The 72,089-nt window shown below is 42.1% G+C and overlaps 1 protein-coding gene across 1 annotated transcript; it reads left to right on the plus strand.

Moving 5' to 3' along the window:
- The first annotated feature begins 13,050 nt into the window (after nt 1-13,050).
- mydgf (myeloid-derived growth factor) lies at nt 13,051-56,783 on the plus strand. The gene is made up of 6 exons (XM_078198133.1): nt 13,051-13,237; nt 26,258-26,308; nt 31,080-31,141; nt 32,116-32,197; nt 52,566-52,638; nt 55,722-56,783. Exons 1-6 carry the CDS (start codon nt 13,097-13,099, stop codon nt 55,799-55,801), a joined length of 489 nt encoding a protein of 162 aa, XP_078054259.1. The 5' UTR covers nt 13,051-13,096; the 3' UTR covers nt 55,802-56,783.
- The last annotated feature ends 15,306 nt before the right edge of the window (nt 56,784-72,089 follow it).

A 72,089-nucleotide genomic window follows, 5' to 3' on the forward strand; every position in this document is an offset into this window, starting at 1 on the left:
TTGCGATGAATGAATAAATCAACCATGAAGTACTCACGATTCCATAATATTTCATACATGCAGCTTCAGGGTAACTGTATAACACCAATCAAGAATATAAATATATATAGCTTAAAGTGGTGGCATTTTGGCATCAAAAATAGGATGGGTGACTCTCTGCGATACTCTCTGCCTTTCCTGATACTGGATCCTCTTGATCATTCACTGAGTGTCTTTGAGGGAGAGATCTCTCCCGGAGGCCCGCAGGAACTCTGTCAGAGTTTGCTTTTTGGCTTCTTGTAAGGCGAGTCCCTTGCCCATCGTTGGGCAAATAACAGTGGCAGTGGAATGAAGCCCTTAAGTGAGCATTAAGTGTGCATTAATTGTCCACTAATGGGCCTCAATTAACAATGAGACAGGAGCGCTGTTCATGAATCTTCCCACCCTAGACTTAATTGGAATAGAGGCAGGAAGGTGTTGGGGTTCCCACCTGGCAACCTTCCACTCGACTAAGTGCACCCCCAAAGTTGTCTTGGGGAGGAGTGAAATTCTGCCCACTGTGTGAATTGAGTTTGGCTATTCTCAACCCTGTTCCTAACAGGCAACGGCCCACAGCAGGTCACTGTCCACTTGCAATACTGTTTTGGTCCTTTTATTTAAGGAAAGATATACTGGCATTAGAGGCAGTCCAGACAAGGTTCACTAGGTTAACCGTGGGTATGGAGGGATCTTTTATGAAAGGTTAAGTTGGGCCTGTACTTATTGGAGTTTAGAAGAATGAGATGCAACCTTATGGGGACAAAAGGATTCTCAGGGGATGTGACAGGATAGATGCTGAAAAGATATTTGCTCTTGTGGGAGAGTTTAAGACCAGAGGTTATAACCTCGGAATAAGGGCTTGCCCATTTAAAACAGAGATGAGGAGGATTTCTTCATTCAGAGGGTAGTGAATCTGCGGAGTTCTTTACTGCAGAGAGCTGTGGAGGCTGGGTAGTTCAGTATGTTCAAGGCAGATTTTTAATCAGTAAGGGAATCAAGGGTTATGGGGATAAAGCGGGAAAGTGGAGTTGAGGATTATATCAGATCAGCCATGATCTCATTGAATGGTGGAACAAACTCAATGGGCCGAATGGCCTACTTCAGTTCCTATGTCTTATGGTCTAATTTACCATTAATTATTAATTTATAGAAGCTATAGTGTGGGCTGCTTTTCTGAGGTTGGGGATTGTTAAGTCATAGCAATGGGAGCTTTATTCTGTACCCAACCTGTTCTGTACCTAACTTGGGAGTGCTTGAAGGGGCAGTGTACAGTGTCCAGCGAAATTTTTCCCTTTTTCTTCTAAGTGCTGTCTTAGGTGAGAAGAGTGATGTGGAGCTCGCAGGCTTTTCCACCATATTGTGCAGCACTTGGAAAAAAAGTCTGTAAGCATATCCTGCGCCATATCTCTGGCAGGGTGAGGCTGGAATAAGCCGGCAATGTCAAAGGTGCCCCAATTTCCAGTTAAAAAGAGAGGAACTCCCCCCAAATACACACGGAGTCCCTGCACCCACCTCCCCCCACCCCCACAGAGATACCCCCTCCTCCCCTATGGAGCTCCCCAGAAGAGGCAGTGCCAGGGCATGTCCCCTCTGCCTAGGGGGAGTGGGGGGGGGGGGTTCTTACCTGTGTGCCTCCAATAAATCCCTTCGCCTGGTTCCTGTGTTTGAAAATCTGTTGTAAACCTTACTGAAGTGATGTCATATCGATAAGTGGGGAGATCCCAATGTTGTGGGGGGAGGGGGATCAATATCCACGGGCAGCACGGTAGCACAGTGGTTAGCACTGCTGCTTCACAGCTCCAGGGACCTGGGTTCGATTCCCAGCTTGGGCCACTGTCTGTGTGGAGTTTGCACATTCTCCTCGTGTCTGCGTGGGTTTTCTCCGGGTGCTCCGGTTTCCTCCCACAGTCCAAAGATGTGCGGGTTAGGTTGATTGGCCATGTTAAAATTGTCCCTTAGTGTCCTGGGATGCGTAGATTAGAGGGATTAGCGGGTAGAATATGTAGGGATATGAGGGTGGGGCCTGGGTGGGATTGTGGTCGGTGCAGACTCGATGGGCCGAATGACCTCTTTATGTACTGTAGGGTTTCTATGATTCTATGATTTCTAATATGGCGGGGCAGTTCTATAATTATATCTTAATCTATTTCAATGAGGCTCCTCCCCAGAAAGGTCGTTACGTCAATGGTGGGGGGACTGGTCAATCCCACAACAAGATCGCGCTGGCGGGATTCTTGTTTTTGACTCTCAGGATTTTGCTTCCACGTTGCCATTTCTATCTGTGGTGAACATGGGCTCAAAATCCCGGCCATTCCTTGTGACCCCCTAACCTCGGGGGCGTTTTATGTGAACCTTTTTACTGATTAAACTTTAAAATGTAATAATTTATGTGAGGGGAATAATATGAACCTGATACGCTGCAGGAAAGGATGGCCCGAGGCGTGGTACATTGGCGAGACCATGCAGACGCTGCGTCAACGGATGAATAGACACCACTCGACAATCACCAGGCAGGAGTGTTCCCTTCCTGTCGGGGAACACTTCAGCAGTCAAGGGCATTCAGCCTCTGATCTTCGGGTAAGCGTTCTCCAAGGCGGCCTTCACGACACACGACAATGCAGAATCGCTGAGCAGAAACTGATAGCCAAGTTCCGCACACATGAGGACGGCCTCAACCGGGATCTTGGGTTCATGTCACACTATCTGTAACTCCCACAACTTGCCTGGGTTTGCAAAATCTCACTAACTGTCCTGGCTGGAGACAATTCACACCTCTTTAACCTGTGCTTAACACTCTCTACACTCATATTGTCTGCATCTGTCAAGACTTGATTACCTGTTGAGACTCGCATTCCAACCATTATCTTGTAATTGAGTTTGTGTCTATATATGCCCTGTTTGTGAACTGAACTCTTCACTCACCTGATGAAGTGCCAACGCTCCGAAAGCTCATGCTCCCAATAAACCTGTTGGACTTTAACTTGGTGTTGTGAGACTACTTAATTTATAAGAAGTTATTGTTCTAAGTGTAACTTGCTGTTATGTGGTTTATTACTGGCCCCTTGTGGTTCATAATGGAACGGCAAATATATTACACATGAAGTTAATTTGGCTTGATGACAATTTGATAGCTCATCGGTGATGAAAAGGGAAAAAGAACATAAACTTAAAGTGCTAAGATATTTACCAATGATATGTGTGTATGTACTATTTTGCCAAAGTTATATTGTGCATTTTCTATTGATGGAAAAAAGTTTTATCTTTGAATTGCTGCTAGTTTTGTTATTTAGGCTGCAAAGTTGCTAGAATTAGACAAATAGTGAGACCAATCTCTAGGAGGTAGACTCACATTGCTCAGCTGCCAGTAAACTTGCAGTCAGACCACAGAGTGAAGCTTGCAAAATTCTCCCAAAATCCATTCCCTTTTTATTGTTAGTGGATGCATCTGTAAAGGCTTGATTTTCATTTTAAAATTTATCCCTACTAAGTGGGAGGAGCCTAGGGAGGGAATTCCAGAGCTTAGAACCAAGACAGCTGAAGGTAGTTGGTGGTGCAGTGATGAAAATTGGAGATACACAACGGACAGAATTAGAGGAACGCAGGGAGTTAGGGGACTAGAGGTGGTCACAGTGATAGGGAGGGTATAGGATTAAATGACAATGAGGATGATGGTGCAAGATAAAAAGGGGTTGCAACAAGACAAGTAAAGGAATAATGGATCCAGAAAAGATGTAATTAGTTACAACAGGACCATTACAGCAGCTTTCTCGTCCTTACTTAAGAAAATATAAAACTGCATTAGAAGCAGTTCAGAGAAGGTTCACTTGACTGATTCCTGGGAGGATTATGAGGAAAGGTTGGGCATGTATCTATTGAAGTTTAGAAGAATGAGAGGTGATCTCATTCAAACATATAGGCAGGAATTTTACCACCCTGCCCGCCATGGGAATCAGAGCGGGGGAGGGGCGGACAGTGGAAAGGTCCATTGATCTCGGCTGGGGTTTTACGGTTTCGGGATGAACAAGGCCGTAAAATCCTGCCCATAAGATCCTGAAGGGACTTGATAGGGTGGATGTTGAGAGGATGCTTCCCCTTATGGGAGAGAATAGAGCTAGGAGATATAGCTTAAAAATAAGGGGTCTTCCATTTAAGACAGAGATAAGAATTATTTTTCTCTCAGAGGGTCGTTGGTCAGGGGAATTCTTTTCCCCAGAGAGCAGAGGAGGCTGGGTCATTGATTATTTTTTAAGCAGAGTTAGATAGATTCCTGACTGACAAGGGAGTCAAGTTTATTGGGCCAGAGATGAGAGTAGAGTTGAGGCTATAATCAGATCAGCCATGATCTTATTAAATTCCAAATAGCCTACTCCTGCTCCCAATTCATATGTTTGTATGGAAGAGAGGGAAGAGAGAGGTAAAGGCAGACAGAAAATATGAAGGAACTGACATAGATTTATATAGCTGCAGATCACTTATCTCAAAAATACCCCAAATGGCTTCACACATAGGGGCAGCACGGTGGCACAGTGGTTAGCTGCCTCACAGCGCCAGGCACCCGGGTTTGAGTCCCGGCTTGGGTCACTGTCTGTGTGGAGTTTACACATTCTCCCCGTGTCTGCGTGGGTTTCCTCTGGGTGCTCTGGTTTCCTCCCACAAGTCCGAAAGGCATGCTGATTAGGTGCATTGGCGATGCTAAATTCTCCCTCAATGTACCCGAATAGATGCCAGAGTGTGGCAACTGGGGGATTTTCACAGTAAATTCACTGCAGTGTTAGTGTGAGCCTATTTGTGACACTAATAAAAAATAAACTTTTAAGCATAATGAATCACTCCTGGAAATCTGGTTACTGTTATGTGAAACGTGGCTGTCATTTTGTGCAGGTCTATATCTCAAAAACACCAATGAGGTTAATGTTTAATATATTTATTTTTGATGGTTTTGGTTGAGGTAAGGATAACTAATGGACAGAGAATTGGACAATGCCTGCCTGCCTGTCATCTGCTAGTCTTTTGTGTGGCGTGACAATGCACTTAATACTTTCAGATAGCATCTGAATTGCATACTTATATTGAGAACAAACTGAGGGATGAAATCTAAGATTTATAATAATCCCAAGGATTGTGTTTTAGGACACGGAGATACTACTGGCATTGATTCAAGAGAAAAAGTTTTCCAAAATATGGACTGTTGGCCAAATCTGGTTGGATAGGGACCTTCTTATTGGATACACAGCACCGCAGCATCCATGTGCCAAGTAAAGCTGAATATTTGCAAAGAGTTGATAAGACAACAAATTTTGAAGATATTGAAAAAAAAAGGAAAATAGCTGTAAATTCTGGAATAAAAATAAAATACAGGTATTTACAATACACAGCATGTCTGTCAGCATCAAAAAAGAGCAAAATCGACAAATGTTTCAGGTATGAAATCCTTTATCAGAACTGAAAACAGAGTTAATGTTAAACCCTTTTGAAAGAGAAAGAACAGGGAGTGGGGAGACATTGGGTACTGTAATCACATTCCACTGTAGCATTCACTTACACATTTGTTAAATGATTTATTGGTTTTGGCCTCCAATATTCGATCTTGGAAGTCCATTCTATTCTCTGTGAAGAAGAACATCCTGATATCCGTCATAAATTTACCTTTTATTAGTTTGTGCTGGTATCTCCTTGTCCTACCCTTGCGATGCAGTTTATAGTAGCAATTTAGACTCGCCTTTTCTGTATTGTTTACTGTCCTTTAGAATCACAGAAGAATCATAGAAACCCTACAGTGCAGAAAGAGGCCATTGGGCCCATCAAGTCTGCACCGACCACAATCCCACCCAGGCCCTACCCCCATATCCCTTCATGTTTACCCACTAATCCCTCTAACCTATGCATCTCAGGACACTAAGGGACAATTTTAGCGTGGCCAATCGACCTAACCCGTACATCTTTGGACTGTGGGAGGAAACCGGAGCACCCGGAGGAAACCCACGCAGACATGAGGAGAATGTGCCGACTCCACACAGACAGTGACCTAAGCCGGGAATCGAACCCAGGTCCCTGGAGCTGTGAAGCAGCAGTGCTAACCACTGTGCTACTGTGCCGCCCATTTAGAATTCTATAAAGTCATCCAATTATCTGACCTCATACCTGAAGAAGACTATTATGGGTGATGTACTGAAGGATGGTTGATGCACGTGGAAATCATATTCCAGTGACTGACGCAGGTTACTGTACCCGAGACACTGTCAGCACTGTACCCCATTTAGAGTCAATGACCATAGAACTATGCTGCAGTAAGAGCCAGCATCTATGGAATGCAGAGAGCCAGTGCCCAGAAGCTGTACAACGAGAGTCAGGAGTGATGGGGAGATTTATTTTTAAAAACAAGAGAAGTGTTCAGCTTTAGGGAATGAAGCTGCTGTTAATTAAAATAGCTGAATGCATTTTCTGGAGAGAATATCTGTTTCTCTTCGGCCCAGCATGCTAACTCAACTGCTACAGAAGGGATCCAGATGTCAATGGAAACGTGACAATGCAAGAAAAGTAATCTGTTCAATGTTACAAAGTCAATGTTTACTCAGCCTCAGACAATCCTGGAAACCAGCTGACAGTCTAATTTAGGTAGGCTTGTAAAAGTCGATGTTGCTGAGATTTTGCCCTATAATTTTAGCCTATGGGCTTTTAAATAAAGTCCTTCATTAGCATTACAGATAACCGGCGAGTTTACTTTATAGCCTAGCACCCAGATGCCGTCAACAATTTCAGGCAATGTCTCAGTCAATCTTTTCACTTGGTAATGTTTCTTGTTCAACAATACTGTCAACTTGGTTCAAATCCACTTCAGAGATATAAGCATAAAAATCTCCCCTGCCTGCTAGCTGTGATGACATGTGGGAGGGCAGCCTCACACCAGCCCCGTCATGGAGTTTGAATCACACCACAAAATTACTTCCATTGGTGCCAAATTGGCAATCTCGCACAGAGAAGGCCACAAGATGTCTGGAGTGAGAAATAAAGAAATGTCACGCCGCTGCAGCTGGAGGAAATTTTCTGAGGTTTGGGGCCTGAAATATTTTGGGCAGAGTACAGGCAGCTTTACTTTGTATCTAACCAATGCTGTGTGGGACCTGGGAATGGTTGATCATGGCACTGGGCATTTGATGCTGGCATTAATGCCGCACATGACTCACCTCCTATTCCCCTTGCACTAGCATTCCTCACCTTGCTGAGTATATTACCCAAGCTCATCAAAGCTTGGCTAATAGGAAGGTTGGCTAAGGCTACTGGGGAGACTTTAAACTAGAAATGTTGGGGGGAGGGAATCGTGATGAGGTGACTGAGAGCGAGGAGGTTAGCCCGCAAATAGAGAAGGATTGTACACACTGTAAGAGGGAGAATAGACGGGTGATGGAGAAGGGGAGAGCTCAGACCAAAGGTTTGAGATGTGTCTATTTTAACGCCAGGAGTGTAGTGAATAAAGTGGATGAGCTTAGAGTGTGGATCGATGCTTGGAATGTGATGTGGTGGCCATTACGGAGACTTGGGGACAGGGACAGGACTGGATACTTCAGGTGCCGGGTTTCAGATGTTTCAGAAAGGACAGAGAGGGAGGCAAGGGGGGGGCGGGGGGGGGGGGGGGAGTGGCACTGCTGATCAGGGATAGTGTCACAGCTGTAGAGAAGGTGGAAGCTGTGGAGGGATTGTCTATGGAGTCTCTGTGGGTGGAAGTTCGGAGCGGGAAGGGGTCGATAACTTTGCTGGGTGTTTTCTACAGGCCGCCCAATAGTAACAGGGCTGTTGAGGAGCAGATAGGGAAACAGATCCTGGAGAGATGTAGTAATAACAGGGTTGACATGATGGGAGACTTTAATTTCCCAAACATCGATTGGAATATCCCTAGGGTAAGGGGTTTGGATGGGGAGGAGTTTGTTAGGTGTGTTCAGGAGGGTTTCCTGACACAGCATGTGGATAAGCCTATAAGAGGAGAGACTGTACTCGATCTGGTACTGGATAATGAGCCTGGACAGGTGTCGGATCTCTCAGTGGGGGAGCATCTTGGGGATAGTGATCATAACTCTATCTCCTTTACGCTAGCATTGGAAAGAGATAGGATCAGGCAAGCTAGGAAAGTGTTTGTCTGGAGTAAGGGGAAATATGAAGCCATCAGGCAGGAGATTAGAGGCGTAAATTGGAAGGAGGTATTCTCGAGGAAAAGTACCGAAGTAAGGTGACAGATTTTCAAGGAATGTTTGTCTGGAGTTCTGCATGACAACGTTCCGATGAGACAGGGAGGTGTTGGTAGGCTACGGGAACCGTGGTGCATGAAAGCTGCGCTGAACCTAGTCAAAAAGAAAAGGAAAGCGTACAAAAGGTTCAGAGAGCGAGGCGATGATAGGGATCTAGATGAGTATACGGCTTGTAGGAAGGGACTTAAGAAAGAAATTAGGAGAGCCAGAAGGGGTCACGAGAAGGCCTTGGCAGGTAAGATTAAGGAGAACCCTAAGGCGTTCTATAAATATGTGAAGAGTAAAAGGATGAGATGTGAAGGAATAGGACCTATAAAATGTGAAGGTGAGAAAGTCTGTACAGAACCGGAAGAAATAGCAGAGGTGCTTAATGAATATTTTACCTCGGTATTCACGGTGGAAAAAGACCTGGGTGGTTGTACTACAGGATTGAGGTGGACTGAAAAGATTGAGTATGTGGACATTAAGAAAGAGGATGTGTTGGAAATTTTGAATAGCATCAAGATAGATAAGTCGCCAGGACCGGATGGGATGTACCCCAGGTTACTGTAGGAGGCGAGGGAAGAGATTGCAGAGCCTCTGGCGATGATCTTTGCGTCGTCGATGGAGACGGGAGAGGTTCTGGAGGATTGCGGATGTGGTTCCTATATTCAAGAAAGGGAATAGGGATAGCCCAGGAAATTACCGACCGGTGAGTCTAACCTCAGTGGTTGGTAAGTTGGTGGAGTAGATCCTGAGGGACAGGATTTATGAACATTTAGAGAAGTTTAGTATGCTCAAAAGTAGTCAGCACGGCTTTGTCAAAGGCAAATCGTGCCTTACGAGCCTGGTGGAGTTCTTTGAAAATGTGACTAAACACATTGACGAAGGAAAAGCAGTAGATGTGGTTTACATGGACTTCAGCAAGGCGTTCGATAAGATCCCCCATGCAAGACTTCTCGAGAAAGTGAGAGGGCATGGGATCCAAGGGCCTGTTGCCTTGTGGATTCAGAACAGGCTTGCCTGCAGAAGGCAGAGAGTGGTTGTAGATGGGTCTTTTTCTGAATGGAGGTCGGTCACCAGTGGAGTGCCCCAGGGATCTGTTCTGGGACCCTTGCTGTTTGTCATTTTCATAAATGACCTGGATGAGGAAGTGGAGGGATGGGTTGGTAAGTTTGCCGACGACACAAAGGTTGGTGGTGTTGTGGATAGGTGGAGGGATGTCAGAAGCTGCAGCATGACATGGATAGGATGCAAGACTGGGCGGAGAAGTGGCAGATGGACTTCAACCTGGATAAATGTGTAGTGGTCCATTTTGGCAGGTCAAATGGGATGAAGGAGTATAATATCAAGGGTAAGACTCTTAGCAGTGTAGAGGATCAGAAGGACCTTGGGGTCCAGGTCCATAGGACTCTTAAGTCGGCCTCGCAGGTAGGGGAGGTGGTTAAGAAGGCGTATGGTGTGCTGGCTTTCATCAATCGAGGGATTGAGTTTAGGAGTCGGGAGATAATGATGCAGCTTTATAAGACCCGCGTCAGACCCCACTTGGAGTACTGTGCTCAGTTCTGGTCGCCTCATTACAGGAGGGATGTGGAAATGATTGAAAGGGTGCAGAGAAGATTTACAAGGATGTTGCCTGGATTGGTTGGCATGCCTTATGAGGATAGGTTGAGGGAGCTCGGTCTTTTCTCCATGGAGAGACGAAGGATGAGAGGTGACCTGATAGAGGTGTACAAGATGTTGAGAGGTATAGATCGGATGGATTCTCGGAGGCTTTTTCCCAGGGCTGAAATGGCTGCTACGAGAGGACACAGGTTTAAGGTGCTGGGGAGTAGGTGCAGAGGAGATGTCAGGGGTAAGTTTTTCACTCAGAGTGGTGGGTGAGTGGAATCGGCTGCCTTCAGTGGTGGTGGAGGCAAACTCGATAGGGTCGTTTAAGAGACTTCTGGATGAGTACATGGGACTTAATAGGATTGAGGGTTATAGGTAAACCTATATATAATCCTAGGTAGGTAGGGACATGACCGGCGCAGCTTGTGGGCCGAAGGGCCTGTTTGTGCTGTATTTTTTCTATGTTCTATGTTCTAAACCTTTTTTCCTCTTCACCTTCTTAAAATCTCTTTAGTCAAGTTGTTGGTCAGCCATCCTAATGTTTCCTTCTCTGGCTCTGCAACTATTTCTGTTTAATTATGTTCCTGTGAAGTGCCTTGAGATATTTTCCTATGTTGAAGATGCTGTTTAATCACAAGGGTGCGAGCTTTCTGGCCCGTTGTGCTGATCGATCAGCGCAGCGGGCTGGGAAGATAGCGCGAGAGACTTTCGTGCCAGGTGTGAACCAGTGTCGCTCCGAAAGTCATCTTCCCGGCACTGTTTTTCCAGGGCGATCAGCTTCATGCCCAAAAAGGGCGCAAATCCGATTTAAATATTAATCTCAACATTACTGCGTTCGGCACTGCCGTTTCCAGCCTTGTGGATGTTTTCCCCTCGTCGACACGAGTCCCAACGAGAATCGTTCATGGTCCCACCAATGGGGACCAGATGTGATAGCCACGTGATGTGGGGGGGTGAGGGGGTTGGGGGGGGGAGTCGAGTGGGGGAAGTTGGAGGCCACTGAAGCCCCTGGGTGCATGGCCTCATTGCCCACCAAGCACCCTGGCAATGCACAATAGGGGGTGATCGGCAAAGGGGGCGGCAGGAAGGGTTGGGGATTGGCAAAGAAGGGGGCTACAGAGGAGGTGGGCCACGGAGGGAGTTGCGACAGGGGACTCATCAGGAAGGTCCCAATGCCAGCGACGTGTTGCCTTGGGCGGGGCGGGGGGGGGGGTGGGGGGGGGGGGGGGGGGTGGAGGTGGGGGTGGAGAGGTGTTACACTGCCACCGATGATGAGGGTGGAATTGATGTCTGTGGCGGGGGTGTGGCAGGAAATCAGATGCTGAGATAAACCAGAAAATGCTGGAAATGCGGAACAGGTCCTGAAAACAGTGAGAAGCAGTTTCGAGAAACAATATTCAGGGGTTTGGAAAAAGGCAGGGGATTGGCACTAAGTCATGATGCACATTTGGAGAGCCAGTCCAGACAGGGTGGGCCAAATGGCCTCCTTCTGTGCCGGAACAATTCTGTGATTCTAAGTCTAATGCGACTCTTCTTCCAAGTTTTTTTCCCGTACTTTCTGCTTCTACATAATTTTAAATGGGTTTTCCTTTAAAATCTCTTCAACCAAGTTGTTGGTCACCCATGCTAATATCACAGAATCAGAATCCTTGACAGAGCAGGAGGCTGTTCGTCCCATCCATTCTGCACTGGCTCGCTGAAAGAATATTCGACCTAATCCTATAAATGCTAGAAAATCTCAGCAGGTCTGACAGCATCTAGAGATGCTAACGTTTCGAGTCTGGATGACTCTTCATCCTGACTCAAAACATTGGCCTTATTCTCTCTCATAGATGCTCTCTCATAGATGGCGGCTGAGATTTTCCAGCATTTTCTGGTTTTGTTTCAGATTCCAGCATCTGCAGTATTTTGCTTATATTTGACGTAATCCCACTTTCGTTGCCTTATATGTCTCCTTCCCTCGCTCTGCGTCAACCTTTGATTACATTCCTATGAAGTGCCTTGAGATATAATGTAAGTGTAAAGTTACATGAATGAATGTGGGAGCATGGTGGCACATTGGTTAGCACTGCTGGCTCACAGCACCAGCCAGGGACCTGGCTTCGATACCCAGCTTGGGTCACTGTCTGTGTAGAGCCTGCACGTTCCCTCCGTGTCTGCGTGGGTTTCCTCCGGGTGCTCCGGTTTCCTCCCACAGTCTGAAAGACGTGCATTGGCCGTGCTAAATTCTCCCTCAGTGTACCCGAACAGGCGCCGGAGTGTGGTGACTAGGGGATTTTCACAGTAACTTCATTGCAGTGTTAATGTAAGCCTACTCATGACCCTAATAAATAAATGTATGTGTCTCCTTTTCTGCATCAATCTTTTAGAACATAGAACAGTACAGCACAGAACAGGCCCTTCGGCCCACGATGTTGTGCCGAGCTTTATCTGAAACCAAGATCAAGCTATCCCACTCCCTATCATCCTGGTGTGCTCCATGTGCCTATCCAATAACCGCTTAAATGTTCCTCAAGTGTCTGACTCCACTATCACTGCAGGCAGTCCATTCCACACCCCAACCACTCTCTGCGTAAACAACCTACCTCTGATATCCTTCCTATATCTCCCACCATGAACCCTATAGTTATGCCCCCTTGTAATAGCTCCATCCACCCGAGGAAATAGTCTTTCAACGTTCACTCTATCTATCCCCTTCATCATTTTATAAACCTCTATTAAGTCTCCCCTCAGCCTCCTCCGCTCCAGAGAGAACAGCCCTAGCTCCCTCAACCTTTCCTCATAAGACCTACCCTCCAAACCAGGCAGCATCCTGGTAAATCTCCTCTGCACTCTTTCCAGCGCTTCCACATCCTTCTTATAGTGAGGTGACCAGAACTGCACCTTTTGTTTGATGACATTGCTATGAAGTGCCTTGAGATGTGATATTAATGTAAAATTACATGAAGGAACATGGAACAAAGGCCAGTAAACAGAGGGATGTCGCACCTTGAATTCGGGAACGTGCAAGTTTCCATGCGTTTTGTTTTTGCTGAGCGTGGAGTCTGGCTGGCTGGGTGGCTCTGGAGCTGCTGAGGAAGTTTCGAGAACGCGTTTTAACGGCCGGCCGGGCCGCTGGGGAGCAGGGAGGGACCCGTCGGTAGGAGGGCGGCTGCGCAGTGAGGCGCTGGTACTGGCCGGCGGCTGCGCAGTGAGGCGCTGGGGACTGGCCGGCGGCTGCGCAGTGAGACGGTTGGCCGGCGAGTGCAATGGCGCGGGCCGGGCGCGCGCTGGTGGCAGTTATTTTGATTTGCGCGGCCGGCTCCAGCGGCGCGGCGTCGGAGCGCTCGCGCACCGGGGAGTTCGACGTCAGACCCGGGGGCCTGGTACACTCGCACAGCGAGAGCCTGGTAAGTGAGTGGGACCGACAGCCGCACCCTGGGGTGCGGATCGGCCGGGTGTTCCCCCGCCCCCCCCCGGGGGCGAGACGCCCGGAGCCGCCACGTCAGCCTGACACCTGGCCAGGGTGGCAGTGACCATGGGGGAGCCGAGCTTCATTCCCTCCGGAGCCTGGCGGCGGCGGCCCGCTCCTGTCCCTGTGACGGGACCCGCACTGCAGCCACACACTGGAAATGTCCTGTACGTCAGTCAGACAGGGAAAGAACGACTTACATTTGTATAGCGCCGAGCCACCGGACCTCCTAATGCAGTGTAATCACTGTTGTAATGCAGAAAAAGTGGCGGCCAAATTGCACATAGTAAACGGCAATATTTTTATTTGATTTATTATTGTCACGTGTTAGTATACAGTGAGAAGTATTTCTTGCCCTATGCAGACAAAGCATACCGTTCATAGAGTAGTAAAGGAGAGTGCAGAATACAGTGCTACAGTCATAGCTAGGGTGTAGAGAAAGATCAACCTAATATAAGATAAGCCCATTCAAAAGTTTGATGGCAGCAGGAAGAAACTGTTCTTGAGTCATTTGATAAGTGTCCTCAGACTCTTGTGTCTTTTTCCTGGCGGAAGAAGGTAGAAGAGAGAATGTCTGGGGTGCGTGGGGTCCTAAGTTACACTGGCTGCTTTGCAGAAGCAGCGGGAAGTGTAGACAGTGTCAATGGATGGGAGGCTGGTTTGTGTGATGTACTGTTCTCAACTCTTTGTAGTTTCTTTGTAGGTCTTGGACATGTAATGTAATAATGACCAGATAAACTCTTTTGATGTTGATTGAGGGATAAATATTGTCCAGGACTTCAATGATTTACCACCCCCACCCCCCCCAAAAATAGTGCCGGGGATCTTTTACATTCACCCGAAAGGGTTCACAACATCTTGTTGGAAAGACAGCACCTGTGACAGTGTAGTGCTCCTTCTGTACTTTACTGTTAAGTTTAAGTTTTATTTATTAGTGTCACAAGTAGGCTTACATTAACACTGCAATGAAGTTGTGAAAATCCCCTAATTGTCACACTCTGGCACCTGTTCAGATACACTGAAGGAGAATTTAGCATGGTCAATGCACCTAATCAGCACATCTTTCAGACTGGGAGGAAACCAGAGCTCCCGGAGGAAACCCATGCAGACACGGAGAACGTACAGACTCCGCACAGTCAGTGACCCAAGCTGGGAATCGATCCCAGGTTGGTGCTATGAGGCAGCAATGCTAACCATTGTGCCACTGCCACCCCATTGTATGAAGTGTGATCACTGTTGTAATGCAGAAAAAGTGACAGCCAAATTGCATACAGCAAGATCCCTTAAACAGCAATGTAATAATGACCAGATAATCCTCCCTTTGATGCTGATTGAGGGATAAATACTGTCCAGGGCGTGAACAATTAACATCCTCCCACCCAAACTTCAAAATAGTCACAGGATCTTTCACATCCACCCACGAGGGCTCACTTTAACGTCTCATCGGAAAGATAGCACGTGACAGTGCTGTGCTCCTTCTGTTTTTAACAGCATAAAAATGAAAGTTCTTGTGAATTCATGATTGCAAAGGAGATTGCAGTCCATGGGAACCCCTACAATGCCCTATGGAGGAGCATAGTCTAAGTGATAGCAACTTTCTGTTTTCCATTTTATTCTCCATATGTTTGGATTCCCAAAGGTGCATTAAGTTTTAGTGTAGTGGAGTAATGATGATAATCGCTGACCATTTTTATGTCAACACTGCAACATAGTCCAGGCCTATCTATTGGTGTGTAGTGGTAAAAGAACCATTTAAATATAGTCTTGTCACTCTGCAGAAACATCCTTGTTGTGTGTGAATAATTGAAAACTGCCAGCCTGAAATGTTTTCCTTAATAGATTTGAAATGCAGCTAAATTCACTGAAACTGGATAGCATTAAACTGGTCCTAGTCTCGGTCTGGTTTATGCATTGCAAATTGAGGCAACTAATTTTAATTAAATAGACCTAATTATGTTTGTGACAGATCTGAGCATTAAAGCTTTAATGTGCTATCATGCTCGGTTCAAGTTTATAGCTAATTCTGGGACGTGACTAATGCTTGCTCCATTCCTCCTAAAAAGTTTTTAGTTCTTGGCTATATAAAGGTTTAAAAATGCAGGACCCAAGAGACATCATTGTTCTAATACGTGCATTTAACTTATTGTCTACATAAATAATTTTGTTGTAGAATCTTGCACTGCCATTAGTTGGAAATTGTGCTTTTAAAAAAAAAACTTCATGTACTTTGCATGAGACTCCACTCACAGCTAGACCATTTGAAAACTGTTCCACAGTTACAAATGATTATTATTCCATGAGCTTTAATATATGATCACCACTTAACAGCTTAATTAACTAAGCTTTTTTCCCATTACCTTTCCCTTATACATTTTTAATTAAAGCTGTTGCATTTTTATAGGGTCAACAGATTCATTTGCATAATCTATTGTCTTGCCTCTAAATTATCTGTTACTTTGGAGTCACTGTTGTATAACAATATATGTCAGCTATTTGTGAACCGCGTGTTTTTGTGGAGTTAGCTAGGACGTTAAACCGATAGCAAGTCTGTAAAATGCACTGGTCTACTCTTTAGATTTAATCCTCAAAATACACTGTTTTTAGAACAAACTAGCAGAACAAACTGGCGGATGAATGAAGAGCAGGAGTGGGCCATTCAACCCCTTGAGCCTGCTTCACCATTCAGTAAGATCATGGCTGACCTGATTGTGGCCTCAGCTCCAGATTCTGCCCCCCCAACTCCCTTGTTAGTCAAGAATGCACATTCTCCCCGTGTCTGCGTGGGTTTCCTCCGGGTGCTCCAGTTTCCTCCCACACTTTGAAAGACATGCTGGTTAGGTGCATTGGCCATACTACATTCTCCCTCCGTGTACCCAAACAGGCGCCGGAGTGTGGTGACTCGGAGATTTTCACAGTAACTTCATTGCAGTGTTAATGTAAGCCTACTTGTGACACTAATAAATAAACTTCAAAATAATCTATCTACCTCTGCCTTAAAAATATTCATTGTCCCTGCCTCCTCCGTTCTCTGGAGAAGAGAGTTCCAAAGACACTCAACCTTCTAAGAGTAATGATTCTTACCATCTCCATCTTAAATGAGAGACTTCTTATTTCAAACTGTCCCTTAGTTCTAGTCTCTCCCATAAGGGGAAATCTCCTTTGAGCATCCACCTATCAAGTCCCCTCAAGATCTTAAGTGTATTCGATAAGATCACCTTTTGATCTTCTAAACTCCAATACAAGCCCAGCAATCATGAAGTGACTGGGAGAAGATCTGAAGATTGGGTGTCGATATAAAATGTCTATGGAATAGTAGAGGAAACCCTCCTCCTTTTGCCTCCCCCATATAGTTTTATTACAACATTATGGCTATGAATGATTCTTTTCAGTAGTTTTGTACAGGTCTAATTTATTAGTACTAATAGTCTTAATACTTCCATACATTCAAAGCAACTAAATTAAATTGGCCACTTTCAGATGACAAGTAGGTTCCTATATGTAAATTTATTATAGAATCTTTGTGTAGTATCGTGGCAGTCAATTTCGATTATTTTTTATATTCCAGACTCCACCATTTATTTCGCGTTTTTAGCTAGGCAGTCTTTTAGAAAATTTTAAAATCTCAACTTGTGAAGAAATGCAGAGTTCAGAACAAGTTAGATCAGTCGCTACAAGAGAGGTTGAGGTTCAGGTAAATTCCTTCAGATAGGAGGAAGTGAATAAAACTAGACTGCCTTGTTTTAAAATTTCTATATGTCCAACTCCAAGAACTAACCTGTTAGTGATTTACAAAACTTTTTTCAGGATTTATTTTCCCTTATTGGACACTAAGCTTGATTTTATTCTTAAAAACAAGTTTGAAGGCTTCACATGTCTTGCTCATACATACATAATATTGGTTCATAACCATCTCTGAATACTTTAAGTGGAGCAGATTGCCCATTTTCGGAAGTAACTTTATGGACAGCTTTAGTGTGCATCTGTGCATTTTCTGTACTTGCATGTGGTAAGAAAACAGTCCAACCAATACAACTTTGCACCAAAACGGGATCCTTACTAGGCCATCTAAAAATCACTTTGTGTAGCTACAATGATTATTGATTCATGAGCTTTGATATGTGATTTCCATTTATAAGTTAATTAACCATAACTTTTCATACTTAATTGACAACATTAAGGAAGATTACTATAGGCTTGCATCTTGCTGAAATATACAAAACAAATTTAGCTCTAATGCAGGAAGAGTATTTAAAGACAGAAGGACAAAGATATTGCCAACATTGTGTCTCTTTCCTTCCACAAAATGTTAAAACTTATAGCGCCACTAAATTTGAACAGTTGCAGCACTTTTAAATGGTATTTCTCATAACATTTGATTTTAACCTTCTAGTCTTCAAGATTGAGATTGTGAAAATCATTTATTTTTTAACTTGCAGAATATGAAATTGAAAATCCTGTAACAAGAAGTAAATTGTTTAATGTTCTCTTTAGTTTTCCAAATTATTTTGTTTTGTCCATTCTCTAACTGAAGGATGGTAAGACTATGAACTCCCAGACGTCTGCTGTTACTGTCAATTTGACCAGGAGGTGGTGTGCACAAGCTATCTCTCACTTTTACTTTTATTCACATGAGCTCAGTCTCTGCCTTCATTTGTCACTGTTACCCATCGAGTGCTTTACCTTGCAATTCTTCTGTTGGAGACATTTGCTGGGTACACTACTGTACTGTAATTCTAAAGCATCTGGTTTTCTGAGTGAAGATAACTTTTCATGTCTTGGATTATTTTTGATCATCAGAGTACCAAAATACACTAGGTGTTAAATTTAAAAATACAGTTGTTAGTCTGAATCATGTTTTCTTTTATTTTGGATGGTTCTGCCAGCATTACACTAATAGTTACTCCAAAACGTTTAGAAGAAATAAAACTGCTTTCCACTTCAGCGTAACTTTTAAATATGTAGACCGGTCCCCGCACAGGACTTGACCCACTAAGCAATTTCCCCACCACGGCATTCTCTCTCTTTCCCCCACCCACCTACACAATCCCTGACCACTCTCCAATGTCAGACACCACCCCAAAATCTCTTCCACTTACCACCTTCTTGCCCTGTTATTTTCAATGGGACATTTAAAATCATCTGCTTTATGGCAAATTGTATCATAAAAAGGGAGTTTGTCTCCTTTTGCTCTGCTTCTTTTAGACTCCGATGCTGGAGCTAGGACCTGTTGCGCTGCCTGGCTTTCATCCAACCTGAATCAGGAGGGTTGGGCAAGACAGACATTGAAGTAACTTAGCGCAGGTAAATGGGTATGAAGTGGCAATCCAACGCTGACTGCCACTCGGAGGAAGACTATTAATCCAGAAACTCAGCTAATGTTCTGGGGATCATGGTTCCAATCCTGCCACAGCAGATGGTGGAATTTGAATTCAATAAAAAAAAATTGGAATAAAGAATCTACTGATGATCATGAAACCATTGTTGTTTGTTGAAAAAACCCATCTCGTTCACTAATGTCCTTCAGGGAACGAAATCTGTCGTCCTTACCTGATCTGGCCTACATATGACACCAGACCCACAATGTGATTCCAAACTGCCCTCAGGGATGGGCAATAAATGCTGGCCATCCATGATGCCAATGTTCCACAAATCAATTTTTAAAAAAGCTTCAAAATCTTGTATGTTTCAATGAGATCGCCTCTCTGCAGATAATATAGGCTCAATTTACTCAGCTGTTCAGAGAATATGGACCCAATTTTCTGTGCTGTTCATCCCTAGGCCTATTGATGCCCTAGCAGTGACTCAGATGCTGAAGCAGTCAGTGCCCATCTGCAGTTGGTTTGGGTTGACAAGTGAAAATTAACATTTCTGCTACATAAGTTTCAGGACATGACCATCTCCAAAAAGAGAGAATCTAATCATCTCCATTTGATACTCAATGGCATCGTCATTCCCCACCATCAGCATCCTTGGGTTTACCATTGACCAGCAACTGAACTGAAGAACTCATATATAACTGTTGTGGCTACAAGTTTGGAGGCAGGGAGTTGTGTGGTGAGTAACTCACCAACTGACTCAAAGTATGTCCACCATCTACATGGAACAAGTCAGGAGTGTGATGGAATACATTGGATAAATGCAGCTCCAACAACACACAAGAAGCTTGACACCATCCAGGATACAGCAGCTGACTTGATTGGCACCCCAACCAATACTTTGCCTCCATCACTGACACACAGTGACAGCAGTGTGTACCATCTACAAGATGCACTGCAGCAACTCAGCAAGCCTCCTTTGACAGCACCTAACAAACGTGCAACCTCTATCAAGAACAAGGGTAGCAGCTCACTGTCGCTGGGTCAGAGTCCTGGAACACCCTCCCTACCACTAAGAGTGTTCCTGCACCCCAGGGACTGCAGCACTTCAAGAACGTGCTATGTTGCCACCTTCCCCAGGACAGTTAGGGATGGGCAATTAATGCTGGCCTAACCAGTGATGTCCATATCCTATGGAAAGAATGAAAAAAAATTAAATCACATGACGCTTGCACAATATTTCCCGGTATTGCAACAGTCTGTATCCATCATAGTAAGGCTTCCTCACAATTGGAATGGATATTGAGGTTTTTATATTTGAAATGTCAGGGCAAGGTTGATTGATTATCTCAATATAGCTTGGCGAGCAAGTACGCCAGAATGAAGGTTTATTTATTTCATCTTGCAAATGGAATAAGGTCATTATTGAAACATAGAAAATAGGAGCAGGAGTAGGCCATTCGGTCTTTCAAGCCTGCTCCACCATTCATTATGACCATGGCTCAATAACCTGTTCCTGCTTTCCCCCCCCCCCCCCATATCCTTTGATCACTTTAGCTCCAAGAGTTGTATCTAACTCCTTCTTGAAAACAATGTTTTGGCTTTCTGTGGTAGAGAAATCCACAGGCTCACTACACTCTGGGTGAAGAAATTTCTCCTCATCTCGGTCCTAAATGGCTTACCCTGTATCCTCAAAGTGTAACCCCTGGTTCTGGACTCCCCCATCATCGAGAACATCTTTCCTACGTCTATCCTGTCTAGCCCTGTTAGAATGTTATAGGCTCCTACAAGAACCTCCCTCATTCTTCTAAACTCCAGCAAATATAATCCAAACTGACTTTATCTTTCCTCATATGTCAGTCCCGCCATCCCAGGAATCAGTTTGGTAAACCTTCGCTGCACTCCCTCTATAGCAAGGACATCCTTCCTCCGATAAGGAGACCACACAATATTCCAGGTGTGGTCTCACCAAGGCCCTCTACAATTGCAGTACGGCATCCTTGCTGTGAAGGCCAACATACCATTTGTGTTTTTCACAGCCTACTGCACCAGCATGCTTGCTTTCAGCCACTGGTATACAAGGACACCCAGATCTTGTTGCACATTCCCCTCTCTCAATCTATAGCCATTCAAATAATCTGCCTTCCTGTTTTTTGCTTCCAAAATGGTTAACCTCACATTTATCCACATTATATGGCTTCTGCCATGCATTTGCCCACTCAACTTGTCCAAATCACACTGAAGCATCTCTGTATCCTTTTCGCAGCTCACCTTCCCATCTAGTTTTGTGTCATCAGCATGTTTGGAGACATATTTAAGGGTGGCATGGTGGCGCAGTGGTTAGTATAGCTGTCCCACAACGCCAGGGACCCGGGTTCAATTCCAGCCTCGGATGACTGTGTTGAATTTGCACGTCTCCTTGTGTTTGCATGAGTTTCCTCTAGGTACTCTGATTTCCTCCCCCATACAAGGTGTTCAGGTTAGGTGGATTGGCCGTGCTAAATTGCCCCTTTGTGTCGGGGGATTAGCAGGGTAAATACTTGGGGTTACGGGGATAGGGCCTGGGTAGGATTGTTGTCAGTGCAGGCTTGATGGGCTAAATGGCCTCCTGCATTGTAGGGATTCTATGATTACATTTATGCAGAATAAACCAGGTTAAGCAATGAAGTCAAATGCACATTTTAAACAAAACACCACCATGCTTCATTGCCCTGTGTTTCTTTGACTATGTTCTCTTGCTTCACATTTTTCTCAACTTGTCATTTCTGGTTTAAAAATTGAACAGGTTCTGAGATGGTTACTGAAAAAGCCATATAGCTGTGGTAACTTAATTGGTCCTGTTTGTAATGGAATATTTCAAGAAATTAAGTGCCTCCTAAATTCTATAAATTAAATTATCTTATTATGTACATACATTACTTTGAAACATTCAGCAGCACAATTATTCATATGGAGTATATATAAATGGAAAAATGTTGGGTACACCCAGCAAGTCAGACAGCAGCAATGGTAAGAGGGAAACGCAAGGTATTGTTTCAGGTTGGTGACCTTTTGTCAAAACTTTGCCAGTTCTGACGAGGAAAGATCACTGACTTGAAAAATCGACGACTCCTCTTTCCACAAATGTTGCCTGATCTGAGCATTTTCTATTTTTATTTCCAATTTCCAGCATCCACAATATTTTGCCTTTGTATAAATATGGATTTTCTGGGTGAACATTTTGAACTTTACAGCTAAATTAAATACTGGTGGCACTAGTGAAGCAATTTAAGGTAAATTAAAAGCTTTGCTGAAGCAAATTGACACAGAACTAAAGTTTAAGTATATTTTTGTTCCCCTTCTATAATGTGATATCAACACTAAATGCGCGCCTGCAGATGCAAGGGATTATGTCAATGTATTTGAGTGAAAGAGCAAGGAGATGTATTTAATTGAAATCTCATGACTATCCTTCGAAATTAATAAGCTCTAAGTTGATATCACATCTCGCTATTCATGAAGCACAAAGAAAAATGACAGCAGAAAATAATAGAACATTTGGTGGTTTCTGCAATTTCTAAGGAGAATGTTAAAATTAACATATTGTGTCACAAGTACAGTTTTTTAAAAAAATGTCCTGGCAACAGCACAATGACACTTGCCTCCTGCTTCTCTGCCATTGCAGCTTTGAGTTTTGTAAATGGAATCCAACCTGTTAATTGTATTCATAACCATAAAGAGGCAGATTTTCCAAGGGTGTACTGACAGCCCTACTTTATTTTCTTAATGCAGTGGGTAACCAGCCCACAGATTTACATGGCTGTTAACAGGCAATTCACAACTATCATTGTAATTGAGAGATCTGTTTATTCAAGGGGTGATTGGAATTACCAGATTGGTAGTCATTCTGGTAACTCAGTCAGCAAATACATTATTTTCATTCCCACATGTCATAAGTATATTTATCGAATTAATATGATCAATTAGTAATTTTTTCTATAATATATAACCCATGCAATTTTACTTTGCAAAAATTATGTTGACAAATATTGTTTCATTGTTTAGGTTGTTAGATTGGCTACTGATTTGATCTTTCAAGGTCATTGGCAACATAGCAATAGATTTACATCACTGTATAAAATTTAATACTTATAGGATAGTTATGGAATAAAGGATGTAACTGGACAAAAATACTACAAATTGATGTTTATTCTGTACAAGACAACTCATCTCTATTTGGTTGGCAGTAAATGTGCTTGACTCAATTGTACCACTCACCTCAGTAAGAAGAGTGTGTTCAAACTTTGCTGCATGACTTGAATATGTGGAACTGAATTTTAATCTGAACAGAAAGGCATGTTTGGGTCAGATGACAGTGTTAATGTCTGAAAAATTTGTTTCCTTACCCAAACCCGCCTTGAGCCTTCCCATTTCCATCTTAACTGAATCTGAAAGTCAATTGGGCGACGAAATTGACTAGGGAGGTGGTTTAGAACTTAAAATATAATAATGAAGCCGAGGTGCATGGTCATTCATTGACTTTAACTATTGGTCTGGTTTTCTGTGTGATAGCTTCATTGAGGTGAGGGCTTGTTGGATTCAGAAAATGCTTTCACAACTACTTCCTAGATCCAGATGTGCAGTCTGACAAACCTCCATGATTCGACCCCTCCACCTCCTTGAGGCTTCTGATCAATTAGGCTGGCTTCTGGCCACGGAAGCAATTAGGGAAGCAACCACTGACACACACTGGAGTTTTAACTCCACAGTATTTGGGACAGGTATGGGTTCCCAAGATTTTGAGTGACCTTGCTCCCTCCCTGTCTGCACTGAAGTGCCAGTCTACATATCAAAGGAATGCTATATTATTGGGAGGCACTGTCGCCTAGATGAGACATTAAACCAAGATCCCGTCTCCCCATTCAGCAAGACAAGTATTTGAAGAGAAGTTCCCTTGGTGTCCTGATCACCATTTATCCCTCAACTAATGCTGCCGAAACAGATTAACTCCTCATTTTTCTTGCTGCTGTTATGGGATCCTGCAGTGTGTAAATTGGCAGCTGAGTTTGAGTACATCACAATGATTAAACTCCACTTTATGTCAACTAAATTATTTTTGATTTGGATTGGCCTGAGGATGTAAAATGCTCTATATAAATACATAAATGCTTTTGGGTTTGGGGCAGTAGGGAGTGAAAAGTCATGACAATTCTTGTAATTGCTATCTGATATGTACTGTTGGAACATGGGTGTGAGAATATATAGGAACGATGAAAGTGGGATTAACTCCAACATTCCCTCTGTCAGACTGACTGTACTGGCTAGTTACATTTTTAAATAATGGTTCCACCATATTTTACATTACTGGCGCTAAATCATGATACGTGCACTTTTGTTTCTGTTATTGGTGTATCCTTATCTAACTTAAACATAGAAACTAGAAGTAGGCCATTTGGCCCTTCCAGCCTGCTCCACCATTCATTATGATCATGGCTGATCATCAAATTCAATATCCTGATCCTGCCTTCTCCCGTATTCCTTCATCCCTTTAGCCACAAAACTATATCTGATGCTTTTAGTTCAGGAAGCTGGGAAAAATAATGATTGCAGTACAGACTGTTTTTTTTTCTTGCCCTAACATTATGTTGGGTGCACAACTTCAAAATGTGAGCAACATTCTTGGCAGAACAAAGTATTCTGGAGAAAGGAGCTACCAGGGGCTGGTAGGCTGCATTTGGGGTGGAGTAAGTTTTTTGGGACAACGCGGTTCACAGTTGTTCCTTTTACATCTGCTCCCAATCAGTCATCCTGCTCCTTTCAAATTGCACATCCTCCTTCCTATCCCACACACTCATCATGACGATTCTTACTCTTTGGATTACATATTCGACCCCTCCCTATACCTTTTCCTTTGTTCAGCCATCTCTCCCTTACTCCCTCTCCATTGTCATTTGTTTCCTTTCCTCATTCAACATTCGCCAAATAACGTTGCTCAAGGTTAAAAGCCACTTGTCCTCAACCTGTTTCCTCCTTCCTGACTGTCTTCCCCCGTCACTTTTGATGCCTCGTGCTCCTGTTTGCTACCCTCGGACTTTGTAATGTTTACTTTGAAAGCAAACAATGAGGAATGATTTTTCTTTCCCTCTACCTTCATTTCATAAGTGTTAGTAAATGGATTTCTGTCTTGTGGACTTGTAGTTACTGCTTCCAAATATCATTAAGCACCTATATAATTAGTTGATTTCAGAATTCGCCTGCATTGGAATGATGCTTGAATGTTAACATGAAGCCTTTTTCATCCCCTTTTCTCTTTCCTGCCCTACTCTCGCCAAGCATATAATAGTTTTCATAGTGCATAGAACAGATGCAGAAACCATTACTTTTCTCTTCATTCTCTCTCATGCAAGCACATGTCACATACTCAAATGAACAGGCACATTATCTTGAAATTTGGTATCGTAAGCACAGTGGATATACTGAACTTGCACAGTCAAATGCAGCAACAGTCATAGCTCTGGACAAATTTTTCAAGGTCCAAGTCGGACATGTGAAAGTAAAATCTTCAAACATAAGACAGCTCTGAATGAATTATCATTTTGTGAAGTTGGTAATTCTTTAATTGGTTTAAACAGTTATTTTGGCATTCATAGTTACTACTTATAGAATCCTTATAGTGTAGAAAGAGGCCATTCAGCCCATTGAGCCTGCACTGACAATCTCATCCAGGCCATATCCCTGTAATCCCAGATATTTATCCTGCTAATCTGCTTGACACTAAGGGGCAAATGAGCATGGCCAATTAACCTAACCTGCACACCTTTGGACTGTGGAGGAAACCCAAGCAGACACAGAGAACGTGCAAACTCTGCATAGATAGTTACCCGGACTGAACCCAGGATCCTGGCGCTGTGAGGCACCAGTACAAGCCACTGTGCCACCATGCTGCTGAGGGGCGAAAAAGTTGAGTACATCAAATTAGGATTTCTTCCAACATTCTGTAATATTTCTAATGCTAATATGCTGATCTCACCAGCACCTATGTGAGTTAACATACAACTGGTACCAATTCCCTTCCAATGGGAATGTGTGCCCCACGTTCCAATTTTTAAAATATATTCAGCAAAAGGGCAAAAACATGCTTCATTTTGATTTTCCTTATGAACCCAGACCATGAAAGCAGGGTCTCACGACTCTCCTGATCTTATCGGATTTAAGAAGGTCCTGTCAAAAATGTTACCACAAGGATAACTGACTTGTGGTGGCCAAGCATTGATAGCAGCATCATCTTTGATTATTGCAGCAAAGTGACCCACCCCAACGTGATATCCCACCCATAACATGAGAAATTGCTTTGAACTTGGCATTGAGAACTTTGTTTATTGCATTTGTTGATTTATGGATTAAAAACTGGAAGTAGTAAAAACTGAAGCAATAATGTTTGATTGCAATGCATAGTTTTAATCTGCCTTTGCTCTTTTTAATTTGCACAAGTGGGTAGGTAGAGGTTCTCACTGATTTGCAATCCAGTTTTGATATCCTGAATGGCTTTTCTAACCTACTAAAAAAGGATTGTAATCTGAACCAAAATTGTGCATTGCAAGCAATAAATATGATTTCACGTTAAATGATCTTATTAAGAAAATTGACATTTTGTTTCCATTTAGGGTGAACACAAATGCACATTCACATATGCATCTCAAGGAGGAACCAATGAGGTAAGTGACGAACAATTGAAACTGCTTAGCATGTGGTTAAATGAATTAATGCATGTATTTAGGGCGGGAGCCGCTCAAAATATTTAAAGATGATGCAGTCATACAATGCCATTGGACAGTGCAGGCAGACAGCCTAAAGTACAATGTTATAAGTTCTGCATTATAATTGCACAAAGTGGATCGCAGCACATGTAAACAAAGCTCATCAAACATTTAAACACCAATTATGTCAGCATTTTTTAAGCAGGGTTGCAGTCTTGAGTGACCATCTGCTCTGTGGTGGTATGCTGAATTGACTACAGTTATGCTACACAATGTTATCAGTATGATGTAAAAAAATGTGTACCAGCATCCAAGATGTAGGACAGATGTGCTATATCTCTCTCCATCAAGTGGTGCTTATGAAATTGGAAAAAATTGCCTCATTTAGAGGTGAGTAGAATTCTCAGTTGCCACAATATTCTCCACATCACTGAGCAATATAGATTCTTTTTGAGGAACAGGAGAGAAGAAACTTAATCTTAGCCAATCTGAGTTCAGTTATACCTAAAACTGCCACTAACACCGATTTATACTCTTAGCTCTAAATCTGGTGGAGTTTGTCCCATTGTTTGTATGTTACACAAAATTTCCTGATTTAAAGATTGTTAATAAATTGCTATTTTAGTAGACTCAGCTCATTCTTTAAGTCATTTATCCTTCATAATTTCACTTTGTTCTGTACCTAATCTGTTTTAATCATGATTAGATAAATAAGGAAGCAGGTCAGGTCTGGTCTTTTGTATGTCAAGTTGTAATAAGAAGTCACTTTATGTTTTGGAGGTTAAGTTTAGAAAAAACAAGTAGTTCAGAACCCAGGGTCCTAGTACATGTAACCTATCTGCCTAGAATGCTCGAAACCAAGTCATTTCTGGATTTGGGAGTTTTTTTGGATTATAGAGTGACATCAGAATGCCTCACCACAAGTGAGAACTGGAAAACACGGTAGATATAAATATTTACCTGAACCACAAAACAATGATAACAATTGTTTTACTTATCTAAATACTGTATCTTCAATGTTTCTACTTCCAAAGTACAGTATATAAAGAAGTCAGATTTTATTGGTGCTTTGGGGATCACATACTACTATGTCATCATAATGTAAGGTTTATTTGTTCTCTTTGCAGATTTTGACTGTGAATTTTAAACATTTTTTTCCATTAACTCATCTTTCTTCCCATCTATTTTTCCATGAAACCTGAAAGCCAGCACATTATCCATGACCAACTTGGGAACATGTGGCAGGAGTAGGCTATTTGGCCCCTTGCACTTGCTATTCCACGATATCATTTTTAAAGTTCATTCATGAGCTGTTGGTGTCGATGGCTAGGCTAGGTTTATTGCCCATTCCCAAATGGCCTTGAGCGGTGGTGGTGAGCTGCCTTTTGACACTGCTGCATTTCATGTGGTGTAATTACACCTACAGCGCTGTGAGGGAGTGAATTCCAGAATTTGACCCAGCGGCAGTGAAGGAATGGCGGTTATATTTCCAAGTGAGTTAGAGGGATACTTCCAGGTGCAGCGTTCCCATGTATCCTGCTAGGTGGGAGTGATTGTGGGTTTGGGAGATGCAGTCGAACGAGCTTTGGTCAGTTCCTGCCGTGCATCTTCCAGATGGTACATGCTGCTGCCACTGTGCATTGGTGTTGGAGAGAATGAATGTTTGTGGATTGGATGCCATTGAAGTAGGCTGCCTTGTCTTGGATAGTGTCAGGCTTTTCAAGTGCTTTTTCGAGCTGCATTCGTCAAGCAAGTGGTAATATTCTGTCATGTTCTTGTAGATGATGGACAGGCTTTGTGGAGTCAGGATGTGGGCTACTTAACCACAGTGTTCATATGGCTAGCCCAGTTCAGTGTCTGGTCAGTGTTAACTCCCAAGATGTTGATAGTGGAGCATTTAGTGATGGTAACCTGTTAAGCAACAACCTGCTCACTGACACTCAGTTTGGATTCTGTCAGGGCAGCTCAGCTCTTGACTTCATTACAGTCTTGGTCCAACAATGGACAAGAGCTGAACTCCAAGAGGTGAGATGAGAGTGACTGCCCCGTGACATCAAGGAGCAGTCACATTTGTCTAAATGTGGCATCAAGGAGCTCTAGCAAAATTGGAGTTGATGAGATTCGGTGGGGGGGGGGGAAACTCTGCTAGTTAGTGTCATTCCTAGCATAATGGAAGATGGTTGTGGTTGTTGCAGTCATCTAAGTTCCAGGACATCGTTGTAGGAGTTCTTCAGGATAGTGCCCTAGGTCCAACCATCTTCAGTTGCTTCATCAATAACCTTCCTTCTGTCAAAAAGTCAGAAGTGGGGATATTTGCTGATTGCGCAGTGTTCACAAGTTGCAACTTTGCTGGTACTAAAGCATTCCATGTCTAAATGCAGCAAGACCTGGACAATATCCAGACTTGTGCTGATATGTGGCCGGCAGCATTTGCACCACAAGTGCCAGGCAATGACCATCTCCAACAAGAGAGAATCTGGCCACCAACCCTTGACATTCAATGGCATTGCCATTGCTGGATCTCCCACTATCAACATCCTAGGGGTTACTATTGATCGGAAACTGAACTGACATAACCACAAGAGCAGGTCAGAAGCTGGAAATCCTGTGGCGCATAACACCTCCCCACTTCCCAAAGCCTATACATCAAGTACAAGGCACAAGTCAAGCATATGATGGAATGCTCTCCACCTGCATGGATGAGTGCAGCTCCAACAACTCTGGAGAAGCTCGACACCATCCCAGACAGAGCATCCTACTTGATTGGCATCCAGTCCCCAAATATTCACTCCCTCAACTACAAATGGACAGTGGCAGCTATGTACCATCTACAAGGTGCACTTCAGGAGCACACCAAAGCTTCTTGAACAGCACCTTTCAAACCCATGACTGCTACCATGTAGAATTGCAGAATCCCTGTGGTGCAGGAGGAGGCCATTCGGCTCAGCAAGCCTGCACTGATGACAATCCCGTATGGCCAATCAACCTACCTGCACATTGGACTGTGGGAGGAAACCCACGCGGATATGGAGAGAACATGCAAATTTCACGCACACAGTGGCCAAGACTAGAATTGAGTCCCTGGTGCTGTGAGGCAGCAGTGCTAACCACTGTGCCGGACAAGTGTAGTAGATGATGGGATCGTCACCACCTGGAAGTTCCCTCATTATTCTGACTTGGAACTATATCAGTGTTCCTCCACTGTCACTGGGTCAAATTCCTGGAACTGCCTCTTTAACAGCACTGTGGGTGTACCTACACCACATGGACTGCAGTGGTTCAAGTAGGTAGCTCACTACCACCTTCTCGAGGGTAATTAGGGATGAGTAATAAATGCTGGTCCAGCCAGCGATGCACATATTCCACAAATGAATTTTTAAAATGTTGTTCAGAACCCTTGCACGGCAGGCAACGCAACCTTTTGGACTGTTGCTCTTGGTTGCAGGAAACTCTGTTCCCCTGACTGTACTGTACCCTACTACCACTATAGTCTTACAATTGTCCCCCCGCTTGAATGGCTTCCTGTACCACTGTGCCATGGTCAGTTCACTCATCCGCCTTGCAACCCCTGCTCTTTGTTCAGGCTGCAAAAGCCTTGAACATGTTTCAGTTACAAAGGCTAAGGCTTCTCTATGTCTCTCTCCATGATCTCCTTACCCTCCTCCCACCCCATCTCTCAATATGGACCAAATCGAACAATCCTATCCTAAGGGGTGTTGCCACCTCCTGGAATGAGATCTTTTGTTTCCCCCTCCCTGATGCATTGCAGTGTCTGTAGCTCGCCTTCCAGGCAAGTGACTGAGCCAAAGTTCCTGCAGCCGCAGACACTGCAGACTTTGGATCTCTCAGGTGTCCCCATGTTCCCACATTCTGAAGCTGCCGCACATCACCTAACATGCCATTTTTGTAGCTTTTAATTCATTCTTTTTACTGATTAAATATTGATTAATGTCTCCAGTCCTGTATGTGCTTTATAGTCTTATTATTTCAATGTCACTTGCCCTGATTGAAATTCCCCAGTTAAGGTAAATAGGAAATAGTCAACAGTCAAATAATTTTGACCACTATTTGTAAACCCTCTACTACTATTAAAACTTTGCAATTGAAAGTTAAATGAGAAAAATACTCACTAACCAATCAACTACCTATTTTCCTGTAATGTCTCACTTGATTTTCTCAGAACCTGGCCAGTCACCTCTGGAACCATGGACTGAGTTAAGTTTTGTCTCCTGGCCTGCTGCTCTTTTATGAAGTCTCTTTATAAGGTAGCCACTTAAATGAACAGCACCCCCTTCCTCACGGCACCAAATTTCCTCACTGCATCAACTTCTCAAGTGCAAACTGTGAGTCTAGCTGTAATCAGTGATGAGCTGGTGTCCTTGTGCTTGCTTACTTCTCACACTTGCTTAAAGAAACTTCAGATGCTTTCATGTTTGAATCTTTAGATTGTGAGGATTAAACATGTTTATATTTACCCATCATTTATCCCTTTACATATGTTTGAATTAATATTCTGCTGCCAGTTTGTGTTTTTGTCTTATTTAACATCTCCCCACAGAAATTTGTGTCAATATGCTTTTAGGGAACCATATTTTGAAAGACTGCAGCTTTATTTTCAAGACTTTACAGCAGCTGTGATTGTTATAAATTAACTGACTATAACACAGCAATAATGAAGGTTTTCCTTTATAAACGTCTTTGATGAATCGTAATTGCTTTCTCCCTGCAGCGATGGCATATGAGCGTAGGCATCAGTGAGGACAACAAGCTATTCTCTTGCTCTGTCTGGCGGTAAGTGAATAAGAATTTATGAGAGTGCTTTGAATAAGAACTATTACATGAAATAGACATAGTTAAGCCTATTTGAAATTCATTTAATAACTTCAGTGAAGCTCCTTGAGCAAGTAATCCAAGCTTAGAAATAAAACAGAATATCAGTTATTGCTGCTTTCTGTAGCATCAAGTTAACAATATAAATTAGACTTTCCAGGAGGGAAAATAAAGTTAAGTTTGCCTGTTTTCAGTTTGCATTTTGGTAAGACATCTCTATGGGGGTAAATATTTTTATGGACTGACTTTCGCAACATGCAAATAAAAATCTTTGTCTGTATTTATTTCTCAATTAATTGAGTAGGAGTATTGATCTTGGAGAGAATATTTATAGTGTGTGCTTGCCTAGCCTGCACAATGGTTCAGCCATTCCACTACGTTTCATATCTAGCTGATGTCTGCAGATTTTGCAGATCTATTAATACTAAATTACTGAAATAGATCCACAAAGAATATCTTCACCTGTATTTTCTAAACAAAAATCAACAGTCCTCTCAAATTGCTGTGCTTGCTCCCATCATTAGTGAAGACCTATGCCCACCACTATAATTTCACACAGTTCAAAATGCCCAAGAGGCAATCAACATTTGGAAAGACAAAATTCATAATTTTACTGATGACTGTTTTCCATAGTCCGAGTGGTCATTTCACACAGGCAAGTACTTCACTGAAATTATCATGATCACGTGGAGAACTAGGCTGCATGTTTGTACCACCTGAGCTGATTGCCAAGAGGTATTGCAGAGGTCTTGGAGCTATCTGCTTCCTATGTGGGTAGGGAATAATGCCTGTTCATTAATTGGAAATGGGTAGGATGGAATGGAAGGGAGGATTGCAATTTAAAAGGAAAACATTTTTATAAACAATTAGGACCAATACTTGTCAAAATAACTTGATGTTGACTATGGATGATTTTGACTTTTTTTCCTTTGCAGACCTCAGGGAAAGTCCTATCTGTTCTTTACGCAGTTCAAAGCTGAAGTTACCAATGCTAAAATTGAATTCGCAAATGGTTTTGTAAGTGACATTAAATTTTGATTTTTGTCATATCCTTTTGCAAAATGGTAATACCAACTTTTATTTCAGGCTCTAAAACCTTTTTTAGAAGCTGCCCAATGTCCGAGCAGTGGCCACTGCGCTACTGAGGCGGCATTGGGACGACAGTGCTGCCAGCCACAGTGGAAGTTTCTCCCAGGTGGAGGTGGGAAATCCCACTTTAAATCAATTAAGGCTGCCCTTGGGCTAAGATTGCTGCAGGGCAGCCAGGTTTCTCGTCAGCACAGTGCCATTGGATTCTTGAGGGTTGGGCTGGTGTTCTCCTCTTTCTCATTATGTGTAACAGATTACTTTAAAGTGCAGTGGCTGTTGTGTGTAAGCAAAGTTTAAAACAACAACTCACATTTATATACCACCATATTTATGTAGTGCCTTCAATGTAATTCGGTGTCCAAGCTGCATTATGAAACAAAATATCTCACTAATTCATATAAGGAGATTGTTATGACCAGGTTAAGAGGGATGAACTGACTTCTCTCTATCCCACTGTCCCACTCCTGGGTTAGTCTGCAGCAGAGTTTGAATTTAAAAAGGCAATATTGCCAATTAACTATGTATATAAATATATATATATATATATATATACACTTAAACTTTGTATAACTCAGTGTAAGAAATAAGCAGCCAGGTTACTTAAGTTAACAAGTAGAGTTAGTTTTATTGCTAAAACTCAACCTGGGGTATGTTGCAGATATTAACAAAGTTTAAAATGTACAACACGTACATATCTCCTCCCAAGCATGCAGAAAAGAAATAAAACTGCAGAGTATCAAATCTTAAAACGTGGCCAAGTAAAAAGTAAAGTTGGGGAGGGGGGAGAGGGAGGAAGGAGGAGAGGAAACAAATTTGTGGATTGTCCAGGTGCTTGCGTACAGTTGAAGGGTCACTTTCCACAGTAGCTACTGGTATTTAGGTTTCTCACAGGATCAGTCGTGACTGGCTGAGGTTCAGAATCCTCCTCTAAGAACTCTTGGTTTGTAGCAATGAGGGCTTCTGGTGGGTTTTTAAATCAAAAACAGTTTAGCTTTGATGAGGGCAGCTTCAGAGAAAGAGAGATGTGGTATGGCTGTTGCTGCTGTGGCCGATTTTCTGACTATTAGTTCGAATCATGTATATTTTCAGCATAGCCACGTGACTGACGACATCTGGTCTCAAACTGGTCTTAGCCATGATCTCAGAATTCCATGGAATCTCACAATAAAAAACTTGCGTCCTTCACAAATGCAACTTTGTAGCTGCTATAAGCCAGCATTGTTTGCTTAATAAAGGTGCCTTTAACTGGGTGTGTGGTGTGATTGTGTAGTGGGAGTGTGTGTGTTGATGAAAAACTTGACCAACGATTTACGTTTTATGTAGTGTCTTAAGGGCGGACAAGTGAGGGATGGGGTTTGGAGTGGGGATTGATAACTATGGCTTCCAAACGTTTAATTGGAGGAAATTTCTGTTCATCTGTTGCTGAATGTTACATAAGCAAAAGGGGGAGTTGACAGGTGGTGAGGTAAAGCTAGGAATCATCAGAATATATCTGCAAGCTGATGCTGTACTTTCAGGTTGTTGCTGAGGGCAGTGTGTCGATGAAAAATAGAAGGGGCCAAGGATAGATCCTTGGGAGACAACAGTGATAATGGTGTGGGAGCAGGAAGAGAAACCATTGCAAGTGGCAGTCTAGATAGGATTAGGTGGGTATATATGGAACCAGAAAACACCAGTACTGCTTAGCTGGACGACGGTGAGGAAGTGTTGGAGGAAGATAGTGTGGTCAATTGTGTAAAAGGCTGCAGGCGGGTCAAGAAGGACAAGGAAGGATAGTTAACACATGTCATGGTCACGTGGAATGCCATTTACTATTTTGATACTGTGGTAGGGGTAGAAACCGGAAAATACTTAAATATTACTACTTATCTCTTTAGCCTTAATTTTTGATAACATCAAAATTAAAGCAGCAGTTAGATTTCAGTCTGTATGTAATCATGAACAAAGCTTGTAGATCCATTTCTCATAGCCAAAGAGCATAATTGTTAGCATAACTTGTTTTTGCTGGCTCTATCTAAACATGTACCGGTCAAAAATTAATACATTTTAGTAATAATTCTTATTGATTACTTGTAATGAATCCAACCAAGCTTTTTATTAAGGGTACAGTGTTGTATATCAGTATGATTGGAGGTGTCACGTCAGTTTTTTGTGAATATACTCTGAAATCCCCCAGTTTAATTCATGGAACTCTTTTTGATGTATGGATGATAATCTTTATCCCAAATGGATCTTCTGCATATTTTTCTTTTCTCTGATATTTTGTCCATAAGGTTGGTTGAAATATTTAACTTGTGAAAATGTCTTAATATGTAAAGCAGGTCTGTGGGTGCAGCTGTTCAGTGAAGTAATGTGTATTACAGGCAAATAAGGGTGATTGATGCTTTGTTCCAAGTTGCTTAACGAAAACAGACAATTGGCTGGTTCTACCATGTTTTAGAATTTCAACAGCTGACACTCTGATGCTGGCGAGAAATCTTAACATTCTCATTAGTCAAGCTTTGGTGCATTTCAGAAGAGATAATTGTTACTGTCCATATTGTGTTTCAGTTCACTTCAATGTGATGATTAAGCAGATGGGAAACTGTAAAAAGAAGATTAGTTATGTCTTCCGCTCAATTTAATGGTTTAGTTCTAGAATTCTCAATGTTCCAGTGTTTGAAGATTAAAAGTGGCAACATTCATCACATGAATACATAAATCAATTGTTATGTATGTGACATTAATCTTAAAAGGAGATTTTGGTTTGCTTTCTCTTCTACCTTCAATGTGATTGTAAAAATAACTTTAAAAACAAAAAGTCCCATCAGCAACCACAGTAATTTTGTTAAATAAATGCAGGCTCGTTCTTGAAATTCTCATTTCTGAAATGGAAGATTGTGAATTCAAGCCTCTTAGACTTAAGAACATAATGGCCCAGATCTTCTGAAGAACGGCAATCATCATTGGACTGTCGCTCCACTCGAGCTTTTCCCTGACTCGACGCGACTCCGCATTTCTTGCCAAGTGTCCTGAGCCAGCTTTACCAGAAATGCGAAGTGTAGTGTCCCTCAATGAGCTCCATTGCAGCAGAGTAAAGTTAGGGGAAAGACAGGGCACAGCCCCATTTTATGCCTAGCTGCCTTATGATTAGTTTAAAGACCCAGTTTGTGATATTGGTTGGGTAAGGTGGGTGAGATGGTAATCAGATGGTCAAGGGGATTCATTGTGAGTGAGTGGAGTGTCAGATTTGCAGTTGGTGGTTAGAATAAGTTTTTCTGTCTAACATTTCTTGTGTAACGGTTCAGGTAAATAAATCGGAACTTTGAAGTTTCCAAGATATTCGCGAGCAGGGAAATTGCCCATTGGCAGCTGAAATTTCCAGGCAATTCTCAAATAGGTCAGCACGTCAGGAATTCCACCCTAATGTGCATATTGGTCTGGCGATTGAACACCAGAAGATTTAAGCCTATCGAGGCTGAAATTGTAGTATTGTACTGAGGGACTGCTGCTGTTTAGATAAACCATTAAGGTCGTGACTGCTCTGTTGGGTGCATTTGAAGGATCCCCAGATACTTTTAAACAGAGGAATTCTTTCAGTGTACTTGCCAATATTTATCTCTCAGCCAATACTTCTCTTTCAATTAGCTTCACTAAAAGAGCTTCACCAAAACAGATAACCTAGTCATTTATATCATCATGGGATCTTACGGTGCACAAATTGGCTGCCATGTTACATTACATTAGTGACTGTACTTCAAAAGTACTTTATTGGTTTTAGAACCTCCGGCTATTAAAGGCATTATATAAAATACAATAATTTTTCTCCTTCGTTTTTGCTTGAGGTAACTTGCCAGGGTTTATTTCAATTGACCACCTGTTTTGTCTTTGGAATAAGATGACTTTTAGTAGTGTGACTTAAAGTCTGAATGCTAATATTCTTACCAATCACTATCAAAGTGGGACTTGAATCCATCATTGTTCAGTTGTGGAAAAATATATTGCATCAGTGAGTGTCTGGAACAAGCTGCCAGAGGTAGTAGTAGAGGCGGGTACAATTTTGTCTTTTAAAAGGTATTTAGATAGTTACATGGATAAGATGGGAATAGAGGGATATGGGCTAAATGCGGGCAATTGGGATTAGCTTAGGGGTTTATTAAAAAAAGGGGGGGCATGGACAAGTTGGGCCGAAGGGCCTGTTTCCATGCTGTAAACCTCTATCAGCATTTTGCTAAGGTTCAAATGCTTACTAGTGTGTACTGCTTTGGAGTTATAGCATCAAATGTCACTATAATCCAATTTTTTTTTCATCTAAGTTTCTTTCTTTTCTTGAAGGCACTTATGCTAGAATTCTATGAGCATCAACTCACCTGCTGTGAGCAATCTTCATACGAGTCCACAGAGCTTGCATTTCATGTTGAAATGATTTTTCGTCAGAACCAAAGAATGATAGCAGGGTAGAGGATCGAAAAATCAAAATGAGTCTGTGGTCGGATGGAGAGCAGGGGAGATTTCATGATGCAATAGCCAAAGATAGGTTATAACCAAATGAGGCATGAATGACTACATAATCATCTGAATATAACATGATGGGACAAAGAAAGAACAAGATGAGAGCAATCCATCAAAACAGCCCTACTCCCATCACTGGTGTGCAAACTCTTACGTTTCTATTTTCTGTCAGTTGTGATGAAAGGTCATCTTGACCTGAAGCATTAACTCTGTTTCTACAAATGCCTGACCTGTTAAACATTCCTAGCATTTTATGCTTTTATTTCATATTTCCAGCATCCCCAGTAGTTCGCTTTTGTGTTCACGTGAGTCTCAGTAGTTCTGTCTATGAGCTAACCAATTGTGCTGAATATTGCAGTGGCGTTTGATCCTGTCCCTATGTGCAATTTTCAACTGCGTAGCCTATTCTCACTCCCCATGGTTTTAAGTACCTCTATCAAATCTCCTCTCTCAACCTTCTCTTCTCCAAGGGAAACAGTTCCAACTTCTCTGGTCTATATGTTAACTTAGGCTATAGCCAGACTCTGGCATCAGTACCTGAAAGAACTGACTAGGAGTTTTTTGAGAGAAAAGTAGTCTTTAATTGATTATAGTCTTTTGAAATTCCATTTGGGTGTAGGGAATGGTGGCAAATTAATTGTGTGTCTCTAAAGAACAGGATTTGTTCTTCTGGTTCAGCTTGTCTTCTTGCTCATTAACCTGATTGAACATGGAGCTTTTACCTTTCTTTCCAACAGGCAGCCAAAAACTAAAATAGAATCATGGCCATGGCTAAGCTGGTAGTCAACTACCCAGTTTGTTTGGCAGGAAAAATGTAGGAATGAAATCTGCTGGAGTGACACTTGTGGCTCTGTCTGCACTTGCTAAAAAAGAACTCCTGCAAGAACTAAGTGGATGATACAGTGGTCTACATATCAATTTAAGAGGATCCTTAATCTACTTCTGTTGCAAAAGTAGGAGAGCTAGAGTGGCACAGATTGAGATACAATCTTGGTAAGGGGCGGAAACCAGGCTTTACATAGACAAAGATCGAAGAAAAGAGATTTTCTTAACTTTCTGTTGTTGAGATGAGCTGACTAAACCGAAGTAAAAATCATTCCAAAATGAATGAAATTCAGAAGACACTGCACAAAATTATTTATTTATTAATGTCACAAGTAGACTTGCGTTAACACTGCAGTGAAGTTACTGTGACAATCCCCTAGTTGCCACACTCCAGTGCTTGTTCGGGTACACTGAGGGAGAATTTAGCATGGCCAATGCACCTAACTAGCACGTCTTTCAGACTGTGGGAGGAAACTGGAGCACCCAGAGGAAACCCATGCCGACACGGGGAGAACATGCAGACTCAAAGAACATAGAACATTACAGCGCAGTACAGGCCCTTCGGCCCTCGATGTTGCGCCGACCAGTGGTACCAATCTAAAGCCCCTCTAATCTACACTATTCCAATATCATCCATATGTTTATCCAATAACCACTTGAACGCTCTCAACGTTGACGAGTCCACCACTGCTGCAGGCAGGGCATTCCACGCCCTGACTACTCTGAGTAAAGAACCTACCTCTAACATCTGTCCTATATCTCTCACCCCTCAATTTAAAGCTATGTCCCCTCATGCTAGCCAACACCATCCGAGGAAAAAGGCTCTCACTATCCACCCTATCTAATCCTCTGATCATCTTGTATGCCTCTATTAAGTCACCTCTTAACCTTCTTCTCTCTAATGAAAACAACCTCAAGCCCCTCAGCCTTTCCTCATACGATTTTCCCACCATACCAGGCAACATCCTGGTAAATCTCCTCTGCACCCTTTCCAACACTTCCACATCTTTCCTATAATACGGCGACCAGAACTGTACGCAATACTCCAAATGCGGCCGCACCAGAGATTTGTACAGTTGCAGCATGACCTCCTGGCTCCGAAACTCAGTCCCTCTACCAATAAAAGCTAACACACCGTACGCCTTCTTAACAACCCTATCAACCTGGGTGCCAACTTTCAGGGATCAATGCACATGGACACCCAGATCCCTCTGTTCATCCACACTACCAAGTATCTTACCATTAGCCCAGTACTCTGTATTCCTGTTACTCCTTCCAAAGTGAATCACCTCTCACTTTTCCGCATTAAACTCCATTTGCCACCTCTCAGCCCAGCTCTGCAGCTTATCTATGTCCCTCTGTAACCTGCCACTTCCCTCCGCACTGTCCACAACTCCACCGACTTTAGTGTCATCCGCAAATTTACTAATTCATCCTTCCACACCCTCATCCAGGTCATTTATAAAAATGACAAACAGCAGTGGCCCCAAAACAGATCCTTGCGGTACACCACTAGTAACTAAACTCCAGGATGAATATTTCCCATCAACCACCACCCTTTGTTTTCTTACAGCTAGCCAATTCCTGATCCAAACCACTAAATCACCCTCAATCCCATGTGTCCGTATTTTCTGCAAAAGCTCACCATGGGGAATCTTATCAAACGGTTTGCTGAAATCCATATACACCACATCAACCGCTTTACCCTCATCCACCTCTTTGGTCACCTTCTCAAAGAACTCAATAAGGTTTGTGAGGCACGACCTACCCTTCACAAAACCGTGCTGACTATCCCTAATCAAATTATTCCTTTCTAGGTGATTATAAATCCCATCTCTTATAATCATTTCCAATACTTTGCCCACAACAGAAGTAAGGCTCACCGGTCTATAATTACCAGGGTTGTCCCGACTCCCCTTCTTGAACAAGGGGACAACATTTGCTATCCTCCAGTCTTCTGGCACTGTTCCTGTAGACAATGACGACACAAAGATCAAATCCAAAGGCTCTGCAATCTCCTCTCTAGCCTCCCAGAGAATCCTAGGATAAATCCCATCGGGTCCAGGGGACTTACCTATTTTTACCCTTTCCAGAATTGCTAACACCTCCTCCTTATGAACATCAATCCCATCCAGTCCAACAGCCTGCATCTCAGTACTCCCCTCAACAACACTGTCCCTCTCCAGTGTGAATACCGACGAAAAATATTCATTTAGTGCCTCTCCTATCTCTTCAGACTCCACGCACAACTTCCCACTCCTGTCCTTGACTGGCCCTAATCTTACCCTAGTCATTCTTTTACTCCTGACATACCTATAGAAAGCTTTAGGGTTTTCCTTGATCCTACCCGCCAAAGACTTCTCATGTCCCCTCCTGGCTCTTCTTAACTCTTTCTTTAGGTCCTTCCTGGCTAACTTGTAACTCTCAAGCGCCCTAACTGAGCCTTCACGTCTCATCTTAACATAAGTCTCCTTCTTCCTCTTCACAAGAGATTCAACCTCCTTAGTAAACCACGGTTCCCTCACACGTCTGCTTCCTCCCTGCCTGACAGGTACATATTTATCAAGGACGCGTAGTAGCTGTTCCTTGAACAAGTTCCACATTACAATTGTGCCCATCCCCTGCAGTTTCCTTCCCCAACCTATGCCAGCTAAATCTCGCCTAATCGCATCATAATTTCCTTTCCCCTAGCTATAACTCTTGCCCTTTGGTATATGCCTATCCTTTTCCATTGCTAAAATAAACGTAATCGAATTGTGGTCACTGTCACCAAAGTGCTCACCTACCTCCAAACCTAACACCTGGCCTGGTTCATTACCCAGTACCAAATCCAATATGGCCTACTCCGCACAGTAATCCAAGCCGGGAATCGAACCAAGGTCCCTGGCGCTGTGAGGCAGCAGTGCTAACCACTGCACCGTGCTGCCCAATATAGAAACATAGAAAACCTACAGCACAAAACAGGCCCTTCGGCCCCACAAGTTGTGCCGAACATATCCCTACCTTTTAGGCCTACCTATAACCTTCCATCCTATTAAGTCCCTGAATATGCTGAACTCTGTGGGAAAATATTTGAATATTCGTGGGGTGTGAGCTCAAAAAATGTTTTATTTTTGTGTAGTGCCTGAAAATGTTTATTAATGGATAAAGGTTTTGGGCTACAGTAATTTTGCTCACCTATAAACAATTGATTCCATTTTTGATTCAGGACCAGATTCCTAGAAGTCCAGAAATGACCTGTCTTAAATATATGCAAATAAACTATTGCTGTTTTTGATTTACTTTACTCTGTTTTTATGGTGATTTAACTTCTCTTTAAGGACTATGTGATCATTTGTCTTTGCTTTCTTGCCAGTCTCAGTCTGCTTAGGTTTCAAAAGTAACGTGTGGGTACCATAATGCAGCTCAAAGAATAGCAACAGGCCCAGGCGACCAGTTTAAAATATCGCATTATCTTTGTGAATATAGTTGACTCCTCCATTGAGTAGCTGAATTCAAGAATTATTCTTATCAGCGTTTTCATGAATTACACTTCCTTTAAATTGAACAGACCTCATTTGCACTCGAGGGGAATATATAATTGGTTTTCTTGTGACATGTAGAATATAATGTGGATCGTAATAAACTGTGTTGTATTTATGTTCAAACTTAATAAGGAAACTTAACCAGAGGGCTATTGTGGTTCTGTGTAGTTTACTATAGATTATAGCTAATTGCTCCATAGAAACATAAGCCACTGTATTAAAAAAATTTCAATTTTTTTTTGGTCACCTTTACCTGCTTATCCCTCTTGGGGATGTCAACTCCTCCCTGGGATACATTTCTTGACTGATCGTGTGTGAATCCACACAGTCACCAGGGTATTTGATCATGGAAAGCATTACAGCTGAACATGATCTTGTCCTCTGTCAACAGCACTTTTTGACCAATTTTAGAAATCATGCCTGTATGTTAATGTACATCCCTCACGAATGAGTAAATTTCTCAAACTTTTCTAATGTGACCCTTGTTCTGGTAGAATGTTGAGGGCATATTTGGAACATAGTAAATAGATCCTGAAAACTAAAATAAACCATTTATTTGTGAAACCCAGATCCTATATGATTAAATTGATTTTTCCTAGAAAATGTGTGCTCCATAACACAAAGCTAGTTTTCATACATGAGCTTAGTCTGTGATTATTTGCAGTATATTTTACTGGGGTAATGAAATCTCATACATTTGCAGCATAGGAGGAGGTCAGTTGTCTTGCTATGTTTGTGCCTGTTCTTTGCTCGAGCAGCCCAAACTGCTCTATTCCCGTGGCTTTATATCTTCCTTTGCTTCAAATATTTTTGCAGTTTTCCCTTTGAAATCTGATTTAGTCTCTGCCTCAGCCATGTAGAGAAGTATTCTATACTTTTAAAATCTTTGATCTAAATAACTTGTTTCTAACCCTTTTCCTTGCCCTTTTAGTCACTATCATAAATAGATGACCTATCATTACTGACACCCGAACCAGAAATCGTCTTTCCTTATTCACTCTATTAAAGCTCCTTGGCTTTCTGCACTTCATGGAATTACGCTGATATATTAAGTTTCTCCTTACAATAATAGTTTCCCATTCCTATCTTCATCCTGGTAAATCCACATTAGTGCTCTTTATGGTTTTAATGGTCTTTCTGTATTGGGAGTGCCAACTGTGTAAGTCGTTGCACCGTTTTCTAGTCTAACCAATATTTTGTACAACACACTAACTTCTCTCTATGTGCCTTTTTAAAGTAATAAGTCCCAAGGCACTTCACAGCAGCATTTTAAATAAAATTTAAAACTGTCACATAAGACAATAAGAAGTCTCACAACACCAGCTTAAAGACAATATCAGTAAGACATAAGACAATATCAGGACCAAAAGTTTGGTTAAAGAAATAAGTTTTAAGGAACATCTTAAAAAGGGAAAAAAGCACCGAGGAGTTTAGGGTGGGAATTCTAGAACTCGGGACTGAGAAAGCTGATGGTGTGGCCACCAATGGTACAGCAGCTAAAATTAGGGGTGCTGAAGTGGCCAGAATTCGATGAACAGATACGTTGGAGGGTTATGGAACCGGAGGAAATTACAGAGATGGGAGAAGGCGGCCATGGAGGGAGAATTGTAAAATTGAAGCATTATTTGATTGGAGGCCACTGTAGGTCAGCGAGCACAGTTAATGGTTGAATGGAATTTGGCATGAGAAAGGACAAGAACAACAAAGTCTTGATTGACCGAATTTACAGAGAATTGAATGCACTACAGTGCATTGGAATATTCAAGTTTAGAGGTAACAAAAGCTGCATGAGGCTTTCAGCAACAGATGAGCTAAGGCATTGTAGGGTGCTGTTACAGAAATGGAAATAGGTAGTTGTAGAGATGGCACAAATAAATTACTACTTTAGTACTGTAAGCCTTTTTTATTTTATTTGCTTCCACTGAAAATTTTAGGGGATCATGTATTTCAATCCCTAGATCACTTGGTTGATCTGCACTCATTGGTATATTTCTATCAAGTGTCTATTGCCATTCCTTTTTCTCCCTTCTCAGGATGCATTGCCTCACATTTCTCTGAATTAAACTGCATCTGAAATCTGTAAGACCCATCTGCTTTTCTACCTGTTGTCTTGAAGTGATTTTTCCAACATTCCTCACTACTTGACATGCTTCTTATTTTTGTATCATTAAGTTTTGAGCAATTGCTTCCTACATCAAAGTCTAAATCATCTTTAGGTAAAAGTTGAATTCAGCCACAACTCCAGGGATGCTGCACTTCCAACCCATCTCCAATCAAGGAACACTAACTATTTCCAGTTTGGCACACAACTTTCTATCAATATTGTCACAATTCTCCTTTTACAGCACACCTGAATTTTTCTGGCAAATCTCTGAAACACGTTACAGAATTCTTAGTGCAGAAGGAGACCATTCAGCCCATCGAGTCTGCACTGACACCAATCCCACCCAGCCCCTATCTCCGTAATCCCACACATTTACCCGACTCATCCCCCTGACACTAAGAAGCAATTTAGCATCATCGACCTAATCCACACATCTTTGAAGTGTGGGAGGAAACCAGACCACCCGGTGGAAACCCACACAAACATGGGGAGAACGTGCAAACTTCTCTCAGGCAGTCACCCGAGGCTGGAATTGAACCCGAGTCCCTGGCGCTGAGGCAGCAGTGCTAAGCACTCTGCTGTTATCAATAGGCTTCTAAAACTTTACATATGTGGCATATATTACACTCTGTTTATTCAATTAATCTCTACAAAAAAACTCATTAAATTTAATCCATGCTGATTGTCCTTCATTAATTCATTCAGACACTTATGAATGCTTACAAATCAACAAATAAATATATACATAAGACTCAGTCTAAGTTTGTTCGCCTTCCCTGTTGTATGGACTACTCTCCAGTCTCATGGCACAGTTTGACACATTTAAGGAAGAATGAAAATTGTTGTTAGAACCTCTGCTGCTTCCTGTCTGGATTTTTTTTCCGCAGCCAATGATGCATGCTGTTGGTGTTCAGTGATTTTTTTTTTCCCACAAAGCTTCTTCATAAGTTCATAAGATATAAGAGCAGAATTAGGCCATTCAGCCCATCGAGTCCACTCTGCCATTCGACCATGGCTGATTTGCTCCTCATCCCCAGAAGGAGGCCATTTGACCCTTCAAGTCTTCCTTTTCTACAGTTATTCTAAAAGCTTCCAAATCAGTATGACTTAGTAACAAACTAACAAACCAACTAACCAAAATGTGGAAGCTTATTTTATGCTAGTAAAGTTTTATATGGCTTTCATACTTCTAAGGATCTAAGTCTACTATCCTGTCCCTTTGCTGGGTGACAAGCATGTTTACATTCTGAAAATTACTCTTCGACGATGGTCTTTCTGTTTTGATCTTCATGCACCAGCAACATTGTGAAATGTCGTATCTTGATTAAGCATAATGTCAGTGTGAGCAATGTAAGAAAGATCCATCTACCTGTATAATTAACTTGTCATTTCCTAACACATCATTTTAGTTGATAAACCTGAAAGGATTTAGTGTAATTGCACCTAACGTGGATGTCAAAGCAGTTTTTCATCATCAATAATTCAGTAATTATTCACTTGCATATTGCATACTTTAATGGCAGATTGAATTATGTACAGCACTGTGGGTGTACCTACACCCGGGTGGACTGCAGCAGTTAAAGAAAGCAACTCACTATTAGTTTCCTAAGGGCAATTGGGATGGGCAACAAATACTGATCTCATTAAAGAATAATTTTGTAAAAACACAACTTTTTATAAATGGTGTTTTTTTAAAAATTAGCTGTTAAATGAATTATATCAGCTCTTATTTCCTTTTCACCCTGAATCTCATTTGTTAGATAAGAGGAAGTAGAGTGGCTTTGACTTTGCACTGCAATAAAAACACAATGTAGCAGACTGAAGTTTCCCAAATCACGAGGTAGTATTTCACCGGTTTGGCTTCTTAACAGCAATAGTGCAACGTGCAATAAGACGCTCCCTGTCCAATCAAATTGTGTTTCATGTATAGCTAGGCACATCATGTATAATGTGGACAAATAGACTATTAATTAGATCGCAGGAGTAAAATGTCTAATTTTAGCACATATACTTGCAAATGGCAACTGGGGCAAAAGCAGTAGTTTTAAGGTTCAAGTTATTGAAACTGTAATAAGTCTCATGAAGGTATTTTTTTTCCCCAAAACAAATTTGGGGAGTAAAGAAATGTTGAATAATAATGTAACAAATGTTGAAACTTGCATAGGAAACTGACAGCAGGATATTGAGTAGTTATGCAGGACATCCAGATCCTGATATTAAATGGCAAGTATATTTGAAACTTTAGGCGACATAGCAAACTTGAGAAAAAAGATGGAGGATGGGTCTAATGACACTGGTGAACTGAATTCAGACTGCAAACATGGAGATAGTCAATATTAGACAAATGGTGGAGATGCATCAAGAAGAATGGCTAAATATCACTGGACCTAGGAATATCTAAACTGTCAGGATGACTTGGACATTGGAGTAAAATGGCTAGAATAACTGATCGCTAAATAAAATTGTAATTTTATGTTTTGGGGGAGATGTATTGTCTGGTATACTGGTGTAGAAGAACGCAACCAATGAAAATAAAATGTGGTTGGAAGTGAGGATGCCAGTATGTCAATAGGAATGTTGGAACAGGAGTAAGCTTTTCAGCTCTTGTTTGAACCTTCAGTTAGATCGTAGATGATCTATATCCTAACACAATCCACCGCCCTTGACTGCATATCACTTAATTATAGTACCTTATCAACCTATCTCCTATTTAAAATTATTTATTAAGCTAACATCATCAGCTTTTTGTTGGAGAGATTTCCAGCCTTTGGAAATGTTTCAGAACTTCTTGCCTGAATGGCTTGACTTGGTTTTTAAGGTTATATCCCCTTTATACCATATTAATTCCCTCTTAAAGTCCGTAAGGCCTCCATTATATTACTCCTTTCACCGTCCACATTGTGGGGAATACCAACCTATTTCGTATAATCTCACCACATAATTTAACTCTTGAGCCCTGGTGACTTTCCAGTGATCTGTACTGCACACCAACGCCAATATGTAGAAAAGGTTTGTATCTGGAAAATATTTTACTGGCACACTATTTAGATGGGTCGATTAAATGCTGTAAAATTAAGACAGACAATCTAATTGACAGACAAAAATTAAGACAGACAAGACTAATAAGGGACTGAACAACTACAATGTAAATCTATCTGGAGAATTTCAAATGACTCAGCAGCTCGGCATCTATAGCCTTTTTTGGGTAGTGGGGTGGTGGTGGTGGGTGCAGGGAATGGTGTGAAGGCAAAAGTTCCAGATTTCTACTATTATTCTATGTGCAGAAATTGCTTCCTGATTTCATTCCTAACCATCTCACTCTAATTTTAAGATTGTTTCCTTGCTCACTTTTCATGTGCCGTTCTGTTTGGTTTCCATTTGAGAATTTTGTGAAAAACTCGGGGATTACTTCATATGCCAGTTGTGGGGCCTGGGTGCATGATCATGTCTGCCAACACACAGTCTTGGTTTTTTAGTCACTTTTGAAAGTTGACTGAAAAACAAAGGGTAAAGTGTCAAGCAATTATTTTTGAAAAAGCAATCCTGACTGCAGTTGGTGTCGAATTCCCTGGTAGGCCTTAGGGTTGTCAGGGTCATTATGATGAGTCGAAATGCTGTTTAGTCAGGTTGTGACTGGATTTGCTTGGTGCATTCTCACCATTGCATCCTCATGTAGAGGATGGGTGGAGGAGGATCCCATAAACTAATGCGCCATAATGTTGTGTTAATTCAGTTTTTGAAACATCTTAATTCGTGACCTCAAGTTGATTGCACTACAAGCACTTGTCAGCAGAGTTTAAAAAGCTGATGTCTTCAGACACAATTCAGTCTTGGAAGAACAAAGGTATACAGATGAATGTTCTTTCAACATTCAAATCAACACATCAAAATCCCACACTCATATACTTCAGAGGAATCTTAATGACTACTGTGGCTGCTTCACTTTTTAAAATATTGGTTATGATAGGGGAGAGAATTTTAAGCTGTAAAATGCTAGAGTGTGAAACTGGTGGTAACACCTGTTGGGTGGTCTATTAACAGCTTGTAACATAGAAACAATTAAACAATTCATTATTGCTATTATCATGCTAAATAAACATTGTTGCAACATATGTTGTTTTTTAATGCATTCCTCAATGTGTTGAGTGTAAATGTTAACATCAATTTCTTTAGCCTGCAGGGTTAAATAAAAGTTTTAAGTAAAGGATTGCTATTACATTCATTGCAGTTTGCTATTGTAAACTGAGAAGCTGAATATGAAGAACAGTATCAATGTTGCATTTTCAATTATAATGGGTGGAATTTAACCAGAAACATAGGCCGATTGCTTTGAGCAATGCAGATGTGATTCTTGTTAAATGGGATGTTCATAACATTGAGAAGACTTTTCTGCCTATTTTACTTGTACTCTAATACTGTTTGTGATGTTAGAGAATGTTTTTTACTTGTAATACATATAATCAAGTAGATGCCATTAATGTGGCTGCTTTGCCATGTGAAAGGTGTAATGAAGGACAATTTGTCAACTAATTGAAAACTATGTTGATGGAATGGAGAGCCATCATAAGTATGTGCACTGAAAATTGGGATTTGGCACTTATAATTATCACCCAAAATACAACTTTCCGATTCAATTCACAACATATATACTGAGAATGATTGAGCTAAGTGATTAATGTTTTGAAATTGTGTATGTACACAGCTGCTAAATTTCAAAAGTGCTTTCAATTTGGCAAAAATATCCATGTTACTGTTCAGGGTTTACCCTGTTTGGACCAGAAATGGAGTACTGTGAGCATTTTTGCACACCACACCTTTGGAAGCATATATTGGCCTTGGAAGTAGTGCAACATAGATTTACCTGCATGATACCTGGACTCCAAGATTCGGGGGAGTGTTCACAGATTGGAATGTATTCCCTGGAACTAAGGTGGTACAGGGATGACTTGTTCGAAGCTTTCAAGATGTAAAGGGAACAGATAGGGTAGATACAAAAACTATTTCTGGTACTTAAGTGAGTTGAGGACTAGGGGCTTAAAGAAAAACCAGATCTTCAGGAGTGAAATTAGGAAGTCCTTTGTGTGGCAGTAAATTAGAAGTTTGTTTGCTCAAAACTAATTTTAAATCCGAGATTAATCAATTTTTGTCAATCAAAAATATTAGGGGATATGGAATTATCTCGCATGATCTCATTGATTAGTGAAACAGGCTCAAGGGGCTAAATGATCTTCTACTGTTCCTAGGAAATCTCCTAAAGAGAAAGAAAAAATAAATACTTGCATTTTTATCGTGCTTTTCAAACCTTACAGCCAATAAGTTCTTTTGAAGTGCAGTCGCTGCTACAATGTAGGAAATGCTGTAGCCAATTTTGTGCACAGCAAGCTCCCACAAACAGAAATGTGACCAAATGATATTTTTTCTGTGGTGTTTATTATGGGATAAATATTGGCCATGGGATTTTTTAAATATCTACTGGAGCAGGCAAATGAGGCCTTGATTTAATGTCAAATTTAAATGATGTCTCAAACATTGCAGCGCACCCTAAGAACGTGTCAATCTTGATTTTTTTGCACCAGTACCGGAGGGGGAGTTTGGACAGTAAGAAGTCTCTCAACACCAGGTTAAAGTCCAACAGGTTTATTTGGTAGCACAAGCTTTCGGAGTCTCGCTCCTTTTTCAGGTGAGTGAGGAGTTGTGTTCACGAACAAGAAATATATAGACACAAATTCAATTTGCAAGATAATGGGTGGAATGCGAATCTTTACAGGTAACCAAGCCTTAAAGGTACAGACAATGTGAGTGGGGAGAGGGTTAAGCACAGGTTAAAGAGATGTGTATTGTCTCCAGCCAGGACAGTTAGAGATTTTGCAAGCCCAGGCAAGTCGTGGGGGTTACAGATAGTGTGACATGAACCCAAGATCTGGGTTGAGGCCATCCTCATGTGTGCAGAACTTGGCTATCAGTTTCTGCTCAGAAGACCGCCTTGGAGAACGCTTACCTGAAAATCAGAGGCTGAATGCCGTGACTGCTGATGTGTTCCCCAACCGGAAGAGAACACTCCTGCCTGGTGATTGTCGAGCGGTGTTCATTCATCCGTTGTCGTAGCGTCTGCATGGTCTCCCCAATGTACCATGCCTTGGGACATCCTTTCCTGCAGCGTATTAGGTAGACAACATTGGCTGATTTGCAAGAGTATGTACTGTTTACCTGGTGGATAGTGTTCTCACGTGAGATGATGGCATCCATGTCGATGCCCAGAACCTTCTGACTCAGATGCAAGAGTGCGGCCAACTGAGCCACAGCGAACAGCAGTTGGAGGAGAGCAATTGTTGAAAATGATTGACATGAGAGCCAAAGAAGTAGGTTTCCAAGATGCTTTTGAAGGTCTTGAGGGATATCTCCATTCAGAGAGGTTTGTAGAGTGAGTTCAGGTTGGAAGGAAAGTCAGTATCATACTGTTGTCGATAAACAATGGGGCATTTGGTAGGAGAAATGCTGCCAAAATAACTTGAATGCAGGGGATGGGCAAGGGTGTTATGGAAACTGAGGCTAGAACAACCTATATATGTGTGATATGTAACATGGGAATCTGTTCCAGAAGTTCGATATTCCAATGAGGTTTAATTCCCCTCACTGATTTAGAAAGGATGGAGTGAGAACTTCTATGGAGAGCAGGCCAATAAATCTTTGAGCAGACTGTTGAAATCTCATTTCAGTAATATTTCTAATTGCAGAATAATACAATTATCTCAAGTTGCTTCTGGAACAGGTCCAAGCTAATTGCACTAAATCCAGCAAAGGTTGATAAATGTAAATCTGATGTGGTTGTCACTGAACTTGTCTAATGTATTAGGCCCAATAAACTTGATGGGGTGAAAGATCACACTGCGCCCCATACTCTTTCTTTCATCACCTCAAACTGTTCTTTTGATCAGTTGTAGAGCAGTAATTGTCCTAGTGTTCTGCATCTCAGTGACCTCAATGGGACTATGTTTTATTGGTTTAAGTAAAATCATAAGAATCATAAGAACTAGGAGCAGTGATTTATCCCCACACTCCTGCTCTGCTGTTTAATATGTTCATGGCTGATCTCACCTCAGCCTCAACTCCACTTTCCTGCCTATTCACCATAACCCTTAAAAGTCTGTTTCTCTTCCTTAAATTTATTCAAACATCTCTGCATCCACCATACTGTGTGATAGTGAATTCCACAGACTCGTGACACTTTGTGAGAGTTCATTTCTCATCTGTTTTAAATCTGCCACCCCTTGTCCTAAAGCTATGACCCCTTGTTCTAGATTGCCCTACAAGATGAAACATCCACTTCACGTCTACTTTGTCAGTCCCCCTTTTCATCTTGCACATTCAATTAGATCTCCCCTCATTCTTCTTAACTCCAGGGAGTATAGACCTAAACTGGTCAATCTCTCATAAGACAAACCCTTCATCTCTGGAATCAATCTAGTGAACCACCTCTGAACTGTCTCCAATACAACTACGTTCCTACTCAAATCAGGGGACCAAAACTGTACTAAGTATAGTGTCACTAATGCTTTGTACAATAGTAGCAACACTTCACAACTTTTAAATTCAATTCCTTTCACAAATGCCAAGATTCCATTTGGCTTCCTAATTACTTGCTGGATCTGCACCCTAGTTTTCTGTGATTCAAGCACTCCAAAGTTTCTCTCTCTTTAAATAATTTGTCTTTGTATTTTTCCTACCAAAATGGATAACCTATACTTTATCCTTGTTAAACTCCATCTGCCAAATTTTGCCCCATTCAATTAACCTGTCCATTGTAACTTACTATCCTATCTACTTTAGTGTCATCTGCAAGTTTGACTATCCCTGCATCCAAGTCATTAATATAGATTGTAAATAGTTGGAGTCTGAGGACTGAACCCTGTGGCACCACACTATTGAACCTGAAAAAAACCCATTTGTCCCAACTCTGCTTTGTTGCCCACCATCACATTTTACCCTTTAAAGTATTGTTAAAACAATGTGTAATGGCACTTGAGTTGTTTAACTTCCTAATTTTCTGTGTTGATTTTCTTTTTTGCCTGATGTGAAAACGCATGGATTGTTTGCACGAGTGAGCATCCAGTGCCACAATTGATCAATATTTAACAAAGTGGCCCATCATAGCCAATTTTGATCCGTAGTGTATTGTAAAGTGCTGTTTCTGGATTCCATGCTGATAAAGCTTGCTTGGTTTTCCTACGTGTATTTTTTTGGTTCTTGGTGAAGAAGTTGCATTTGTGTAAATTGCCAAACAGGCTATGTATGGGAGATGATAAATTATCTATTTGTAAAGTAATTTGCGCAAGTTATTTCAGGATTATTTTCATGACAGCACTTGTAAAGTACTCCACAGAAATATTTTCAAACCTTTTATTTCATAGAAAAATACAGATGGATTATTGTGTGAAAGTATTGGTGATTTTAAACTACAATTTAAACAAAGTTATATCAATGTAGTAAGTATGCAAGTTACAGAGTGATGTTGAATTATACATATCAAAATTTCCTGGTTGTGAAAGCTGCAGCTCCCTGATGTTTTGCTGCCTTTAGAGGCAGAGAAGGATCTGCAGAAGGGATGTACTGTCTCATCCCTTTCTTGGAAGTAATGCCAATACTTAGTAAAATAACATATATTTTGCTGCCTGACCAGTCTCCGTCCAGAGCACTGATGGCAGGCTTAGGCAGACCTGCTTCATAACTGACAGCACCAGATTGGCTAGGGGAGGAGATTGGAACTGCTGGTTCTGCAGAGTAGCTAAATAGATGTTTCAAAGTGAGCATTTTTTTTCATTCCAGATGCTGCAAGGTGATCACCTCTGAACTGAAAACCTTTTTATCTTCCTTAATTCTGGATTATTTTCTGCCCCTTGAAAATGGCATTGATAATAGGTAGCTAATTCTGGACGATGAAATTGACGCTTGGCAGTGGATTTCTCTCTGACTCCTTTTAAAGGGAGAAAGTGTTGAAAGGCTAGCTTGGGGAAATATGTTAGCCCTAAAATGTATATAAATCTCAAATTGCATCATCCTGTGGCAATGTGACAGTGGTGCCCAGTTCTTGCTGTTTCCAGACACACACTACCACACACTTGTCAAGTTAGAACTATTTTTAAACAAGGATTATCGATGTCATATTCCTGCTGTTTATACTATTTGTCAAATCCCCCAAATTAAAGTTAATTGTAGGGGATTCTTCTATGAAAATTGTAACCATGCATTTGATGATTAATAGAATGAATTACTTTTGGTTTCCAGTTATTATTCACTTAAGTGGCACAAATAATTTGACTTGCTAATGTTCCACTTTTCACATTTTCCTTTCTAGTCTCAAGCAGCAGTAGATGGCCGTGGTGACGTTCTCCTGAAAGAAGATGAATATATAATTAGAGAGAATACTGGTAAGTACAAAGTATTGAACAAGATGAACCATTCGACTGGACTATGAACACTTTGCCCTGCCTCCATCCTCTTAATTTTGATTTAATTTGAGGGATGCAAATAGTAATAGGTGAAATTGGAGGGAGAGGAAACTAAAGTTCTGAAGGTAATTCAACAAAAATTCTAGCATTTCTGTCTAATATTTGGTCAGTTACAATTTTAAGTGATAAATTTCAATTCCAGCAGTCCTTCCAATATAATGCTCCAGACTAATATCTGCCTATCACTAGTTAGATATTCTGTCCAATTCAAAATCAATTTGCTGTTTCAAAAATAAATGGATTCATAATATCTCAAATCTACAGATGCAGCAGGACTTGTTCTGTTATTGTGTGGAGTTCACAGTCCAGAGCAACATGCATAATGTGATGCATAAAGCTTTAGTTTTTGATCACTGGGCTTTTCCCAACTGACTGTGTTCCATTGATTTATCTGACATTGATAATGAGAACAGTTTAGGCTTCATACTAGAAAACTGGGGCTATAAAGTTGCAGAATTTCCATTATCACCTAACTGTTTGGTTTACTAATTTGAATATGTCCTCTGCATAAATTCTTTCAGTCCTTAATGTTTAGCATTTGATATTCTGATAACATTATGATTGATGAAGCTTAACTCATACCATAAGAGCATAAAATATAGAAGTAGGCCTCTGCCATTCGGTGAAATCCCGAATGATCTGATTGTGCCTTCAACTCCAATTTCCTGCTTCGACTCCCTCGTAAATAAAAATCTGTCTAACTTAGTCTTCAATGTATTTGATGACCAACATTAACTACTGTCTGAGGTAGAAAATTCCAAAGGTGAACAAGTCTGAGAAGAAATTCCTCCTCATCGCCATCTTAAATGGGAGACTCCTTAATTTTAAACTGTTTAATGTGGAGAAGTAAGAGGTCATGCACTTCAGTAGGAAGAATCAAAAGGCAGATTATTATCTAAATGGAGAGAGAGAGCAGGTGAGTGAAATACAGAGGAATCTAGTGCATGAGTCACCAAAAGCTAGCGGGCAGGTCCAACAAATAAAGAAGGCAAAAGGCATTTTGGCCTTTATTGCAAAAGGGGTTGGAGTTTAAAAATAGGGAGATTTTATTGCAGTTGTACAGGGTGTTGGTGAGTCCTCAACTGGAATACTGTGTACAGTTTTAATCCCCTTACCTAAAAAATGAATATAGTAACATTGGAGGCAGTCCAAAGGAGACTGGGCAGGCTAATTACTGGGATGAGAGGGATTATCCTATCAAGAGAGACTAAATAGTCTGGGTCTGTATTTCTTGGAGTTTAGAAAAGTGAGGGGTGGCACGTAAGATCCTGAGGGGGCTTGACGAGGTAGCTGATATGTTTTCATTAGTGGGAGAGTCCCAAACAAAGGGGCATAAGTACAAGATAAAGGGCCAGTCATTTAAAACTGAGGTGTGGAGAAATTTCTTCTGAGGGTGGTGAATCTCTGGAATTCCCTGCCCTAACGGGTGATGGAGCTGGAGTATTTAAAGTACAGGTAGATAAATATGTGGTACTTCGAGGAATAGAGGACTATGCGGAAATGGCACAGAAAAGGGGTTGAGGCTGGCATAGATCAGCCGTGATAGTATTGAATGGCGGGGCAGGCTTGAAAGGCCCGATGGCTTACTCCTTCTATTGCTTGTGTTGTTTTGCTTAGTTCCAGATTCACCCATGAGGGAAAACATTTTCTTGGGATCTTTTTTGTCAAGTCCACATAGTATCTTTTATTTCAATAAGATCACCACTTATTCTTCTAAACTCCAATCAGTGTAGGCCCAACCTGCTCAACATTTCCTCATAAGAGACCTCTTTCATCCCAAGAATAAACCTAGTGAACCTTCTCTTGGCTGCTTCCAATGCAAGTAATATCCCTCCTAAAATAAGGAAACCAAGACTGCACACAGTACTCTAGGTGTAGTCTCATTAACACCCTTTACAATTATAGCTACTTTTATACTCCATCGCCCTTGCAATAACAGGCTAACATTCAATTTGCCTTTATTACTTTCTGTACCAGCATGCTGACTTTTTGTGATTGCGATTCATGTATGATGACACCCAAGTCCCTCTGTACCGCAGCATTGTGCAGTGTCACTGCATTTAAATATATTCTTGCCACCAAAGTGGACAACCTCATGTTTTCCACATTATACTATGTCAAATTTTTGCCCACTCACTTGTACATATTCTTTTACAATTCTGTTTGTCCTCACAATTTGTTTTCTTATCTGTCTTTGCATCATCAGCAAATTTAGCTACAATACACTTGGTCCCTTCATCCAAGTCATTAATATATATTGTAAATAGGTAAGACTCCAGCAGTTATCTCTATGGCGCTCTACTAGTTAGTTTGCCAACTTGAAAATGATCTAATTGTCCAGACTCTCTTTCCTGTTCGTCAATCCTCTGTCCGAGCTAATATATTACCCCCAACATCATGAACTCCTACCCTGTGTGGTAAACTTTTATGTGACACCTTATTGAATACCTTTTGGGAATCTAAAAGTACATCTACTGATTCCCCTTTATCCACCTTGCTTGTTACATCTTCAAAGAGCTCTAATAAATTTATCAAAACACAATTGTCTTTCATAAAACTATGGCTGAAATCTTCTGGGCTTTCTCGCTGGTGGGATCTTGTGGTCCGGTCCTGTTGATGGTGACTCCCGGGAGTTGGGGGGGAGAGGGGGGTGGGGGGTGGAGGGAATGCATAGAATGGGAAGCTCCATTGACAACCAGCCAATGGTGGAGTGCTATCCGCTGCCGGGGAATAGGTTGGAAATCCTGTCCTATTTTAACTCTGCTTGATTGTATTTTGATTTTCTGAATGTCCTCACTACGACCTTAGTAATGGATTCCAGCATTTTCCCAATGACAGGCCAGTTGGTCTAAAATCTATCATTTTCTGCTTTCTGTCTGTCTCCTTTCTTGAATAGAGGTGTTTCATTTGCAGGAGAGTTCTCAGCTTTATAGTAGTGATGCAGTCTAAATTCTAGGGCTATGAGTCATTGGTTTGTGCTTAAACACCTTTTCTTCTTACAGTGACCCACAAGGATGGATCATTCAGATCAGAGCTGTCCAAGCTTCTAATCGTTGCCCGCACACGCCATGATGAACTGTGATTTGGATTCTTGTTTTTGTAACAGTTGAAAAATGTTGAAATATTTTGGAATAATTTCATTCTTAGCTGCATAGGTCAGCTAATGGGAGCATTTAAAATCCCTGACCCCCGCTAGCCTTTTCAGCCTCCTTTATCTAATGGAGCAGCAGGACAGCCACCACTTTAAAGCAATCTCATTTGGCATCATGAGTGAGCTATTGAGCAGGAAAGACAGTCTTGCTGCTTTCCCCCCCCCCCCCCCCCCCCCCCCCCCCACCACAGAGCTTAAGTTGCGGTCCTGGTCATCAAGGTGCCTCATTTAACAATCCAGCTGGGAAGAGCTATGAAACCATCCTTGGAGGTTGGGAACATCTGGTATCTACAGGCATTGACCTGCCCAAGTAATCCATACTGTTAAAATTACCATTGGTACCTCACTTAAATCAGATCAAATATCAGATTTATAAATTGCTCATCCAATACTGAGATTTTTATTTGCATTAGTCACCGTATATTTGATCAGTTAATATACACTGGGAACTTTTTGACCGTGATTGCAGACCTACTTTTTGCTTGAAACACAGAAGTATGAACCTTGTACCTGTAATTGTCGGACTGAACCTTGACCTGTATAAGATGTCATTACAAAAAATGATTTTTGTATGCAAAGATTTTTCAGCAAATTGTTTAATATACATGGGTGTTAATTTCTAGAGCTTATTTGCATAGTGCTTTAGAATGCAGGTTAGATAGTGAAATGCAAACACGTTTTTATGTACTATCGGATTTCCTCAATCATAGATAATAGAAGTAAATTGTGTTTTCGGACCACATATGTCTTTGTGTACAGCGATTAATTGCAAGTACTGGGATACAACCTAAAGACATCTAAATTAGCCTTGTTTTTGGTTCTACTTTGCACATGATTCATTGTTTTTCTTTTATATCCCAGAGCTCTGTTACAAAAGAAAATAAATTCTGATGTCAGCTCATTTGTATCTCAATTCATGAATGATGCTTGAATTTTATTTGCAATTTTATGATATTTCTCTGCAGTAGTGATCACGCCGTAAGTTTTGAGATAAAGATCGAGAAGGACCCATATAAGAAGCCAAAAGTAATAAATTGGATTTTAAAAAAAAAACTTGATGAGAATGGAACTCGGGGGAAAGTAAATCGGGAAAATTAGTGAAAAACAAGTAAATGCTGCAGCATTCTGACTAAAAAGTAAAACTCGGCAGTAATGACACATCAGGGATAAATAATAAGAATACAATTTAAATGTAAAATGATATGTACATAGACAAAAAAAGGAAAAGATAACAAAAGGAAATATAAAAGATTAGAAAAGAAGTCAAAGTCAGCTAGGAAGGCAAAGAGAAACTACATTGTCATCAAAAGATATGAAAAGAAACAGTGAGACATTCTACTGACGAGTAAAGAAAACAATACGGGTAGGGCCACTGAGGGAAACGCACAATCCCAGATAATCACTGCAGAGCAACATATTAATTTATCAGGGAGACCAAAACATGACCATTTATAGTTTTGATTGTGTATAAAGTTTTAAAGGGAGAGATATTATTATTATTTATTATTATTATATATTATTATTTTCTATGATTCTATATATGATAAGCTAATCCGATTTAGACAGGATAAAAGTTCTAGTCTGGATAAACTGCATTTGCACAAATTAGAAGTAAGGGAATTGATAGTGCCCTATGTAGATACTAAATTCATTAGCAGAGGAAATACTGACCGGTCTGGCAGTCAGCCAATGATTTAAAGAAAAAAGGGACATAACAGTTGAAGGGAACTATAGACCACTTATGGCACTGATAGGAAAAATAATGGAATCCTTACTCATGATACAAAAGCATGTAGAAACTAAAAATACAAGTCTGGATTTCAAAAGGGAAGATTACACATGATACTTCAAATAATTCAATAAGGTCCAAGGTAACAAGAGGAATATACTATACATAATTTCACATAATATATTTCAATTATCCAATTAATAGGGTACTGCATAGTAGATGCATGACCAAGGCTTGGTATGTGGAATTGGGCAAGTAGAACAGATAGCAAGCTGGCTACAAAAGAGAAAAGTGTCAGGATGATGTAGTTATTCTAGTGTTCTGCAAGGGTTGGTGTTCGGGCCACTGTTCATAGAAAGAGAATCATAGAAACCCTTCAGTGCAGAAAGAGGCCATTTGGCCCATCGAGTCTGCACCGACCAAAATCCCACCCAGGCTGTACTCCCATTTACCTACATATTTACCCGCTAATCCCTCTAACCTACGCATCTCAGGACACGAAGGGGCAATTTTAGCACGGCCAATCAACCTAACCTGCACATCTTTGGACTGTGGGAGGAAACCCATGCAGACACGAGGAGAATGTGCAAACTCCACGCAGACAGTGGCCCAAGCCGGGAATCGAACCCAGGTCCCTGGAGCTGTGAAGCAGCAGTGCTAACCACTGTGCTACTGTGCCGCCCACTGTTTATCATAAATGATTTCAAATTTGCAGGTCACACCAAATTGGGAGATGTAATTAAACTTGCAGAGTGGTTGGGTAATTGGAAAACAAACCTCTGTAGATAAGCGCGAAGTGGTACATTTTAGTAGGAAACATGATACACAATGGGAACGATGGGTGAAATCCCACCAAAGTTGATTGGTTTTGAATGGCTCTCTGCATTTCCCGTCCCCACCATCACACAGCAGTAAAATTCTGTCTAACATCTAAATAGGTTAGAGAAACAGATGCAAACACAAAAATGACCAAAAGTAGTGACACGGGTTATTAAGGCCATTCAAAAGAGCAAACATTGGGTCAATTTCTACAGGAATAGAAATGGAAAGCCGAGAAATTGTTAAACTTGTATAGAACCTTGTTTAGACCTTGGAGAACTCAAAGCTTCTGGCCCGCGTATTATAAAAGGATATATATAGAAGGTGTGATAAAGATTTGTTAGAATTGAAGGTTAAACTTTTTAGGAGACATTAAACAGGCTTAGGCTCTTTAGGGGAAAAGACCGAAGGGTCACCTCAAATCAGTCTTTTAGACAATGAAATGTGTTAGTCGGTTAGAAATAGAGATGTTGATATTTGTGGGTGTGGGGAGAAGGCGAAACAGAACTAGGAGCCGTAAATATGAGTCCCTAAGTCAGGAGAAGCATCTTTACCCAAAGGGTGATTAGAATGCCATTGCTACAAGTTGTTGTTGATGTGACTAGCATAGACGCATTGAAGTGGAAGCTAGATAAATACATAGGAGAACAAAGAACAGTACAGCACAGGAAACAGGCCCTTCGGCCCTCCAAGCCTGTGCCGCTCCTTGGTCCAACTAGACCAATCGTTTGTATCCCTCCATTCCCAGGCTGCTCATGTGACTATCCAGGTAAGTCTTAAACGATGTCAGCGTGCCTGCCTCCACCACCCTACTTGGCAGCGCATTCCAGGCCCCCACCACCCTCTGTGTAAAAAACGTCCCTCTGATGTCTGAGTTATACTTCGCCCCTCTCAGCTTGAGCCCGTGACCCTTCGTGATCGTCACCTCCGACCTGGGAAAAAGCTTCCCACTGTTCACCCTATCTATACCCTTCATAATCTTGTATACGTAATAGACAGGCTTGTTGATATGGTTAGATGAACAATGATGGAAGGAAGCAAGAGGAACGTAAACACTGATAAGAATCAATTGAATAAAATGGCCTGCTTTTGTGCTGTAGAGAACAGTAATCTCAGTAATTTCATTCTTAACTAGTACTTGTTTTATCTATAAGTAGTAGAAGGCAGTATGTATTTGTCTACCAGAGTAACTTCCCTTTATTCATCCTAAACCACCTTTTCTGATTTCTTTCTTTTTGCATATGGCTGAAAGTAAAGGATGGCCACATTGCAGTGACAATGCTTTTTCAAGTTTTGTGCCAAGGAATGGCATGATTTGTTTAGGAAGCATACATTGAATAAAAAAATGTTTTTTATCTTATGCATTCATGGGATGTGGACGTCACTGGCTAGGCGAGCATTTATTGCCTATCCCTAATTATTCAGAGAGCATTAAAGAGTCAACCACATTGCTATGGTTCTGGAGTCAGGTGGAGGCCAGACCAGATAAGGATGGCAGATTTCCTTCCCTAAATGACATTCGTTAAGCAGATGGTTTTGTACGACAATTGGCAAAGGGTTTTGTGGTCATTACTAGATTTTTATTTAATTTAATTTTTACCATCTGACAAGATGGGACTTGAACCAGAGTCCTAAGAGCATTTCCCTGGGCCTCTGAATTACTAGTCCACTGACAACTTTGCTATGCCATTTACGACTTCAGAGGCCATGCAACCCTCTTCCTAACAGATGTTTTGTTTTAAGTGGTTATTTTAAAATAATTTTACCTGCACTCCTTGTTGAGTGTTATAATCCCAATTATTTTCTGTTTTGAGGACAACTCTCACTGAGTAATGGGAAATGCATTAGAAATAGGAGTTGGACATTTCACCCCCTCAAGCTTGTTCTGCCATTCAAGAACATCACAGATGGACTTTTACATCAATTCTACTTCCCATGATATTCCCAGACATCTTGGTGCCCAAAAACGTGATCTTGAATGTACTCAACAACTGAGCAACAAAGTGGAGAATTCAAAAGACTCAAACCACTTAGTAAAGAAACCTCTCAACCATAAATGGCCAGCCTATTATCTTGAGACAATAGCTTCAATTCTAGACTTTCAAGCCCAGAGAGCAACCTCTCGGCATTTATCCCATTAATCCCTCTAAAAATGACATGCTTCAATGAGGTCAACTCCTACTTGGAACCACAGAACGGAATAACCCCCTTATTTTTAGCCCTAGCAAAAAAAAACACTTCACATTGCACTTTTATGTGGACATTCTATTTTCCCAGAACCAATCCAAAGTAATTCTTAGTTCTGGAGGGTTCTTTTCTCAGCTTGATGACTTGTAATCTTGGAACTTCCACAATGAGATTTTCTTTTCCTTAGATTTTCCCTCTAGCTCAAGCTAGGTAACTCTTCCAGCCTATGTTTTAACCCCATGTTTTAACATTAATTGGTCTTTTAAATCTAGGAATGAGCCTCTATCCATATCCCGGTGAACACCAAATACTTTTTTTTAGCCTCAAACTGCTCCTGACCCAAAAAAACTGTCAGTAATAGTTTAGAAAACCTATAACCTGATATTTATAATGACTTCCTCTGCTTCCTTCTGCATGCTAATATGAATCACCAGGGCCTTGTACCTAGGTAGAAATGCTACTTGACTATCCTTGAGACCCCAACTCTCTCTCACCTTGGAATTAAATGGACAGTCTAAAGCACAATTGCTTAATTCTGATATTCCCAACACTTCTGGGACTTGAAAGACTCGTGTTCCCAGGGTTAACATAGTCTTTTGCCGTTATCTCCAAGCATAATTAGTTTTCACCACCTTCCTAGTGAAACAATCCAAGCCTTCCTTTAATTTCTGTCAATCAAAGCTCCCAGGCTGACTATCGGGTGGACTTCAGAACAGGTCGCATGACACCCTTCATTTTATCTTAACTTTAAAGACACAATGTCAGAACATATCAGTCATAAGTTCCTAATTATAATAATTATAATGGTTGTAGCCTCCTTTAGCTCGGTGTGAAGAATGGCCATGAATGAAGTATTGGCTGAAGCATCTGGAATGCCACCTCATTAAGAGTCAATGGGTGTGATCTTAGCGGTCATTCACGCCACACTCCCACTGCAGCGAGGATCAGAGAATTTGGCGGCCAGCCAAATCTCCCTTCACTGTGGCGGGATGAGAAAACCCTGTTGGCGTGAATAGTGGCAAGATTCCAGCCACTATCTTTATTGCTAGATGGAAACAAAAAAAAACTCTAGCAGATCTCCTGCAGCATGGCTTGTGGCATTTCGGAGGATGAATGAAGTATGACATTCAGTTGTATTCATTCTGCAGAAGTGCAAGCTAATTAAATCAAGCACAAGAGTGATCTATTTCATAGCATCATTTAGCACAGAAAGAGTCCACTCAGTCCATGCCGGCTGCGTGAAAGAGCTGTCCAATTAGTCCCATTCCTCTGTTACTTCCTCAGCCTTGGAAAATCTTTCCTTTAGAAGTATTTATCCAGTTCCCTTTTGAAGGTTACTATTGAGTTTGCTTCCACCACCCTATTAGGCAGCGCATTCTGGACAAGACTATAAAACATAGGAGCAGAATTGGGCCACTCGGCCCATTGAATCTGCTCTGCCATTCAATCATGCCTGATATTTTTCTCATCTCCATTCTCCTGCCTTTTCCCCATAACCCCTGATCCCCTGAACCTATCTATCTCTATGTCTTAAAGATACTCAATGACCTGGCCTCCATAGCCTTCTGTGGCAAAGAATTCCACAGATTCATCACTCTCTGGCTAAAGAAATTCCCCCTCATCTCTGTTTTAAAGGATTAAAGTCTGAGGTTGTGTCCTCTGGTTCTAGTTTTTCCTATTAGTGGAAACATCCTCTCCACGTCCAATCTATCCAGGCCTCGCAGTATCCTGTAAGTTTCAATAAGATCCCCCTTCACCCTTCTAAACTCCAACGAGAACAGACCCAGAGATCTCAACCGTTCCTCATATGACAAGCTTTTCATTCCAGTGATTATTCTTGCGAACCTCCTCTGGACCTTTTGCAAGGCCAGCACATACTTCCTTAAATACGGTGCCCAAAACAGCTCACAATACTCCAAATGGGGTCTGACCAGAGCCTTATGTAGCCTCAGAAGTACATCCCTGCTCTTGTATTCTAGCCCTCTCGACATGAATGGTAACATTGCATTTGCCTTTCTAACTGCCGACTGAACCTGCAAGTTAACCTTAAGAGAATCTTGAACAAGGACTCCCAAGTCCCTTTGTGTTTCTGATTTCCTAAGCATTTCCCCATTTAGAAAATAGTCTATGCCTCCATTCCTCCTTCCAAACTGCATAACCTCACACTTTTCCACATTGTATTCCATCTGTCACTTCTTTGCCCACTCTCCTAACCTGTCCAAGTCCTTCTGCAGCCCCCCTGCTTCCTCAATACCACCTGTCCCTCTACATATCTTTGTATCATCTGCAAACATAGCAACAGTGCCTTCAGTTCCTTCTTCCAAATTGTTAATGTATATTGTGAAAGGTTGTGGTCCCAGCACTGACCCCTGAGGCACATTACTAGTCACTGGTGGCCATCTTGAAAAATACCCCTTCATCCCCACTCTCTGCCAGTCAGCCAATCCTCTATCCGTCTCAGGATCTTACCTTGACACCATGGGCTCTTAACTTATTTAACAGTCTCCTATGCGGCACCTTGTCAAAGGCCTTCTAGGAATCTAAATAAATCACGTCCACTGGTTCTCCTTTATCTAACTTCCTTGTTACCTCCTCAAAGAAATCTAACAGATTTGTCAGACATGACCTCCCCTTGACAAAGCCGTGCTGACTCAGTCCTATCTTATCATGTACTTCCAAGTACTCCGTGATCTCATCTTCAATAATGGATTCTAAAATCTTGCCAATGACCGAAGTCAGGCCTATAATTTCCCATCAGCTGCCTCCCTCCCTTCTTAAACAGCGGTGTTACATTAGCTACTTTCCAGTCCTCTGGGACCCTCCCTGCCTCCAGTGATTCCTGAAAGATTACCACCAATGCCTCCACAATTTCCTCAGCTATCACTTCTAGGTAATAACCTTCAGTTCCCTTCTTTGATCTTTTCTTCTCTTAGGAGAACAATCCTAGGTTCTCTAATCTCTGTAAGAAGTCTCACAGCACCAGGTTAAAGTCCAACAGTTTTATTTGGAATCACGAGCTTTCGGAGCGCTGCTTCTTCATCAGGTGAGGGAACCTCCACCTCATCTCTAATCTTGAACACCACTTATCCTAAAGGTGATTGAAAATTATGTATTCCTAATCAACATTTTAAAATACTTTTTAGTCTCATCTGCTAATAAATTCTGAACTGATGCTGCATTGAATTTAGCATCTAATTTCTAGAAGGATTAAGTGGGTAAAGTAGCCTGTGGGTGGTACTGTGGTACTGAGGTGCCCACACCAAAAGTTTTATTTATTAGTGTCACAAGTAGGCTTACATTGACACTGCAATGAAGTTACTGTGAAAATCCTCTAGTCGCCACACTCCAGCACCTGTTCGGGTACACTGAGGGAGAATTTAGCATGGCCAATGCACCTAACCAGCATGTCTATCGGACTGAGACAGGAAACCGGAGCACCCGGAGGAAACCCACGCAGACATGGGGAGAACGTGCAGACTCCACACAAACAGTGACCCAAGCTGGGAATCGAACCCAGGTCCCTGAATCAGCAATGCTAACCATCGTGCCACTGTGCCGCAAGGTTCCAGGTTCCAGTAGCTGCTGATTCCAGGTGGGGCACCATTGCAGTGGCCTCAGAGTTTGGGAGGGTGAAGTTCGGTTCGAGTTACTGCTTCCGATTTCTATCTAATGGCCACTATTGAAAAATGTGCATGCATGGATAGGATTGTGCTAACCTGTGATGTGTTACAAATAGGTTAGACTGTCAACATTCAGCCACAATGCCTCCGATCGATCTCTTTCCAGTCTCGTTCATGAAGAACAGCAACTTGGGTAAGGAACTCAGCGACCACTAACATCTGTGGAAACCTGCCCAGCATAAACCAGAATCTTTGGGGACAAGAAAAAAAACCCTTTCCTCCCTGCATTCCAGATTTAGTTCCGTTCCAGTCAGAAACAGTTCAGCCTCAATAAAACTAATTTATAAATAGACATTGTATCACAACATTAACTCCTCCTGTGAGGTAATCAGATTATATTGTAGGGTATTTTTTCAGTCACTTTTTTTAAACTACTTACCTGTTTGTTTGCTGTTCTGAACATTCCAAGATGGCGGACACTTTAACTCTATTGGATAGATATCTGATTAATTGTTTGTTTCCAAACTATTCAAACAGTTGTGGACGTGGGCTTTCTCACTGTTGTCCGTGGATTCTTTGGATGTGGTTTTGCGCGTACATTTGTTGTAGAAGTGCTGCTGTTACAGAATACTGGTGTTCTTCCATGAAGGCAAGGGTGGAGCCCTGATCTGGGACAACAACAATGTACATTAGCAGTGCACACATCCTGCTGCTGAACAGGATGCTCGTGTTTGGTGTTGAAACAGGGATAAAGGCTGCATTTTGAGGGTTGTTGGCCAAACTGAATGTTATCTGACATTGGCTTGGTGCGACCAGCATCTTCCATTTGGTTCTCCTGCCCCCACATGGGAGTGTCGGCACTTGGGCTGCATCTTGCACCACCATCCACCAGTTGGTCTGTAGATGAATGTGTTCCATTCTGGACGAGGGTGCCATTTATTTTGTGCTTGTTATTTACACAAGGTGTCTTTGCTGGACTCATCACTCTGACTGGTGTCCTCCGTGGTGGTGGGGGTGGTGGTTTTGATTTGCGCAGAACCGTAAGGACAGTCGTCGAGGTTGGTGCAGTCCTGAGAATCACTTTTGGCCGATCTTTGGATTTTTCCAGAGAAGACATGGTAACTCCACTGGAGCTGCTGTCAAGGGTGTCACTTTTGTAACTCTTGCTTGTATCCTCACATATGTTCAGATTTGAGGTCAATTGGTCTATTTGTCCCACCACCTGTTTGAAAATGAAGGCATCATAATATTAATTATTTTTCTAAATTTCCTCTCACCCCCATTCCCAATTTTTCTCTACCTCTCCTGAAAGTTCTAGTCCACGAGTGTCACTAGCCCATCAGAACAGCCCTGCAGTGGCCAATCTTTGCTGGCAACCAAGTGTCGGCAACCTGTTCAATCTAATCAGACATTACAGGCAATGATCCCCTTCAAATTCCGTTGTGGTATGTGGTCAGTTTTTTCAATGCATGGTCCCGTTAGTTTCCATTTCCATGGCCACTGTGTGCAGCTACACACATGCAATATTTAGATGGAACAAGGCCTGCGTGATACTGCCCAGGCTACTGCATGTCTGCCCATGCACACATGTAGCTTAGTGAGAACATTGATCACAGGTCAGGTTCCTTGTCCTCACCCTCAACCTAATGCTCACTTCCTACTCGGAACCATTGGGGTTTTGATCAGGGACAGGACTGGTACAGTGTCTCTAGAATCACAGAATCCCTACAGTGCAGAAGAAGGCCATTTGGCCCATCGAACCTGCATTGACAACAATCCCACCCAGGCCCTATCCCCGTAACCCCATGTATTTACCTTCCTAATTCTCCTGACACTAAGGGTCAACTTAGCATGGCCAATCTGCCTAACCCACACATCTTTGTACAGTGGGAGGAAACAGGAGCACCCGGAGGAAACCCACACGGACAGGGGGAGAAAGTGCAAACTCCACAAAGACAGCGACCCGAGGCCGGAATTGAACCCGGGTCCCTAGCACTGTGAGACAGCAGTGCTAACCACTGTGCTACAATGCCACCCACTACATTTGTGTACTACTACACAAATGGAGGCCAACTAAGGTGAGCAGACTGTGCTGAATCTGACACCTTCGTATTTGGAGTCAACATACAATAATAACTTTCAGGAAAAGATATATTGACTCATCCTGTCTATTCTATAAATTTATGATTCCATGTGCATCACCAATCAGGAGTGTGATGGAATACTCTTCACTTGCCTGGATGTGTGCACCTCCAAAAACACTCAGGAAATTTGACACTATTTAGGATAAAACAGTCCGCTTTATCGGTACCCGATCCACCAGCTTAAACATTCACTCTCTCCACCCCACCCCAATGCATTGCAGCAACTCACCAGTGCTTCTTCGACAGCACCTTCCGAACCTGCAATCTCTACCACCTACAAGGACAAGGGTAGCAAATTCCCCTCCAAACCACACACCATCCTGTCTTCGAACTATATCGCCGTTCCTTCACTGTCGCTGGGTCGAAAACTCGGAAGTCCCTTCCGAACAGCACCATGGGTGAACCTACACCACATGGACTGCAGCGGTTCAAGAAGGCAGATCACCGTCAACTTCTCAAGGGCAATTAGGGATGGGCAATAAAGGCTGACCTTGCCCGCAACACCCATCTCATGAAAGGATAAAATAGAAATATATCGTCACTACCTACCTAATCTCCTGGCTGAGGTAAAAGCCAGCACAATTGCCCAACCAGGATAGAACTGAGTATCACAGCAGGTGCTGTCTTTACACCTGGACCCAGAGAAGAAAGTCCACTGCCTTAGCTTAGGGTCGGGTATCAATTACTAAACCATACTGACTTCACATTTCAACGATCATAAGCCTCAGTGCCAGATCTGCCAATTATATTTGTTACCAGTTGGTTCTTTTCAATGCTGGCAATTGGATTCTTATGAGTTAAATTGAGGAAGATGTTTCAAGGTGCACAGTGTGTTGATGGAATTTAATGGTGGCGGTGGTGAGTCTGTCCTCCAGCTGGTGCCAGTCCTGCTGCAGACTTTTCTGAGAGACCCGACAGGGTTAAATGGCAATCACAATCTGCTAGTTGCCATCAGAGTTCCTGCCTCCGACTGCTGCTGGCCAGTCACTGGGAGTGGTGGCCACTGCTGGTACTGCAGTGAGTCATGATGTGGAGATGCCGGCTTTGGACTGGGGTAAACACAGTAAGAAGTCTAACAACACCAGGTTAAAGTCCAACAGAGAACTCCCACTCACCTGACAAAGGAACAGACTGTTCCGAAAGCTAGTGGCTTTTGCTACCAAATAAACCTGTTGGACTTTAACCTGGTGTTGTTAGACTTCTTACTGCAGTGAGTCCCAGGGACAAGGGTCATCGCTGGAGTCCAGGAAGACACAAAATGGGGCATGCTCCCCGGGGCAGGCCCAACACATGTGGGGAAAGGGAGGGGCAGCTCTCGCTGCCGGTTGGTCCCTTCATTGGGCACAGATTGCTGAGCCAGGGGGCTCTCACCAGGTCGCAGACACATCGGTCAGCAAGCTGGCTGCTTGCTCAATGGCATGACTCCTGCCTGACGCTGGTTGGATACCAGCTGTAGTGGGATGGGGCCCACTTGAGGCCCTCAGGCAGGGTGGCTGACCTTGATCCTTCCCAAGCTGGACTTAAAGGCGGTGAGTCAGAAAGGAGACATGGTGTTCACCCTGAGCTTTTCCACCCCCTCCCCACTTTATAATCTGCTGTTAGATAAGCCAAGTGTCAAATTTGTTCACCCTCAGGTGCTTTGAAATGGGTTTCCGATGTAGAATCTTAGAAGTTAGAAATTCTAACCAATAGCTTCTACTGGAAGAGAGCAATTAAGGACAGCACAGTGGCAGATTGGTTAGCACTGCTGCCTCACAGCGCCAGGGACCCAGATTCGATTCCCGGCTTGGATCACTGTCTGTGTGGAGTTTGCACATTCTCCCCGTGTCTGCATGGGTTTCCTCTGGGTGCTCCGGTTTCCTCCCACAGCCCAAAGATGTGCGAGTTAGGGAGATTGGCTATGCTAAATTACCCCTTAGTGTCAAGGGGACTAGCAGGGTAAATATGTGGGGTTACGGTGAGAGGGCCTGGGTGGGATTGTTGTTGCTGCAGACTCGATGGGCCAAATGGCCTCATTCTGCACTGTCCAAAGATGTGCGGGTTAGGTGGATTGCCATGCTAAATTGCCCCTTAGTGTCAGGGGGGACGAGCTAGAATAAATGCACGGGTTATGGGGATAGGGTCTGGGTGGGATTGTGGTCGGTGCAGACTTAATTTCTTTGAGATAATACGAGGGTAGCTATTATATTTTCTGTACAGTGCACGTAAGATAAAATCTGCTTATCAATAACATTTCTACTCGGAACTGTCCCATTATACAGTGTAATGAAGGATTCTAACTGACCAAACTATAAATGTAGCAGAATGCTCTGTTTCTCAAAGCCAGCTGAGCTCCAACATTGCTTCCCATAAGCAAAAGAAGACACTTTAATAAGGTTAGAACATTTATACCATGCATAGCGAAGATCTGTGTCTCCTTTTAAGAATGAAAAAGCTTTTTTCCGTTAACGAAACAGCAGCATGACCATTCTGAGTTGTTCGACGACTGAATGCACAAGTCTTGCATTTTGAGTATTTTTCCACCTAATGGTTCACCTCTGATTTGTACTCATCACCGTGAAGGCTTCTCGTGATGGGTAATTTGAATGACATCTCGCCGCACTCTTCAAAAGAATGACTATGCCAATCACCATTAAGAAGTGGAGCTGTATGTTGTCTGTTTGCAGACACTGTGGAACAGCATAGGCAGAGGATTCATAGGAGCATATAGTATGGAAACTATTCTGCTGCTCTAAGACAGAATTCTAAAGAGAATTAGGCAGCTAATACGTATTATAGCAAAATTCCTACCTGCTCAGACCTCTAATTTTCCATTGTTTAGTCCACAGGTAGCAGAATAGTGAGAAGTGACTCATCAAATCAACGGGAGAGTGTAGATCACATCACTGCCTGAGATAAACCTCCCATTCTGCCCTTACCATGCACTTTAGCAAGAACCTCAGTAAATGCACATGCAAATGTGTAACGTTTTCCCCCTCTTGCCATTTCGGAACATCTCTCATATGAGCACCAAGAATTGTTCAGTTGTGGATGCACACTAGTGTTCTTATTAGATATCACATGAACAATATTCTCAAAAATAATTACTTTACAACCAGCTAAAAGAAGAGTTTGAAGTTGTATCAAATATTTCTAGGTTTGAGACAGCAACATGCAGATAATTTGTAAAAAATGCGACCGAACAAATAATTTGCTTCCTCTACTATAAGCCCTCTCTAATGATTATTATTCTGCTTGTAATCATGTAATAGTTGGAGAAATCTCACAACAGACCTCATAAACTGATCAGCAGTAATGCTCGGCAGTGATGACCAGTGCCAGCACCGAGGTACAGTTCAGAATCAAAACTAGAACTGCAGAGACATGAACCCAGAGAATTCACCTTGTGTCTCTGAAATATGTAGAAGCAATTGTCTCTCTGGCATTCAATTGTCATCAGCCCACTCAGGCTTTTTGACAGGATCGCCATTTTTGAGTGCCAAGGACTAACCACCATTTATACAATAGTCGTGACTTTGTCATTGCAGTAATGGAAAAACTTTCAGCTCATTCCATTATTACTGTGTAAAACTGACAGCAAATTCTGATGCTTGCACTTGTGCAGTTATATGTGGAAATGCAGGGGGCAAATGTGCTGGCCTCTGGATTGTCAGAGACCGGACGTATGATTGAGATGTGCATCAAGATCCTGTGGAAGCCCTGATGTGCTGACCTCAGTGGGAATTGCCTTCAACTTTCAACTTCTGATGGGCAATTTCCCTGCTGTCCAGGACCTTCCATGATTGCCTGTGACACTGAGGTAGAGTTGGAGACTTTGCCAGTTCCAAAGTACTTACCTGAATAGCAGTCCAGAAAATATCATTTAGATTAAAACTTTGTCTAACTCCTGGATAACTATACGTGAGTCCCAAATGATCCCCTAATAAACCCCTGAAGGCTGTCTGACCGAAGACAGAGGGTGGTGGTGGATGGAAAATTTTCGGACTGGAGGCAGGTTGCTAGCGGAGTGCTCTTTGTGATTTTTATTAATGACTTAGAGGAGGGGGCTGAAGGGTGGATCAGTAAATTTGCTGATGACACCAAGATTGGTGGAGTAGTGGATGAGGTGGAGGGCTGTTGTAGGCTGCAAAGGGACATAGATAGGATGCAAAGCTGGGCTGAAAAATGGCAAATGGAGTTTAACCCTGATAAGTGTGAGGTGATTCATTTTGGTAGGACTAATTTAAATGTGGATTACAGGGTCAAAGGTAGGGTTCTGAAGACTGTGGAGGAACAGAGAGATCTTGGGGTCCATATCCACAGATCTCTAAAGGTTGCCACTCAAGTGGATAGAGCTGTGAAGAAGGCCTATAGTGTGTTAGCTTTTATTAACAGGGGGTTGGAGTTTAAGAGCCGTGGGGTTATGCTGCAACTGTACAGGACCTTGGTGAGACCACATTTGGAATATTGTGTGCAGTTCTGGTCACCTCACTATAAGAAGGATGTGGAAGCGCTGGAAAGAGTGCAGAGGAGATTTACCAGGATGCTGCCTGGTTTGGAGGGTAGGTCTTATGAGGAAAGGTTGAGGGAGCTAGGGCTGTTCTCTCTGGAGCGGAGGAGGCTGAGGGGAGACTTAATAGAGGTTTATAAAATGATGAAGGGGATAGATAGAGTGAACGTTCAAAGACTATTTCCTCGGGTGGATGGAGCTATTACAAGGGGGCATAACTATAGGGTTCATGGTGGGAGATACAGGAAGGATATCAGAGGTAGGTTCTTTACGCAGAGAGTGGTTGGGGTGTGGAATGGACTGCCTGCAGTGATAGTGGATTCAGACACTTTAGGAACATTTAAGCGGTTATTGGATAGGCACATGGAGCACACCAGGATGATAGGGAGTGGGATAGCTTGATCTTGGTTTCAGATAAAGCTCAGCACAACATCGTGGGCCGAAGGGCCTGTTCTGTGCTGTACTGTTCTATGTTCTATGTTCTCGCCCTCCGATGACCTCCCACTATCTCCTGACCACCCGACCTGCCTCCCACTCCCACAATTACCCTCCTGATCCCTGACTGTCTCCTTCACCACCTGCACTCACCTGACTCCACCCCCGACTACCTACTTAATCAACTCCACTACCCCCCCAAGCCTTCAACTACCAACTCCCCCAACTTGGCAGCCTGACTATACTCTTGACCCCCGACTACTCCCCTTGACCACCCAATTACCATCTTGACCAGCTGACTACCCTCACTCCCATCCCAACTAACCTCCAGATCTGATATATATACCTCTCAACCTGACTACCAACTTACCCTGCTACCCACTAAGAATCATAGCATCATAGAGTCTTTAAAGTGCAGAAGAGATCATTTGGCCCATCGTGTCCCCACTGACTCTCTGACAGAATATCTCACCCAGGCCCTCTCCCCTGTCCTATCCCTATAACCTCACCCATTTACCATCTAACCTACACATCTTGGGACACTAAGGGATAATTTAGCATGGACAATCCACCTAACCTGCACATTTTTGGACTGTGGGAGGAAACCGGAGCACCTGGAGGAAACCCATGCAGACAGGGGGAGAATGTACTAACTCCACGCAGACAGTGACCCAAGGTCGGAATTGAATCCAGGTCCCTGGCGCTGAGAGGTAGCAGTGCTAAGCACTATTCCACCGTGCCTACTTATCCAAATTGCCAACCTAACCCCTACCCACATACCCATTCACTCATTCAT

This window comes from Mustelus asterias, chromosome 26 (assembly GCF_964213995.1).
Source record: "Mustelus asterias chromosome 26, sMusAst1.hap1.1, whole genome shotgun sequence".
In the NCBI taxonomy this organism is placed as follows: domain Eukaryota; kingdom Metazoa; phylum Chordata; class Chondrichthyes; order Carcharhiniformes; family Triakidae; genus Mustelus; species Mustelus asterias.

Bases quoted from the DNA above. Each gene is read 5' to 3' on its own strand.
- mydgf (XM_078198133.1), top strand. From the start codon at position 13,097: ATGGCGCGGGCCGGGCGCGCGCTGGTGGCAGTTATTTTGATTTGCGCG. The intron at 13,238-26,257 runs GTAAGTGAGTGG...GTTTCCATTTAG, and splicing joins ACTCGCACAGCGAGAGCCTG to GGTGAACACAAATGCACATT. The intron at 32,198-52,565 runs GTAAGTGACATT...TTTCCTTTCTAG, and splicing joins TTGAATTCGCAAATGGTTTT to TCTCAAGCAGCAGTAGATGG.